The sequence below is a fragment of the Eimeria tenella genome, genomic scaffold (genome assembly GCF_000499545.2).
Source record: "Eimeria tenella Houghton genomic scaffold, Eth_scaff82, whole genome shotgun sequence".
Lineage (NCBI taxonomy): Eukaryota > Apicomplexa > Conoidasida > Eucoccidiorida > Eimeriidae > Eimeria > Eimeria tenella.
The window spans coordinates 76,131-144,447 of NW_013543458.1; the positions used below are offsets into that span (position 1 = coordinate 76,131).

General features: G+C 51.5%; 11 protein-coding genes across 11 annotated transcripts, besides 1 other annotated feature; 5 read left to right on the forward strand and 6 right to left on the reverse strand.

The window, feature by feature from the left end:
* Nucleotides 1-9,937: 9,937 nt before the first annotated feature.
* Nucleotides 9,938-15,677: a repeat region.
* Nucleotides 15,678-18,549: 2,872 nt separating this feature from the next.
* On the forward strand, nt 18,550-22,500 carry ETH_00018240 (RAB GDP dissociation inhibitor alpha, putative; the record flags this gene model as incomplete). Its single annotated transcript, XM_013378387.1, has 10 exons — nt 18,550-18,567; nt 19,022-19,175; nt 19,464-19,581; nt 19,737-19,824; nt 20,037-20,192; nt 20,328-20,404; nt 20,656-20,893; nt 21,168-21,453; nt 21,794-21,959; nt 22,428-22,500. The coding sequence occupies 10 exons, from the start codon at nt 18,550-18,552 to the stop codon at nt 22,498-22,500; spliced, it is 1,374 nt and encodes a 457-aa protein (XP_013233841.1).
* A 1,787-nt stretch (nt 22,501-24,287) lies between these two features.
* On the reverse strand, nt 24,288-27,431 carry ETH_00018245 (zinc finger (C2H2 type) domain-containing protein, putative; the record flags this gene model as incomplete). Its single annotated transcript, XM_013378388.1, has 4 exons — nt 24,288-26,191; nt 26,606-26,729; nt 27,026-27,048; nt 27,308-27,431. 4 exons carry the CDS (start codon nt 27,429-27,431, stop codon nt 24,288-24,290), a joined length of 2,175 nt encoding a protein of 724 aa, XP_013233842.1.
* A 2,440-nt stretch (nt 27,432-29,871) lies between these two features.
* ETH_00018250 (uncharacterized protein) lies at nt 29,872-30,432 on the forward strand (the record flags this gene model as incomplete). Its single annotated transcript, XM_013378389.1, has 1 exon — nt 29,872-30,432. One exon carries the CDS (start codon nt 29,872-29,874, stop codon nt 30,430-30,432), a length of 561 nt encoding a protein of 186 aa, XP_013233843.1.
* Nucleotides 30,433-31,022: 590 nt separating this feature from the next.
* ETH_00018255 (uncharacterized protein) lies at nt 31,023-31,694 on the reverse strand (the record flags this gene model as incomplete). The annotated part of the gene is made up of 1 exon (XM_013378390.1): nt 31,023-31,694. One exon carries the CDS (start codon nt 31,692-31,694, stop codon nt 31,023-31,025), a length of 672 nt encoding a protein of 223 aa, XP_013233844.1.
* A 5,728-nt stretch (nt 31,695-37,422) lies between these two features.
* ETH_00018260 (WD-40 repeat-containing protein, putative) lies at nt 37,423-38,394 on the forward strand (the record flags this gene model as incomplete). Its single annotated transcript, XM_013378391.1, has 1 exon — nt 37,423-38,394. The coding sequence occupies one exon, from the start codon at nt 37,423-37,425 to the stop codon at nt 38,392-38,394; it is 972 nt and encodes a 323-aa protein (XP_013233845.1).
* A 460-nt stretch (nt 38,395-38,854) lies between these two features.
* On the reverse strand, nt 38,855-41,076 carry ETH_00018265 (uncharacterized protein; the record flags this gene model as incomplete). The annotated part of the gene is made up of 8 exons (XM_013378392.1): nt 38,855-38,908; nt 39,003-39,090; nt 39,250-39,353; nt 39,884-39,964; nt 40,072-40,143; nt 40,346-40,446; nt 40,597-40,790; nt 40,931-41,076. The coding sequence occupies 8 exons, from the start codon at nt 41,074-41,076 to the stop codon at nt 38,855-38,857; spliced, it is 840 nt and encodes a 279-aa protein (XP_013233846.1).
* A 309-nt stretch (nt 41,077-41,385) lies between these two features.
* Nucleotides 41,386-47,803, reverse strand: ETH_00018270 (uncharacterized protein; the record flags this gene model as incomplete). Its single annotated transcript, XM_013378393.1, has 11 exons — nt 41,386-41,714; nt 41,855-41,964; nt 42,198-42,662; nt 42,997-43,446; nt 43,659-43,999; nt 44,109-44,139; nt 44,494-44,585; nt 44,737-44,801; nt 44,952-45,045; nt 45,240-46,808; nt 47,072-47,803. The coding sequence occupies 11 exons, from the start codon at nt 47,801-47,803 to the stop codon at nt 41,386-41,388; spliced, it is 4,278 nt and encodes a 1,425-aa protein (XP_013233847.1).
* Nucleotides 47,804-49,625: 1,822 nt separating this feature from the next.
* On the reverse strand, nt 49,626-50,782 carry ETH_00018275 (iron-sulfur cluster assembly accessory domain containing protein, putative; the record flags this gene model as incomplete). The annotated part of the gene is made up of 2 exons (XM_013378394.1): nt 49,626-49,881; nt 50,073-50,782. 2 exons carry the CDS (start codon nt 50,780-50,782, stop codon nt 49,626-49,628), a joined length of 966 nt encoding a protein of 321 aa, XP_013233848.1.
* A 632-nt stretch (nt 50,783-51,414) lies between these two features.
* On the forward strand, nt 51,415-56,034 carry ETH_00018280 (uncharacterized protein; the record flags this gene model as incomplete). Its single annotated transcript, XM_013378395.1, has 14 exons — nt 51,415-51,720; nt 52,060-52,128; nt 52,412-52,444; nt 52,819-52,872; nt 53,244-53,343; nt 53,510-53,610; nt 53,765-53,970; nt 54,107-54,158; nt 54,278-54,359; nt 54,496-54,639; nt 54,928-55,042; nt 55,207-55,314; nt 55,538-55,640; nt 55,882-56,034. 14 exons carry the CDS (start codon nt 51,415-51,417, stop codon nt 56,032-56,034), a joined length of 1,626 nt encoding a protein of 541 aa, XP_013233849.1.
* A 1,924-nt stretch (nt 56,035-57,958) lies between these two features.
* ETH_00018285 (uncharacterized protein) lies at nt 57,959-60,428 on the forward strand (the record flags this gene model as incomplete). Its single annotated transcript, XM_013378396.1, has 5 exons — nt 57,959-58,613; nt 58,815-58,891; nt 59,032-59,080; nt 59,295-59,551; nt 59,754-60,428. 5 exons carry the CDS (start codon nt 57,959-57,961, stop codon nt 60,426-60,428), a joined length of 1,713 nt encoding a protein of 570 aa, XP_013233850.1.
* Nucleotides 60,429-64,707: 4,279 nt separating this feature from the next.
* ETH_00018290 (40S ribosomal protein S6) lies at nt 64,708-65,472 on the reverse strand (the record flags this gene model as incomplete). Its single annotated transcript, XM_013378397.1, has 1 exon — nt 64,708-65,472. One exon carries the CDS (start codon nt 65,470-65,472, stop codon nt 64,708-64,710), a length of 765 nt encoding a protein of 254 aa, XP_013233851.1.
* Nucleotides 65,473-68,317: the final 2,845 nt, after the last annotated feature.

Below are 68,317 nucleotides of genomic sequence, written 5' to 3' on the forward strand. Positions count from 1 at the left end.
TTGAACCAGGAGGCCAGTTTCGCTGTCGGGTTTTCAGGGCGCTCGACTGAAGTGTTCACGTGAATGACATTTCAAATTGCAGCGCTCGCATCTAGCTTTGTACCGCACCTTTATTATATAGTGCGGCGCGCTGCGACGACCACCTGCTAGCCGTGTTGCCTTCGCGGGTCTGTGTTTTCTCTGTCAGATGCCTGTTTGCCCGTTGGGCGAGGCACGCCAGACGAAGCGTTTAGCGGCACCGTGGCACTGAAACACGTCGCACACATTCTCCATGTTGTCGCGCCGGTATTGTCCGAGACAGCCTCAGTGCGCCATAGCACCTGTCCTCGAGCTACTACAAGCACTGCACTGCAGCACACGCCCGCACGAAATAGGCATTTGCGGCTCGCGGCCTTCTGTGAAAATTTCCCAGTGTGCAGAGGAGACCCCACAGAGAACACAGGCAACCACTGCGCACGTTTCTTCGCTGTGGGAACCAGATAGCATTTCGTTGCTGTGTTTGTCAGTTAACGAGATTATGGAGGAAGAAGGAGGCGGGACGGCACGTCGGGCAGGAAGATGCTAGGCAGTTCCTAGCAAAGATGGAGTTTGTGGGAGGGTGTGCGCATCTTTTGTGCATCCTTCAAACCGTTGCGTCATCGCATCTTTGGAACGTTCTTATCGTATGCCATTTACAAACCGTTGTGCCACGGCGTCTTTCCATATTTTGTGTTTGCATGCGTGTTTTGTGCACGTGTCTGAGACCACTTCAACAAGTTCGCGGTCGCTGCTGGAATTGAACCAGGCGGTCAGTTCCACTGTCGGGTTTTCCGGGCGCTCGACTGAAGTGTTCACGTGAATGACGTTTCAAATTGCAGCGCTCGCATCTAGCCTTGTACCGCACCTTCATTATACAGTGCGGCGCGCTGCGACGACCACCTGCTAGCCGTGTTGCCTTCGCGGGTCTGTGTCTTCTCTGTCAGATGCCTGTTTGCCCGTTGGGCGAGGCACGCCAGACGAAGCGTTTAGCGGCACCGTGGCACTGAAACACGTCGCACACATTCTCCATGTTGTCGCGCCGGTATTGTCCGAGACAGCCTCAGTGCGCCATAGCACCTGTCCTCGAGCTACTACAAGCACTGCACTGCAGCACACGCCCGCACGAAATAGGCATTTGCGGCTCGCGGCCTTCTGTGAAAATTTCCCAGTGTGCAGAGGAGACCCCACAGAGAACACAGGCAACCACTGCGCACGTTTCTTCGCTGTGGGAACCAGATAGCATTTCGTTGCTGTGTTTGTCAGTTAACGAGATTATGGAGGAAGAAGAAGGCGGGATGGCACGTCGGGCAGGAAGATGCTAGGCAGTTGCTAGCAAAGAGGGAGTTTGTGGGAGGGTGTGCGCATAGTTTGTGCATCCTACAAGCCGCTGTTGCTGTTGAAGAATGCACGTTTGCTGATGAGATTGAACCAAAGTGTCAGTTGCCACACTCAGCCTGTCAGGGTTCCAGAGAGGGTTGCTCATATCAGGAATGTTTTTGATTGCGGCGCTTATGTGGAGCCTTGTGATGCATGTGAATTTTGTGGCTTGGGGTAGTGCCATCATCATTTGCTTTCCGTTTTCTCTTTGTCTGTTTTTTTTTCTCTCTTGCATTGCTCCCTCCTTTTTGAGTCAGGCGCGCCAAACAAAGCGTTTAGTGGCGATGTTGCTCGAAAGCGCCTCTCACATTTTTTCGTGCAGTCGCACAGATATTGTGCGAGGCACCCTTAGTCCGCCGTAGCACATATTCCCCAGATATTATATCCACAGAACTGCACGAGATGAGCCTCCTGAAGCAGGTCTTTGCGGCTCGCGGCTGTCTGCAGAAAGTTTCCAGTGTACGGCGAAGACACACACCACAGATACCACATGCACACACTAAGCACACACATTCGCTCTGTAAACCAAAGACCAATTCATTGCTGTGTTTGTCGGTTAACGAGAGCGTGCAGCAAAGCGGAGGCACGATATCAAGTCTGACAGCGAGAGGCTAAGCAGTTGGCAGCAGGGAGGGAATTTTTGGGAGTGTGTGCATGTATGGTTTGCATTGTACAAAGCATTGCGCCATCGCTTCTCTGAGCATTTCTTGTGGCATGCATTCTACACACCGCTGTGACATCGTGTCTCTGACGATCCTGTGTTTGCTTCCGCGTTTTTTGCGCGTATCTGAGGGAGCTTAAAAGGATTTGTGGTGGCTGCTGACATTGAACCATGCAGTCAGTTACCACCATCGACTTTTCAGGGCCCAGGAGGAAATTGTTCATACTAATGCGGCGCTTACGTGTAGCCATGTGCCGCACTTGGATTATGCAGTTTGGCGTGCTGCCATGCGCATATGTTAATTGTTTTGTTTTTTAGGGCTGGTTCGTGCTGCATTACGTGCCTCCTTCCTTGGTGGGTCGGTCATGGGAAAGCACCTTCTTGACACTGTGGCTATCAGGTGCCTTTGCAGCATTGTGCAGAATCTCGTTGTATTCGTGCTGTTGGGTCAGGTAATAATTCGCTGCACCAGGTCTAGATGGTATGTCTTGACAATGTGCAGTGAAAGTCTGTCCTTGCGGAGGTTTCACAAACTTCCAGGGATGAAATTTACCAACGTGAGCATATAACTAGCTCGATCATTTTGTTGGCTCCACAGCAAAAACAACTGGTCCCGAATCCACAGCTTAAGCTGAAATTTCAATAGTGGCTACCAGAAACGATCGATGCCTTTACAGAATGCGCTGATCGTGTTGTTATTGAGACAAATGCAAGTTATGGGAGAGAGCGTATTTGCAAACCCCTTTTGGTTTGTTTGTTCTTCGTATTTTGACGCTGTGTTCAATTCCGAAGTTGCTGGGACCTCAAAAGAGTTCCCTTGCCTCCATTCGTGGGTCGATCCATTCACCTATCGGATAGTAGTTGAGGAGTCTTCTCCTCTTGATTTCTTACGCAGAAGATTTTGCCGAAACGCAGCTTTTTGGACTCTCCATCTTTGTCAGCCTTGAGCACATGAGTTTTCAATGTACAGTCCCATTGTGGGGGGGCTTCATGAAAGCATTCACCGTTCATGAAGAAGGCTGGAGTAATTGCTTGGTTCAGTGCCCTCGCTGGCTTGACTAAGTACTAACTAGTCACCTAGTTCTTCCCCTGTTTAGCCGTAGAATTAAGGGAGTGCTCAGTAGTCCGATGTAATGTGAGCAGCCTACAAATCATGGAGAATTGGGCTGTTCGACCAACCCTAACTTTCCGCAGCATTACAGGAATGAAAGTGTTGTTGCCCACTGGAGGTGGTGCACAGCCATGTATAGAACTTGCTCTCCAGATATGCACAACTATTTTCCCTTCTCGCTCTCCTCCTTGTCTTTGTTTGGTGGCGGGCTCCAAGTTTTCCTTCCCAGTTGCAAGCTCAGTATTACGGAATCGGCAGTGGATTTCCTGCCATTGCAAACCAGCCTTTTTGAAATTTTTATACAACGGTTACGCCTACATCCTCGCAGCGCTGTGTCTAGACTTTTGTCGTGCTGGTACTCTCCTGCAGTGATTTCCAGTTGGTCAAATTGTTATCTTGGCATGTTGATGGCATCGATCTCGTACATCAAACATTCTACAAGAACATACTGAGATGTTTTGCATAGAGTATCAGTGCAAGAGTGGAGCTACTTTCCGTGATGAGACCAAGTTGATGCGGAAGGGTGCCTTTCTATAGTCACTTTTTGGTCAAGTCCTATTCTGCATTTGACGCTGCATAGCCTGTTATGGCAAATACTCGACAGTAGACTTCAGGCGCCATTAACATGAAATGTCTTTTCGTGGCATGAGACATCGCGTCTCTCGTCTCAATGGGAGCGACTGCCTTTGCGGCACGACGACGGCATACTGTTTGCTGCTCATAGCAGACGGATGTCATCGGCATCCGCTATAGCACATCGGGTCCTTCAGAGCCGCAATCTGGCACGCATAGGCACCTACTGTATAAACAAAATGAGGACTGGTGACTGCGATGCGCAAATTTTGAAGACGCATTACCGCGAGGTAGGTAGCTGCACCGGTACCGGGGACAGCACGGGAGTGTTTGTCAGCGCCTTCGCCCGAGTAAGTGCTCATCGTCATCTGGGCAGGGGCGGCACGTGAGGTTACGTTGCAGTTCTGGAAAACGTCCAGTCTACTCCTGCATACATGCCGGAAGGTTTGATGCCTGCGGTGCAGAAACACCCACAGTGTGCGAGGCGTGCCGTCTTCGCAGTTCATCGGGATATGTCTCCAACGAGGCCGGTGAAAAGTAGTCGCCGGGACCAGATGCACAGCAAAACAAAACACTACAGCACACGCTACAGAGTTCGGGTCAAAATGTTTGGAGAGCTATTTGCTTACCCTGGTAGCAGGGAACGGTCGGTCGTCGTGGTGGTACGGTGCTTGCTGTAGGATGACTGCAGGTTCAACGTAAGGTGCATATCAAAAAGTTAGTTGGCCGCTGCAGATAATTTTATGGATATACTGCAGCACAAAGCCCACGAAGTATCTTACTAGTTGTGTTCCAAAGACAAGTTATAACTGGAGACGGGCATCGCTGGAACCAGCGAGTGGAGGGACTTTTTCCATCCCCTGAGTGAAATTCTAAGAGGTTGATTTGCTTTAATTATCCACAAATCAGAGGGATGACTTTCTGATACGGAAGGTTTTCTGGAAAGTTGTAATGGCGTAGACTGCCGGGAGAGACAGAAAGGTGCTGTGGCACCACTGTTGGCAATCAAAGGCTGATGCCTTGGATTAATGAAGAAGTTAAGGAAGGCCTTCGTTTTCTTATTCATACAGGGCCACCGACTTAGTCAAGGCTGCAATCTGAAAACTAAGTCAGATGGTATCATCAAGCTGAGAATCCGTTGTAATTTGCTGTACTGGGAGCGTGCGCAAGGGGATGACTTCTTCCATGACAAATGGAGCAAAATTGTCATGCATGAGCCGTAATTTGCATTCAACCCTTGCTCCCAGGAGGACATTTCTCCATCACAGTAGACGAAGACTCCTTCTATTCGCTAGGCGTGAGGGTGGATTTTGGAGTATACTTGGATCTCGAGGGTGATACTCGAAAAGGGAGGAGCCCAGCTGCGATGAACGCTTGATCCAAGAAGTAATAAGCATTTTAGGTAAGCTCAAGAATTCCTTGTCCCAAAGGATTACAAGCACTACATTACCGTTGACGACTTACCTGTGCAGGGTGACGGGTAATGGTATGCCTTAGTAAAGGGCAGTCACACGTGTTTAGGCTTATGGGGACGTTCGTCCAAACAAGCATGCGGCTGAAAGCGTGAAAGCATCTAGAGAGTTTTGGAGAACTAGAATTCAGAAGTGTGGACTACCTGTACACGAAGGCGGGGAAAGTGTCGTCAAGGTGAATTGGTTGCTGTGGTAAAACAAACTATGCAAACGCTGTACGAGAGGCTCCGAAGTGTGACTTTCCTACGAGGGGGGCAGCTGCGCAATCTTAGGTGAAGAGAATATATTGAGCAATTGGCGCAGGGAGTCACAAACGCACTTGAGAATATGACTGCCCCACAAGATGCGAAAATTCGAGTCCCAGTTGTGACGATGTTCTTATGCACCTTTTTAAATTGTTGGCGGCAGGGTACGCCTCTGGATATCAGCAGTTTTGTGGAGGTGCGGGGCGCTTTCTGTGGCGAAGGACGACCTCAAAAAATACAAGATGTATGATTGAACAATGATACATCCTCTTTATGAGCAACGCCTGAGAGTAAATTTTTATAAATATATATATATATAATATATATATTTATAAAGATTTACTCTCAGGCGTTGCTATAGATATATATATATATATAGATATATATACATATATAGATATATATATATATATATCTATATATATATTTATATATCTATATATATATAGATATATATATATATATCTATATATATATATGTATATCTATATATATATAGATATATATATATATATCTATATATATATATGTATATATATATATATGTATATATATACATATATATATATACATATATATATAGATATATATATATATACATACATATATATATATATACATATATATACATATATATATATATACATATATATATATATATATGCAACATACATATACGTGTATGCACCTTGTGTAGGCCGTTGCAGTACAATGTTGCTCAGTGGGGGACTTCGAGTGATGTAACACTTAGTGCTATGAATGTAAAGCCGAATTGAGGGAGACTTATTCAGAAAAATTTGGTCTTCGTTGCAGGCCACGCCTACGGACCTCTGTAGGTAGGCTAAGGTTTGGTGCTGGCCTTGTCACCGGTGCAGGCCGACGGTGGCACGTATCACGACAGATAGCGGTGGTCGCCCCGGAGGCACAAAAGCATAAACCAAATTAGTAATATGGTCTTTTAGCGACTTACTTGTTGTCCGCATGCTAATAATGAGTGTATTTATACACCTACACGACGGAAGAGCGGTACCAGGCAGCGTTCCCTACGATGCCCAGTGTAAGGAAATCCAGTTGAGAAGGGAAGACGATAGCTACTGCATCAATTATGCCGGGTCGCCACGACACAAGTACACCAGAGAGGCAGCTCATTTACGTGGCTTTTACGTTGCAAATGAGTGTGGCAAGGCAGGCACAATATGGAAACAGCATGCAGACACTCCCACATACCGTAAAGAGTAAGCTCGCAAAAGTAGACCTTGAACAGCGTTGTTGGAGAGATGAGATAGTGGAATTCTCGGAAGGCGATGCACTGGTGCATTGGTGAAGTTGGAGCCGACCTGACAAACCGGGCGCTGATAAAGCACCAAGGTGTCTGCGTACTAGGTCGATCTCCACTCATCCGCTAAATCGCGGCTAATCAGTGGGAAGGGAACTATCATACGTAGTCTGACAGGTCTGCGAAGATTGTAACATAAGACGCGCAGCAGGTCCCGTGTAGTGCTTCATGATCAGAGCGTAACTTGAGCGGTGCTCGGCTCCAATATAGGGTGCTACTTGTAGCTTTAAGGACCGCAGAAAAGGACTGGCTGAATTAGCAGCCTTGGAGGACCCACGGGTAGCAAAAGCAAAGGCATAGAAGAAGCGGCACTCAGTCTAGGTGAGAAAGATATTAGGGGCCAGCGTTTTCCTTTAAGCACTGTGGATAGAGAGTAGCGCTGTGGCTCTCGATTAGGCGTGTTCCGCTTCGAGTCCAATGCGGGAAACGCTAGCAAAGGATTGTCATGTGTTTGGCAAGTGCTCCCGCTGGTCTGGAAGGGCTTGCCCATTGTATGGAGATTCAGATCATCGCGCCAGGGATTGTGCTGCACCGCCAAGGCCATGGCTAGGGTAGAACGAGGGACCGATTAGTGCTTTTAAACTCCCCGAGAGACGGCGCAATAGTGGCGTTTTAATGGGCACGCCTAGGATTCATGGAAGACGAGCACTGTAGTACGCAGGCACTACAATAGGGCATTCTGGTGAGATAATAGCTAGCTGGTGACCTGTGCGGTTAAGAGGTTAAGACGCTGATCGAGCGCCGAAACTTCTTACCAGCACAATAGGAACTCAATTTATTCGCAAAGTTACATGTGTAAACTAGAAATGCCTGCGAATACCCCAAGTTTGGGGCTGGCGACAACGCCGGCACCGGTCGAAGTCACCTGCCTACTGGGCTAAGAAAGCAAGAGCCATGAGGAGCGACTTTTATGGAATATGGTTTTGATTGAAACGAAACGCTATTTTAAGTAACTTGGTGGACGTTACGCGACAGACGCGTCGATAGTACAGAGGATTTCATAGAATGCCCAAGGTGTGGGCCATGAAACAACGTAGTCGCTGCAGAGAACCTGCTGTACTGCAGGCATCCTACGAGCACGGGACATGGAAAGGGACTACTGTGGACGGCGGCAGCAAGCCCGAACGCTATCGAAATTTCTCCTAACTGGAAGCAGAGGTTCCTGCAGCAAGAGAAAGAATCTGTCAACCAGATAGGGGCTGTAGGTGAATGCACGGGGTGTGTTGAGAAGACGGGATCCCGTCCAGAAATGACGGAGAGCTGCTGGAAGTTTGAGCGGTAGAAAAGTCTAGTTTCTTGCAAAAGGAGAAGTACGCATGATGCTATTAACGGTAAGCAAGTCGAAGTTATTTCGGAGTGGTGAGTGCCGAGGTAGCGACTGGGGGTCAAGCAACGCTGTGCAATGTGGGCATGACGGCCGTTCTCGCTTCTGAGGCTTCTAGAAAATACATTCGAAGAGCGTTCTGATAAGGGAACGCCTCGAAGTTTCATTAGCCCGTCCATCGTTGAGCGGCTGGTTCTGCTGGTACGGCCTTTGCACAAGGGGTACCTGTTGTGCACAGGCACTACAATAGGGCTTGCTGGTGACTGTAAGGAAATAGCTAGCTCGCGACCTATAAGAGGTCATAACGCTGAACGAGGACAAGACCTTCTTACTGGTATCAAAGTAACGCAATTCACATAACGCTGAACGAGGACACGACCTTCTTACTAGAATCGAAGTAACGCAATTTATCGGCAAATTAGAATGAATACACTAGACGTGTCTGTAAATTCCTGGAGATTGGGGCTGGCGATAGCGCCGGCACCGGTGCAGGCCTTCTCCCCACAAGGCTTACGAGGCAAGAACCGCTAGTGGGGGGGGTTTCTAAGGAAATAGATTCTGGGGAAACTAAAAATAACTACATTTTGTGATATTTGGACTGTTGTTTCAAGGAAATGCACCGAAGGGAGACGGTTATCGTAGGCCCCCACTCGTGGGACAGGTAGCAGCGTAGTCGCAGCAGTAGGTGCTGTGCACTACACTACCAATCCACTAAAGCCAATGAAGAGCAACAGCTTATCGGCCACGTAGTGATAAGGATCTCTACGCAGGGCGAAATCTAGTGACAACCGGCGAATACTACATTTGAATTTATACTGTATGACCGCTTTTGGGGATGAGATCCGCTGACTGGCCGCACGGCAGGTTGGTGCTTCAAGTCCAATAAGCTACATGAATAGCTGATGTGTGATCTACCCATGAATGGAATGATGCAATAGAGCATGAAAGGCTACCTTGAAAAGCGCTAAAATGGACCCCGTTAAACGAGGCCCACGGCACGCTGGCGCAACAGGCGGCCACATCAAGGAGGAGAATGGTGTTACGTTACCCCGCGCTGCCGCGTTTACGTTACCAGAGACACTATGGCCCAAGAGTAGGTTCCCTATCAAGGAATAGTTTTAACTGGCGCAGGAGAACACACCAGCTGAGGCGTCAGCGAGGCTGGACTGGCTCGCCCTATGCCCCAAATTTTGCTCCCATCACTATAATTGAAAAGCACGATGTTGCCTGAGGAGCGCGAAATATGAGCCTGCTGGACAACTATCAAGCAATAAATGCCCTTAGAATTGCCCTCAATTTTCCTCGAATTCATACAAAAACTTTTCTGGATGCTGGTGGAATTGAAGTGCGTTTGTCCGTTCCATATGAAGGCATCAAATCCGAATGACCACGGGAAATGTAGTGCACAGCGCCTACTCCTGCGACTATGCTGCTACCTGGCCCCTCGAGCAGGTGCCTATGATCGGCACCTAACGTTGGTCCATTTCCTTGAAACAGTAGCTTATGTATATCGAAATACAGTTATTCTTAAGTTTTTCCAAAACCTGTTATCGTCCAATCCGCCCCACTCGGGGTGCTCGCCTCCTAGGCCCTGTGAGGAGGAGGCCTGCACTGGTGCCGGCGCTATCGCCAGCCCCAGTCTCCACGCATTTTCAGGCACCTCTTGCGTATGCATGTTAATTCGCAGACAAATTGCCTTACTTTGATCCTAGTAAGAGGGTTCTGTCCTCCTCCAGGATTGCGACCCCTTGTAGGTCGCTAGCTAGCTATCTTCTATAGGTCACCAGCAAGCCCTATTGTAGTGCCTGAGCATTACAACTTCCCCCCTTGCCGGACTGAAGAGACCTACCCCAAAACACATTAGTTTTTGCCTTTCCAATCTCTGTGCTCTTCTAAAGCTAACGCCGTGAGCGCACGCGGTGCGCAGCGCTCCCTCCCCCCTCCGCATTGAAGGGTGCCCGTGCTGCAGGCGGTGGAATGTGACGGACCCATACCTTTACGCCTCGGAAGGACCAATGTTGTTTCGAGCCTGAAGTCTTCGTTGGCGGCGGCGCCAAGCGCGAAGCAAAGCCAGGCAGCCTCTAAGGTGGTGAGCTGGCTCCCATGTAGCTTGATCTTCAGGGGTCCCGCGCCACTTCACGAGGTACTGGGCTGCATCTCCCGAGCCGCGTTGGTCCATAATATAGTCGACTTCATATTCCTCTGTGGGATTTCTTGCTGCATCCTGGATAGGAGGCCAGGCGGCGTCGGCTTCCTGGGGAACCAAAGCGGGAGGGCGGGGGCGGTGGGGAACTAGCTGCGAAACGTGGAAAACGTTATGGCATTCATAGGTGGGAGGCAGAGCGAGACGGTAAGCGACAGTTCCTATGCGTTCGATGACTTCGAAGGGTCCGCGGTAACGGGGCTCGAACCTAGGGCAGCAGGCGGTAGGTGCTTGCTGCTGAGCCAGACCTTGTCTTCCACCGCATACTCCACTGCTCGGCGCTTTGTGTCTGCAGGGTACTTCTGCTGCCATTTCGCCTTCAGGATGTGACTCTGTGCTCTGTCGCAGAGCTGCCGGAAAAGCTTAATCATCGGAGGAGTGAGCGTAGGAGCTAACGCGCTGACGATATCAAGGTCCGCAGCAGTCAATGGGTTCTCTCCAATCATGACCTCGAAAGGAGAGAGCTCAGTGGATGAATGACTTGTGGTGCTGTAGGCAAGTTCCAAGGCCGGAAGCAAACGCTCCCACTCGCGTTCGTCAGACTGGATATAGGTACGAAGCATCTGCTCCAGTGTGCTGTTCACCCGTTCAGTTTGGCCGTCGCTTTGGGGATGGTAGTGCGAGGACATGCACCGTTTGATGTTAAAGCGGCGGCAGAGTTGGTTCCAAAGATCCGACTGGAAGCGGGGGTCGCGGTTCGATATGAGCACCTCTGGAAAACCGTGATAGCGGATAAGGCGGTCTGCGAGAAGCTCCACGGTGTCTGCTGCTGTGAATGACTTGTTCGCAGGAACGAAATGAGCCATCTTGCTGAGGGAGTCGACCATGACAAGAATCGAGTCGTGCCCTGTCGTTGTAAGGGGGAGATCTGTGATAAAATCAAGACCCACGTGCGCCCATCGACGAGAAGGGATGAGCAACTGTTGAAGAAGGCCTGCAGGCTTCTGGTTAATGGACTTTGATGCGCGACAGTGGGTACATGACTCAACATAAGCGGTAGTGTAGGCACGCATTCCAGGCCAGTAGTAGTGCTTGCTGAAAGCCGCAAAGGTCTTTTTCTGACCTCGATGGACAGCTGTGACATGGTCGTGATGCGAATGCAGAACGTGAGTAAGGAACTCAGGGAATTGTGGGACGCAGATGCCCCACGGTCCATGAACGCGGATGTGCAGGTCAGGCTCTACGTAGCGAAAGGTGAATTGGCGATTACAAAACTCGATTTGCAGAGCTTCCCCTGGTTGGTTTGCTGCGGCTTTGTAGGGAACGCGAAAAACAGGACACTTCGAGTAAGCTTGCGGCCATTGGCGCACATCAGGAGGGTCAGCTGGAGGCTTCGTTGTGAGTGTAGGAGGTTCCGGCCCTGGGTTGGGATCCGGCGGCGCAGGTGAAGTCGCATACGGCAGGCTGCGTCGTCTAGGTCGTCGCGGAGGAATTCCGGCGAGCTCTCGGTAGTTGGGAGGCGGACCACGAGAGCGGGGAGCCGCGCTCGCTTGTCCTATTGCGAGCATCAGCGGCACCGATGGCGTGTCGTGCGAGCAGGTGTTAGGGAGGCCGGGACGGCGAGACAAGGCGTTGGCAACTTGATTGCACGCGCCTTGAACACACGTGATGAGCAAATCCTGGAACTCCGCAAGAAAGTCCAGCCACGGGGCGGTGCGTCCGCGCAGAGGCTTCGGTGCTTGGAGTCGTTGGAGATGGGTTAGAGCTTGATGATCAGTGTAAGCCGTTACCTTGGAGAGACGGAGCAAGTGCGACCACTTGTCCAGTGCCATGACCAACGCCAAGAGCTCCTGATCGTAGATCGAGTATCTCTGTTGCGTGGGGTTCAAGACAGAAACCCATTGGCTTCCTCATGGCTGAGGAAGCCAATGGGTTTACTGTCTTGTTCGAGAACTGCTCCGATCGCATAACCAGAGGCATCTGTGTATAACTCGAAGGGCTTCGTGGTGTCTGGGACTTGTAATGTAATGAAATCGATTAAGCGCTGTTTGAGCTGCCGCACCGCTTGCGTGTGAAGCTCTGTCCATTCGAAACTGACGTCTTTACGCTTTAGATCAACCAGCGGCCGGGCATTCCGGCCCCATGAACATGCGACAGTAATTTATGGTACCGAGGAACTGGCGCACTTGTGTTTCGTCCTCCAGCACCTCTGGCCAATGCCGGATGGCTGCGATTTTATCTTCTGCGGATTTGATCCCCGTAGCAGAAATGGTATAACCCAAATAAGTAATTGTTTGCCTTGCAAATTTGCATTTGCGGAATTTTGGGTAGAACTGGTGTCTAAGAAAAATGCTTAGGACTTGTCGCAGAAGAGAAACGTGCCCAGAGAGGTCAGAACTATAGATAAGTACACCATCTAGGTACGCAATAACGCCCTGGCCCAATAAAGGTTGTAGATAGGCACTAATATTGGCCTGGAACGTAGCGGGAGCACCCTTAAGGCCGAAGGGCATCACGCGGTACTCGAATAGTCCGAGAACGGACCGGAAAGCCGCCTTCCACCGGTCTACGTGTTTGATGGAATCCTGCTTCAAGATCCAAGGTGGAAAAATACTTAACGCCTCCCAGCAGCTCCAGAATGGTTTGAATGGGAGGTAGTGGAAAATCAGGGGCTATCGTAAGGGCATTTAGAGCCTGGTAATTGACAACCATACGCATCTTCCGCTCCCCGGAGCCATCATCACGTTTGTCCACCATGATCGTAGGAGAGCAAATAGGCAAATAGGTCGGTCCGATCCAACCATTGTCCGATAATTTAGCTATCTCCTGTTTGTGGAATGTGAGCTGACCTGGGGTCATACGGTAGATTGCAGATCTCGCTGGGAGTTTCCCAGGCACAAGGCGAATATGATGATCATGAGGGCGCTTCGGAGGTAAGCCTTTAAATAAGGTATTGGGAAAAACCGCTCGATACTTGTGCAACACCTGGGCAATCTCACATGGAATATCCTGCGCCTCTGTCGAATTTATCCATTCGTCGAACAGTGTGTGCTCGAGTTTTGCCATAGGCCAGGGAGACTCCTCGTCGCTCTCCGCTGCCACCGAGGCGGTTGAGGCCAAAGGACTACGCCAGCTGGAGGATGTGGGTTGATTCTCAATTAACCCGCAACAAAGCGCTCCTTGCCATTCATCCGAGAGCCTTAGGGGCACCCCCGAACCGGCTTCGGGCAAAGCCAGTATGAGATGCAAACCGTGCAATGGAGCCCTGAGATCCTTTGTGTCAGCCGCCGCCTGACGAACGAGCGACGTTATCCGCGCCTTCGCTTTAGTCTTCGCGTGGGACTTATACCTCCTCGGAGGCGGGCGTAGGAATATAGATGCCTCCTCGGCTGACATGCCCGCCACTTGTTTGGCCAATATCTCATATACTTGCTCTGCCGGGGTCCTTGGGTGGACTACGGTGGAACTGTCACCTTGCAGCTTTGCTTCTCCAGTCCGAACGGCCGGTAACTCGCACCACTAGCCAATCACATAGGTTCGGAGTTTGTTGGACTGGAAATACCAGGCCACCTTTTGTTCCGTCAGCCAATCCAAACCCAAGACTAAGTCATATGGAACGGGTCCCACTAAAAAGTCCCCGGAAAAACGTGCATGTCCGCACCACATCGTCAATCCCGTCAGAACCCGATCAATGCGTAGTTGTTCACCTGTAGCTACGGTGAACCTATGCTCTTTTGGAAGTCTCCGCACCTTCAGCTGCAGTCGTTCGACTGTTTTAGGACTAATGAAACTTCTCGAAGCCCCAGTGTCAAAGACGGCCTCACAAGGACTCCCAGCGAGCTCAACGCGAAGTACCGCCGTCGCACCCGCACAACACAACGCTCCCCCTTGGTCGTAAGACTCTTTTGTGCATGTCTCCCTCCACCAGTGTGGCACAATCCCTGTGGCGTCTGACCTATAGCCGTCTTCTGTTGCCTCTGCAGACTTCCTGCTGCTATCCGTCGTCGCTTCCGGAGTCTCTTCACTCAGGATCGACGCTGACCCAGACTCCCGCCGCGTTTCCGAAAGCGGCTGCGTCCCTTCCGCGTGCCCATCGTTCGTATTAGTTCTTTCCGCAGTGATGAGGACTTGGTTTCCTCACTCAAGGGTGAGTGGAATGGCATTCGGGCCTGTCGCTACTGCACACATCATCCCTTTGCCATAGCTACGCGGCCTAGAACGCTCGCCTCCAACCACGCCTAGGCCCGCAAGTTTAATCGTTCCGTCTTCTCAGTGCTACGACGGGTGGGCTCCCTACTGCTCTTGTCCGCCGGCTCGGGCCGGCCTCGTTCATACGTAGGACAGTCCCGAGCATAGTGTCCCACACCGCCACACTTCTTGCATATTTCCCCCGGACATTTGGTACGTTCCCCTTTGCTGGGGCAGACACGTGCCGGATGTCCGCGACCCTGACACTCAATGCAGTTCGTGTAAGTTCCCCGAGGGCGATTTTCAATTTCCTGGCGCCCACGGTCCATTAGCTTGGACGGCCGCCCTAATGGATCGACTGGTCCATTCTCGGAGTTCCAGCACACTCTGCTTGGGCTCGTAGAGCCGTGTTGCGGCTGTCGCCGCTTGTTCCCACGACTGCTATTTCACCTGTCCGTTACTGGTTATTAAAAGATGGAGGTCTGTCGGTAGCCCGGTGCAGTAATAGTTAGCGAGTTCGTCGGGGGCAAGACCCAACCCACGCTCCACTACAGCCGCAAACCGGTCCGTACTCCTTCGGGTTACCATTCCACCGTACTTTAGCCAACTCCGTTAACAATTGACTCTGCGACATTGTTTTGTCAAACCGCTCCAAAAGCCTGCGCTGTACTCTCGCCCAGTTGCTTAGGTCGATAGTTCGCCGTAGATACATCCAATACGTTAGAGCCGGGCCCACAGGGTGGTCAATAAATGCGTTTCCTCACTCACGTGGTTCCAATCCCATCTGGGTGTACCGGCGCTCGATGCGCAGCAGAAAGGCCTGCATAGTGCTGCCGTCTTGTGGTAGTATAGGAGTCGTTGCGCCGGATTCTCCTGTCCTCCCTATTACAGTTCTTATCACACTCATTGCGGACTGAAATTGGTCCCAGATGATGAAGGGACTGTCCCCTGGCATAACATTGGGCAAACCTATCTCCTGCGGGGGCGCCTCCTTATGCCCATGCGACCGCTCTGCCACGGTGGGCTTTGGAGTCGCGTGGCGATGATGGGCTGGTGCCCCGCTCGGCATTTTGTTGACTGACATTGTAGGAGTCTCCTGCGGTGTGGGGCCGATAACGCGCCCGTTGCGGAGGTGCATCCCTTACCGGGCAAAGATTTCTAGGTGCGAGGCATTAAAACATAGTATTACTACTCCCAAGTCCGGAAAGAATAAAGATTTCAATCCCGGAACAGCCCCCAAATGTAGTGCGCGGCGCCTACTGCTGCGACTACGCTGCTTCCTGCCCCTCTAACAGGTCTACATACTACGCCTAGTATAGCCCCATTTCTCGGTCTCTATAGCCGTATTCCATCGAAATACGACAATTCTAAAAGTGTTTTAAATCTGTCTCCTCGATTCGCCCCCTTCTCGGAGCTCACCTCCTAGGCCCTATGGGGAGGAGGTCCGCATTGGTGCCGGCGCTCTCGCCAGCCCCAGTCTCCACACGATTTCCGCACATTTCACGTATTCATTAGAACTAATAGACTGTTTTTCTTATTTTTATCCTTTTGGGAGGGTTCTGTCCTCCTCCAGTGTCGCGACCCCTTGTAGGTCGCTAGCTAGCTATCATCTCTAGGACACAAGCCAGCCTCCTACCTTTGCCGCCCAACGAAGCCACTGTTGTCTGGCCTCCAGTTTGCGACGTCGTTGGGAACCCCACAAATCGGCGCGAGGTTGAATACGCCTTGGATCTGCGAGGCAAGGACGACGCTATCCAGTATATTGCTTATACGTAATGCACTTCTGAAGATCTACGTACCGGTAAAACCTCCCAAAACCTCGCGTGCTGCCGTATACTCCTACGAACACAGCGACGCCGATTGCGCCGAAGTCAGCGGACAGTAATCCTTTCGTAGCCCCTGGATTCCTGTCCCTCCGAGCCAACTGTGTTATCGTACTTTGCTGCACACTATGCCTTCCGGCTTACATCCGTAGTTTCATTATCCCGTGCTTCTCTATTTATCCTAAGCGCTACGTTCGCTATTTTCTTACGTCATTTCAGTCTGGGTTCACCGTTTTGTTGGCGGCCGCACTGTGGAAGCGGAAATACACAAAGCAAAATGAAGAAAATAATGTGATCATGCAGGTGCATGGATTCATTTTCACTCCCAGCATGCATGTCAACACCTTACAGTCATCTTACAGTCACACCATGCATTCAAGAACGATACAGACTCTGCATAACAAACACTTTTAAGGGGGATCTCATAGACTATACGCAGAGAGAAAAATAAATGATAATAATAGTAATAATCAACAGTTCAATGAACATGGAAAATCGTACAGGACACGATTAAAAATTTAGATCAGATGAAATAAAAATAAAAATGTCTAACTCAGACAAAATCGAATAAAATGGCGGACAATTTAGTTTTAGAGAATTAATATACAAGGGCAAATCCAGAGGAGAAGTTAACACACAACTAAAAAGTAAAAAAACGCCATACAACACTTTTGCTATCGGAATAAGCTGCAGGTAATAAATGCTGTTTGATGTCCCACACCTTCAATAAGGGAAACTGCTTCAGCTTTCCAGGTAGCGGTACTCAGTGTAGTTCGTGCCTTTTGTCTCTATGCCCAGTCCACCAGTTTTCTTAAATCTGTCCCAGGTTGGCTGGCCACAACACAGCTTTCTCTCAGTTTAACGCCAAATCTTCACAAAAGTCAACTTGAAAACCTTCTAGTGAAGCAGAATGCTCATTGTAGTAAGCAGTTAGCCCAATGTGCCGCCATGAGTAACAGGATAAATATTTGATGGCCATTGCACTTGCTTACGTTTTTCAGCGCGAAAGACTGCTAAGGGTGGGGACAGGGGCGTTGGCAAACTGCGGCGGGTATAAACTTTCAGGAAGTATAGCTTTTGAAGGTAGTGCACAACTCGACAGTGTGTGCAGTGCACGAAGTTGCTGGAGCTGTCTAGCATAGGTGCCTAATTTCGTGAGGAGCTGGGAACACGCTGACTCTGCCTTGAAAACAGGGAAGACACAAGGCGATCCAACAATATGCAAATTAAAGGGAACCCTAAATTGTCCCAAATACTTGCGCTCCCGGTGCCAGTGTTCGTTGGTGGTCGGGCTTTATCGCAGAGTTGTCGCATGAAGCAGTGCCGCTCTTGCTGAGACTGAATCTAGATGAGAAGCGCTGGAGCTTTTCACCCTAAAAACGGGTCACTGCAGCAACCACATGCACCTCCCAACACATGCGCTGAAGGGATACTCAATGTTTCGGGTAGCGTACTCTGCACATCTTGGTACACGGAGGCGCGGCGGGCTCCTTGGCACCCCTTCTGGGAGCAAAGTGAGGTTGAAATCCCGTCTTCTGTCGTCTGTTTCTTGAGCACCATTGAGTTGAAAGGCAGCGACTTGCGCCTTGCGCGAGACAATAGATTACTCCCACAGTTCCCCCATGTTAAATATCTGTTTGGGGCCTCGTGGAACTCGCTAACGGCAGCTTCAGTACGGCGTAGAGTATGTACTATGTACTTTGTGGTGACTGTGAACAATGATTTACGCTACTTCAGCCTCTGGTAACATAGTGTCGTATATTCTCGCCCCCACTTCAGACCCCACGGGAACCAATACACCGCGCACGGTCAGAACACAGAAGTAGATTAACACTGTCCAAAATCCCAGGAAAGGTTTCAAGGGGGTAGATGTTTTGCAGAGAGAAAACAAATGACCGTGTGGTGATTTGGGTAAGAAATGTCGTACAGCAAGAGAAGCAAGAAGAACGGCAGGACAGTTTACCTCTTGGATGTCGAACTGCAGCATGAAATGTGAATAGAAAGCATCACGATGTCAAAGAAATAAAGGTTTTTCTGTATGTAGTTGACGCTTAACGTCTACAAAGGTGAGCAGCAGCGGGCTGGAGTACAGCAGCAGCCCTTCCGGCAGTGCTACCATGCGAACCAGCAATGGCCGGGCGTCTTACATTGATCACCTCGGTCAAAATAGAGTGCCATGGGCTCATTTATTTTTACTTTGATTCAAAGGGGACGTTAGTAAAGCTGACGTTGAGTTGTACAGAGCGGCTCTGCCCCCCCTGTCTCCCACACAGCCAAAATGGATGAGGAATATGACGTGAGGAGAAGTTTGTATGCTCTGTTGAGGCTTAACGGAGCTAGAAACCTCGACTCTGTAATGTTGTGATAGAAACAGCAATTGTGGTGGAAACAGCAGTAACTCTAGGCGCGGCAGTTTGCCAGTGTCTTGTAAAAAGGACCTTACAGTTTGAATGTTGGAGCTGCCTGCGGGTATGGAGTGTTTCGTTGCATGCCCCGTTTCCAAAGATGTTTCATTGACTGCACTACCGTGCTCTTGCAGCTGCGACACAGCACCACCCTTCACAGCAGGAGCGCTTCCAACACGAGGGCCACCCATACAAGCGGCATTCTCACTTCCTCTGCCTTTTCCATCAATGCGACCTCCTCCACATTTGCTTGATCTGCTCTGGCCATTCTGGCTGCATATTGAAAAGCCTTAACCGGCAGTGGAGCAGCGGGTGTGGGTGTACTTCTGGGGTTTCTCTGTTTAGGTCGTAGTTTGCGGCACTGGTCTCAAGGAGTGTATCTTGAGTGGCCTCCTCTCGTCAGCTGGGAAGAAGGTGCTACACTTGGACAGAAACAATTACTACGGAGGAGAGTGTGCATCCCTCAGCCTCACAAATCTTTACAACAAATTTAAACCCGGTGGGAACCCCTATCTGACACAGCGCGGCACATGGTAAAAAGTCACCCTCTTTGTGCTTGGTGGCCTTATGCCCTATCGCCGAAGCATGTTTGTGCGCTTTACGTACATGTTGATATCTGCCGTAGTGAAGTAACACGACTCGGGCTGATGATTCGGCCACTGATGATGCAGGAGCTTATGTTGGTTTCTTTCTTCAGCCGTCTCTGTGGATTGCCCCATGTTACCGTTACATTGTGTATTTGTATGCATTTTGTTGGACGTTGGTCGCTTCCGCTTTTGCTGTCCAGGTACTTCCCCTCCTCCAGAATACGGGTCCAACAGAGAATGGAACGTAGATTTGATTCCCAAGTTTGTAATGGCATGCGGAAAACTCGTGAAGATCCTACTGAAGACGAAGGTTACGAGGTGCCATTTTCCCCTGTCATGTTTGCTATAGTCCGTCTTACCTATTCGCATCCGTCTCTTTGCATGTTTTGTTCTGGCTTCATATCTTCCATACTCACGTGGTGCTACTCTTTTTGCCCACATACGCGGTCGACGTCTGCTGGTGTTTGTTGCAGGTACTTAGAGTGGCAGGTGGTGGAGGGAACTTTCGTCTATCAGTACCAGAAAGCCGGTTACTTTTCAGGCGAAAAGTACATTCATAAAGTACGCTGCAGTCGTCTCACCGACGTAACTGTAATTGCTGGTGGTGCCGTTGCTGCTGTTGTTTTGCCTGTGGTTGCTGCATCGAGAGGAGGCACAACATTGCAGCAGGCTGTATCAGGCTAGCGTGAAATTGCTACTTTCCTGCACGCTAGCACACGTGTCCTTCATAACTAATTGCATCTGACAGTCTGTCTGGCACTTGGTGGTTTTAGGTCCCCGCTACAGAGTCAGAAGCTCTCATGTCTCCTCTGATGCCTTTGCTGGAAAAAAACCGCTGTCGCTCCTTCTTCGCCTATTGCGCACAGTGGCAAGCAGACAAGCCTGAAACTTGGAAGGGGTTTGATCCGAAGAGGCACTCGATGGAGCAAGTAGGCACTGCCGGGCGGACTCGCGAGTCGCGTGGCGCCAACATGTTAATTTGTGAGCACGTGCAGACTGTTGCTTGTGGTTGCACGCATCGGACCTGTAATAGCAGATGCAGTTTGCTGGATATTGCGCCTCAGGTCTACAAGTACTTTGGACTTGAGACGAACACGATTGATTTCGTCGGCCACGCGGTGGCACTTTACACTTGCGATGAGTCCGCATGCACTAAGGCTTTGAAACCGTTACTGTAGACTACGGATCTTCGTGCTCAGGGATCGGTCAGGAGGCGTGTGAGTGCGGTCGTGTCTCGAAGTCTTCCAGAGCATGGTTGCAAGTCGTCGTGTACTGTTTTCCGCTTTATGGTGGCGTGTCGTGCTTGTGTTTCTCCTTGTCTTCTATTGTCTAGGTGTGGATGCTAATCATGTTGCATGCCAAATGTCGTACGGCATGTTCCTTGCCCCGCAGCTACCTGAAGCAGCCGATGCAGGAGACGATGGAACGGATTAAGCTCTACATGTATTCTGTGTCGCGCTACGGGCGTTCACCCTTTATATATCCGGTTTACGGACTTGGTGGTCTGCCTGAGGGCTTTAGCCGCCTCTGCGCCGTGAACGGAGGCACGTACATGTTGAATGCGCCAGTGGACTCCTTCGTCCTTGACGAAAAGGGTAAAGTATGCGGAGTTAAAACCAAAGATGGCCAGGTGCGACTCAGGGACTACGCCAAGAATTTAGGGTTTAGTGCTTACGTTAACATTCCTAAGTCTCGCACAGCAAAGTCTCTTCAGAGCTCAGCAGACAGTGTTCTGAAATTGTCCTTGTTCCCCCTTTCTTCGTGTAGCGTAGGTTAAATGGACCACTGTTTGAGGGATGTTTAAGATCCCGCGAGGTCACCAAAAGGAGAAAGCTTCAAGGGCATCGTTGGATGCAGAACTAGTTTAGGTGCACTTATGTGGGCTTTTTTGGTATGTGACGCAGGTCGCTCGGTGCAAAATGGTGGTTTGTGACCCATCTTATATTGCTGAGCAGTTCCCGTCACGCCTTAAGTGTACAGGCAGAGTCATTAGGTGCATTTGCATATTGGGGGCGCCCGTCCCTTCTACCAATGGCAGCACCAGCTGCCAGATTATCATCCCTCAAAGGCAGCTAAACCGTCACAACGACATCTACATAATGGTCGTCTCTAGCCCTCACGGAATTTGTTTGAAGGGAAAGACCATTGCGATAGTCAGCACGACAGTCGAAACGGATGACCCGGAGAAAGGCACGTCTTAGGTTTTCAGTTCTAGAGATCGGAGCTTTGCACCTGCAAAAGTAGGGGGTTGTTTGAGCGCATTTCGTTTAGTGTTGCTTTGATGATGGTCTTACTACCTGTATTTTGCGAGGAAGGTCATGCACCTTTGGGCCATCCCTTTATGTGTGCAGCATAGTCAGCAGCAAAAATTTGCACAGCGATAGTGCATCGTAGAACGCTTGCTTCCCGTCGATATATGCTGGGTGAACGCCGTACTCTGAATTTATCTTGGTTTTGCTGTGGTCAGGCTCCATAAAGTGTTAGTGCTGCGCGATCGTTCTAGCCTGGATCTATTTTGCTGTGGTTGCAGAGCTCGCTCCTGCGCTTAAGCTCTTGGGGAATATCGAAGAAAAGTTTGTGGCTGTAAGCGACCTGCTGGAGCGTACAGACAATGGCAGAGATAGCAACATCTTTGTTTCCAACTCGTTCGATGCCACATCCCACTTCGAGTCGGCAACGCAAGATGTTCTAAGGATGTAAGTGACGCATGAATCGTAAAGAGAACTGAAATAACCGTACGAAGAATGGATCAAGATATAAACCAGAAAGCAGCAGAGACGCAGATACATCACGATGTACAGAGGATTACATGTAGCGGGTAGTAGGTTAGAGTCAGGCCTCAGAACCAGATAGACCTGTGGAGAATTTGAGGTGTTGAGTACAAACACTGAGAATTAGTTAGATATACAGTCAATCTCGCAAACACAGGATGAGCAAGAAACGACAGAGGCACGGATATCCGAAGGTGCTGTCGGCGAGCAATTCTAATTATGGATATAGTGGCATGAAGTACAACGAAATCCTGCTAGATTTTTGCCGAGGGACCTATATTGTTTCTTCGTTGAGCTTAAGGCGCGTCCATAGCTTGCTGTATTGAATATCCCAGCCGCGTTCTTACGCGCTCATCTAGACTAGCTGTCTTTGTCGGGTTCGGTGTTTTGCAGGTGGGAAGACATGACGGGGGAGCCCCTTGATTTGTCTGTTAAGGCGGAGCCAGAAGACCTCCAGGAGCAGTAAAAGTATAAAAACAACCAAGTTGTTCTCGTGCTGCATGAGCATGCAAGCAGCCGTCACGCCGGATTACCATCTAAGTGAAGTCTCGAATATATCCTTTGACCGCGGCTTCTACAAAAACATATGTACTTCGTGTTGCTTCCAGTGTGTTGCAGGGTGTCGATGAACGAGTTGAAATCAAAGTTTGCGTTTTTGCGTTATGGTCCGTTGGATTCTGGCATGTGATTAAAAGGTTTTCTCTATGCCAGTGTGTCGAACTTTTGCATAGGCAAACGTGCTCTTGGAACGGTTTGGCGCTGTCTGTGCCGGCATCACTATCCGCATTAGTTGCTGCTTCAGCTTTTTCGATCGGAAGTTTGAGGATTTGTAGCGAAGTAGCTAGAAAGTAAAGTCGATGTATTTTTGGCAGCCAGATATGCGGTTCCAGGTCCTGTAGCAGGCACTTCCAGGGCTTATTTAGCGCGAATGCGCTGTATTTTCGTACTGCAGCGGGCGCAGTAAGGAATGTAGAGTCTACGTGCATCCTACAAAAGGTGACTGTCCTTGCGTGACAGCGTTGGCAACAGCATTACATGCAGGAGCAGCGGATAGCACGCACTGTCACAGCAGGGACGGACGAGTACAACTGCTACGTAAAATTTGTGCTCATTGACGGTAGTAACGAGCCGCAGTGTTGAATGCGAGTGCCTCTCCTGATGGTGCAGTGTGAGAGTAGGGATATCTTCAGCACAAGGACTTCGTATTGGCAATCGCCCCATTTGCAGCGTATTCACCCTTCTCGACTAAGCTAAAACATTGCGCTGTGCGGGGCACTGCCACGTTTTGGATAACTCAAGTGCGCACGCGTCATTCGGGTGGTCACGATGTGCAGCGACATAAGCAGCTGCAAAGTCGACGGTGCTACGTTGCTGCATGTCGATAGAGGACAACTTACGAACCAGCCTAGTGGCAGTCCTCTGGGGCTTGATGCGCCTCGTCCCCGTTAACTGTAGTTGTTGAGTTGGTGCTGGGAGTTTGCAATTTGTGAGCGAGCTGTATCGCTGCGTGTTAAGCTTGCACGCCTTACGAACGGAACTAGTAGCGGTCCCTCGGCTCATCGTGTAGCCCACCACCTCCAGCTGCTGAGTCAGTTGTGGAAACAAGTATTTTGTGAGAGCTGGAGTGCACGTTTTTAGTCTATCGAACGGACACGTGCCGGCGAGGGCACGATGCCGCAGGACCCCTCATTGCAGTACACGCAGCAGGCGCTCCGATTAAGTTCTAGCTGCGCTTGTTAGTGCTCCCTATAAATTCTGAAGTGTAAATCGAAACACTGAAGTGTCTGAAGTGTGCCAATGGAACCCTGAATGTAACAGCACTACAGGAGCAACTGCAACACGTCTTCACAAGCATTTACCCCTCATCGCAACTTGTGAAGCACACAGCTCGCAAACGCGAAGTATCATTAGCCATACATCTTATGTACATTTTGTGTAAGGGCTGAAATAAAAGACACTAAATTTGTTGGTGCAGGGTCTGCTTCCTCACGCCACGCACGCCAAGTAGATGCCCGACGAGGATTTTCGCATCTGCGCTAAGCATAAGACTAAGACCTAATCTTTCGCTATACTGTCCATATTTTTGTTCAATACAAAGACTGCTGCAGCTAGAGCCACAGCAGCAGCTTGAACAGACACCAGTCAACGGCCTCCTCTGCCGAAGGTCTGTGTTAGTACTTACCAAACAGCTGCGGCGACTGTCGCAGCACAGCAGTGCGCCAGCGCCTCCAACGAGGCGCTGTCTTTACAAGTTTAGAACCCTCTGACTTCCGATAGCCTCCCTCCTATGAGGTGGCCATCTAGCTCCATCTCTGCCCATTGTGTGTCGGTGAGAGGTGGGAGACGATCTACTTGTCTCCTCAGGTTCGCTGCGTGTCTGCTGCTCTTGCAGTGTACGCGCAGCTCCGCTGCGTCTTTAAGCGCCTCGTTACAGACGCGACATTGAACCCCACCGCGCGTTTTCTGCTGCTCCTGTAGATGAGCGGTCTCTGAAGGATTAACAGAGCAAGCACCAGCAGCTGGCTCAGATCGCCGTTGCTGCTGCGGCAGAGGCTGCGCATCTCTTTGCAGCCAACTGAGGCCCTCTTCCGTCAAAGTGTCTTCAAACTCGGGTTGTCCACGCTGCTGCTGTTGCACTTGCTGCTTCTGCAACTCCAGTTTCTGTTCTTGCAGCTTCCGTTGCTGCTGCAGCTGTCTCTTCCGAAGGTGCTGTTTTGTTCGCCGTGGGGCATCATCAATGTCTTTAGAAAATCTCTCGCGCTGATGCACGCAAGTCGACGCATGCAAGGAACAAGGCACTCCCACGAAGCCTCCATAAACTCCAGGCTGTTGCTGAGACTGTTGCTGCTGTTGGCGTTGTTTTCTCCCTCCACGACCCTTCCTCTGCGCTCGAGTACAGGTGTCTTTCCAGTTGTCATCACCCCATTCAGCACAACAGCAGCAGCAAAGTTCGCTTTCGCAGCTGCTGCTGTTGCTGGTGTCACCTACACGGCTGCCAGTGTCCTCTGCAGCAACAATGTCTAAGGTGCTTAAACACCCATCTCCATCATGATCCCTGGCGTTCGAAGCCAACTCTACCTTAAATCCTGAGTCTGACTGCTGTTGCAGTTTCTGCTGGTCGTGCTTCCGCTGGCTGATATCCTCGAGACGCATCTGCTGCGCCTCATATAGCTGCAAATCTCTCTCGCGCTTTTCCTGCTGCTCTTTCTCAAACTGACGCTGCTCCTCCTCTTCTTGCATACGCAACTGGCTGAGCTGATATCGCGCCATCTCTTCCTCTATGTACTCCTGCTCCATAAGCTGCTGCCGAAGCAGGCGGCCTCGCTGCAGCTGGCGCTCCTGCATCATCAGCTGGCTTTCGCGGAGCTCGTCCAGTCGCTGCTGTTCCTCTTCTTGCTGCTGCTGTCGAAGTCGACGCACTAGTCGCCGCTGCTCTTCTTTCTCTCTCCGTCTCTGACGTTCTTTTCCTCGTCTCTCCTTTTCTTGTTTCTCCTCTTCCTCCTGCTGTTGTAGCTGCTCAAGCATCTTCTGGTGTTGCTGCTGCTGCTGCCGCTGCTGCTGCAACAGGTGCTGGTCTTGCTGCGGGTCGTACAGACAATTCCAAGTGACAACGGTGAGAGAGCCTCCTGCATCGTGTGCCTTTTCTTCGAGCTCCCTGTATACTCCTGGAGGGACCAGAAACACAATTCGCCACTCTGACGGCACTGCTGGTGCCGATTCCGTTGTGGCTGCCGAGTCCTCTTCCTGCTGTCGTTGTAGCAGCAGCAAGTCGATTTTTGGTTCCTGCGTCTCTATGATGCCGGCGCAATCTCGCACTATGAAGTGCAGCATAGATGCAGCAGCAGCTGCTGCAGCAGCTGGAGAGGCAGCAGTGGGTGCAGGGAGCGGCAGCTGCATGTTCAGCTTCATGAGGCGTCTGCGTATCTGATTCGGATTGTGCTGTTGCAGCAGCAGCGCTGCATGCAAGGCCTGGGCCTTCGCCGGCTGTTGTAGTCGCACCCCAAATCCCAAGCTCTTGAGAGCTGCTGAGACAGCTGAACGAGAAAGGGGCAGTCCAGTGACAGCTGAGTACGTCAAATCCACGACACAAGTAACCACATCATTAAACAGGGACTCAAGCTGCTGCCGCCGCTCCAGCTCCGATACCTGAAGATCCCCTGAACACAGACGAAAGACAAATCTCAACACGTAAAGCACGTGGCTTCCTGACGCTGCAAGCAGGAACTCAACAGGCCCTCGCACGGGGTGTGGAGTACCATCAAGGGAAACAGAAAGCACACACACACATGAAAGGCACATAGGAGCGTTGCCTGGAGGCGGAACGCATCGGTTTAATGAAGGTTCCCCACGCGAGACGATTGCAAGATGATAAAGCACGCTGCATAGCCGACTTCAGTCTGCCTGCTTCTCACGCTGCTTGTTCGCGTTCCCTCTTTGTAGGTCGAGTAACAGGCAACAGAAAAAGAAAGATGCAGACGAAACAGGAAGCAGGTTAGGTTAACGACACTTGTGGGCCGATTCGGTCATATTTTGAGTCAAACAAAAAGCTAAAAGGGAAAGGGCTGCTCCACCTTTCTCCAGTATCCTTAAGATGCAAGCCCGTTTGTCATCTGTCCCAAAATATCTAAGTAACTCCGCCTTTCGCGCTAACTCTCCCTTTGCTACATTTTGAAAAACTGCGTCCACCTGCAGAACCTGAGCATCGAGCCGCACCAGCATAGCAGCAGCTTTAGTTGCAACAAAAATATGAGCAGCGCATGCAACACCAGCAGCTACTGCAATGTCTATGACTTTCTCCAAGGAGTCCTGCGGCTGCGGGCTCTTCTGCTGCAGCTGCTATCGCCATGATGCCATGCTGTCAGCACACAGACTGACAGCAGCCGTATTTTGTTTCTATGCCGCAGCTGCTCCTTTTATCCTAGGGGCTCTGCGCATATCACGCGATTCAGCGGAGGCTGTCGTTATGTCTGCATGACTGAAGATGAGCTTGCCTCGTTCAAGTCTGTCTCTTTGCCTGCGGAAGAAGGGTGTACACGCCACAAATACATTATATTGAACAGCGGTGAACAAACCAATAACCAGGGAGCCTGCAAGCCTCTACAGGCATAAGGCAGTCACAAAGTGATGTGCGAACAAGCCAGTGACTGGCTATCTCAACTTTGACGAGCACGGTGGCGACTTGTTTGTGAGCCTCGGGTCAACAGTCACGAGCTCTGCACCATGCAAGAAGTTATCTAAGGTACTGAGTGTCACACCGATACACGTGTCCTCACCTTCTCGCCAGTTGACCACTTTGTTCTTATAGCACGCGACCTCAAAACGCTCCCCCCCTAAACGCAGCCTGACAACGGCTACGTTCGTCAAGCGGACCTGCGTAACAGGTTGCTTCAAGGCCATGTTGCCAAGTGTTAAGGTCTCCACTTCTGCGGTTTTAACACTTGTGCCTCGAAGAGCAGAAACCGGGAGGGAAAACTAGAAGTCCCAATGGGCAGAGAATCCAATCGCCAAGAAAGCAAAGGGACCCGGGTGACCAAACGAGCGGCCACGAAGGTCTACTTGGGTCCCAGTGTGAAATCAAAAAATGCAGTTTAGAGAGTTTCGATACCGCTATTGAAGAAAAAGAACTAATTTACACTAGATGATTAAACAAACAACGCGAACACACAGTTAGCTACTGGGTGCATGCAAGCACTCCTCTACTCTCTAGAAATGCTTTGCCACTGCGGGCGAAGTAGGAAGCTTGAGAGCTGCACCGAAGAACTCGGAGTTCTTGGTGCAGATTTTATCATGTAGTGAACACTACCTCTCAGATCACTTTTTGCCGCAGACGTCGGAGGAAACAACAAGTGTCACGACGGGTTTCCAGCACTCTGAATGCTTGTTGGTTCCAGTGGTTGATCGAGAACTTCTCGGAAGGTGGCATCACCGAAGGATATTTTGCGCAATTCCGTATAGCTGTCGGTTGAAGAGGATAGTGTGTACTGTGGGTGTTACGTATTCGCACATTCGCACGACACAAGTGTTACAAATGGGTTCCGTTTCCACGCAGCGAAGCGCTTGCAGCCCATAACAAGGTACCAGTTCTCACGTATGTGGCAGTACCTCGAGAAGCTCCTCTTTCAGTGATGTGGTAGACTGCGCTGAAGGTGCTGACCATGTGCAGACAAGTTAACCACGAAGCATTCTACTCAGCATTCTACTCCACCGGCAGTCTTTTGGGAGTGCGGATTAGAACGAGAGCGTACTTCCCCCAAGGCATCTTGCGGAAAATATGTGCGTATCTTAACGGCTTCCACAGTGTCGCGTGCCACGGCGCTTGAAGTACCGCGTTTCTGTAGCTTCGACATGGTCTCTTCTTAACTGAAGAGAATCCCCCCTGGTGGCCTGTGCGCTTAGTTTTTCTGGTTTATGTATCCCTAGTATCTCTCAACGCTGCCTTATCAATGCTAGTCTTGCTAATTGGCTCTTGGTGGCTTCACATAGTCTGTATTTTCTTAGCGGTATAGGAAGACACTGTCAGCGGGGAATTCGCTATTACTGTCCCTTACGCAAGGCAGCTGGAATCAGATATTCCTGCTTGTTCTCTCTCAAGCGCTCCTGTTTCCCCTTTTATAAAACCCCTGGGCGGCCATCTAGGGTCCAGCTGTCACTCTAGGGCTCTTCTCCTCGCTTGGAGTGGCATTATCAGCTACGTCGTGTGAGCAACTTCTGGCCGTGCCTCTTGTTTTTCGTTGCATGAAGGTGTTAATTGTCATCACCCCTTCACGACCGGCAATCAGTGAGCCTAGAAATCCGAAATCTGCATTCTCACTACGTGGAACGGGCGGCCACTTGTTCTTGCCCACAAATCCTCCGGCCAGAACATCACTTTGTTAGCGCGGATGGCAATGCGTCTAGCTTTTTGCCTGCCAGTATTTTGCCAAAACCCACTTTCTTGAAAGGCCGGCCCTTCCAAAAGTGCCGTGGCGCACGCAGCAAATTGGCGCAAGCCAGCAGGTTTTAGCTAAGACCTGAATTCCAAGCTGTTGAGAGATACCTTTATCTTTCTTGCCATTGAACTCAGCCTTTCTTGTCCTCTCGTTCAAAGGCTGCACCACTGTTCTGGCCTGTGCTCTCACTGCAAGAGAAATTAAGGGCAGACATTGTAACTCTTTTGTTTGCTCGCTGCCTTCTCTACCGCGGCTTCCCCTGCTGTCACAAGCTCCAAGCTGCTTTTATTGTGCACTGTAGTCACATTCCGGTGAGTTTGTGTATTGCACAGGCACTACAATAGGGCTTGCTGGTGACCTAAAGAACATAGCTAGCTAGCGACCTACAAGGGGTCGCAACACTGGAGGAGGACAGGACCCTCTTACTAGGATCAAAGTAAGGCAATATGTCTGCGAATTAAGACGCATACGCTAGAGGTGCCTGAAAATGCGCGGAGACTGGGGCTGGCGATAGCGCCGGCACCAGTGCAGGACCCCTCCCCACAGGGCCTAGGAGGCGAGCACCCTGAGTGGGGCGAATTGAAAGACAACAGATTTTGGAAACTTAAGAATAACTGATTTTCCATATATATAAGCTACTGTTTCAAGGGACTGGACCAACGTTAGGTGCTGATCATACGCCCTGCTCGAGGGGCAGGTAGCAGCGTAGTCGCAGCAGTAGGCGCTGTGCACTACATTTGGGGGCTGTTCCGGGATTGAAATCTTTGTTCTTTCCGGACTTGGGAGTAGTAATACTATGTTTTAGTAGCTCACGCCTAGAATTCTTCGCTCGGTAAGTGATGCACCTCCGCAACGGGCGCGTTATCGGCCCCACACCGCAGGAGACTTCTACAATGTTTGTCAACAAAATGCCGAGCGGGACGCTAGCCCATCATCGCCATGCGACTCCGAAGCCCACCGCGGCAGAGCGGCCGCATGGACATAAGGAGGCGCCCCCGCAGGTGATACCTATGACCAATGTTATGCCAGGGGACAGTCCCTTCGTCACCTGGGACCAATTCCAGTCCGCTATGAGTGTGATAAGAACTGTTATAGGCGGGACCATGGAATCCGGCGCAACGATTCCCATACTACCACAAGACGGCAGCACTGTGCAGGCCTTTCTGCTGCGCATCGAGCGCCGGTACACCCAGATGGGATTGGAACCGCGCGAGTGGGGAAATGCAATTATTGACCACCTTGTGGGCCCGGCTCTAACGTATTGGATGTATCTACGGAGAACTATCGACCTAAGCAACTGGGCGAGAGTACAGCGCAGGCTTTTGGAGCGGTTTGACAAAACAATGTCGCAGAGTCAATTGTTAACGGAGTTGGCTAAAGTACGGTGGAATGGTAACCCGAAGGAGTACAGACCGGTTTGCGGCTGTAGTGGAGCGTGGGTTGGGTCTTGCCCCCGACGAACTCGCTGACTATTACTGGACCGGGCTACCGACAGACCTCCATCTTTTAATAACCAGTAACGGACAGGTGAAATATCAGTCGTGGGAACAAGCGGCGACAGCCGCAACACGGCTCTACGAGCCCAAGCAGAGTGTGCTGGAACTCCGAGAATGGACCAGTCGATCCATTAGGGCGGCCGTCCAAGCTAATGGACCGTGGGCGCCAGGAAATTGAAAATCGCCCTCGGGGAACCCACACGAACTGCTTTGAGTCTCAGGGTCGCGAACATCCGGCACTTGTCTGCCCCAGCAAAGGGGAACGTACCAAATGTCCGGGGGAAATATGCAAGAAGTGTGGCGGTGTGGGACACTATGCTCGGGACTGTCCTACGTATGAACGAGGCCGGCCCGAGCCGGCGGGCACGAGCAGTAGGGAGCCCACCCGTCCTAGCACTGAGAAGACGGAATGATTAAACGTGCGGGCCTAGGCGTGGTTGGAGACGAGCGTTCTAGGCCGCGTAGTCATGGCAAAGGCATGATGTGTGCGGTAGCGACAGGCCCGAATGCCATTCCAGTCTCCCTTGAGTGGGGTAACCAACTCTTCAGCACTGCGGAAAGAACTAATACGAGCGATGGGCATTGCACGGTTTGCATCTCATACTGGCTTTGCCCAAAGCCGGTTCGGCGGTGCCCCTAAGGCTCTCGGATGAATGACAAAGCGCGTTTTGTTGCGCGTTGCTTGCCCCACGCGCCGCTACAGCCGCAAACCGGTCCGTGTACTCCTTCGGGTTACCGTTCCACCGTACTTTAGCCAACTCCGTTAACAATTGACTCTGCGACATTGTTTTGTCAAACCGCTCCAAAAGCCTGCGCTGTACTCTCGCCCAGTTGCTTAGGTCGATAGTTCGCCGTAGATACATCCAATACGTTAGAGTCGGGCCCACAAGGTGGTCAATAAATGCATTTCCCCACACACGTGGTTCCAATCCCATCTGGGTGTACCGGCGCTCGATGCGCAGCAGAAAGGCCTGCATAGTGCTGCCGTCTTGTGGTAGTATGGGAATCGTTGCGCCGGATTCCATGGTCCCCCCTATAACAGTTCTTATCACACTCATTGCGGACTGGAATTGGTCCCAGGTGACGAAGGGACTGTCCCCTGGCATAACATTGGTCATAGGTATCACCTGCGGGGGCGCCTCCTTATGTCCATGCGGCCGCTCTGCCGCGGTGGGCTTCGGAGTCGCATGGCGATGATGGGCTGGCGTCCCGCTCGGCATTTTGTTGACTGACATTGTAGACGCCTCCTGCGGTGTGGGGCCGATAACGCGTCCGTTGCGGAGATGCACCACTTACCGGGCGAAGATTTCTAGGCGTGAGCTAAGCTATTAAAGCATAGTATTCTTACTCGCAAGTCTGGAAAGAACAAAGATTTCAATCCTGGAACAGCCCCCAAATGTAGTGCACAGCGCTTACTGCTGCGACTACGCTGCTACCTGCCCCTCGAGCAGGGCCTATGATCAGCACCTAACGTTGGCCCAGTCCCTTGAAACAGTAGCTTATATATATGGAAAAACAGTTATTCTTAAGTTTCCAAAATCTGTTGTCTTTCAATTCGCCCCACTCGGGGTGCTCGCCTCCTAGGCCCTGTGGGGAGGGGTCCTGCACTGGTGCCGGCGCTATCGCCAGCCCCAGTCTCCACGCATTTTCAGGACCTCTCACGTATGCATGTTAATTCGCAGACAAATTGCCTTACTTTGATTCTAATACGATGGTCCTGTCCTCCTCCAGTGTTGCGACCCCTTGTAGGTCGCTAGCTAGCTATGTTCTATAGGTCACCAGCAAGCCCTATTGTAGTGCCTGTGCACTACATCACCCGTCCGAGCGCTGAGAGGAGTGGTTGTTTAAACGACAGGGATTAGGCATGGTTGGAGAAAAGCGTTCTACGCCACCAATCCATGGCAAGGGTGTGACGTGTGCGATAGCGGCTGGCCCTAATTGTAGTGCGCAGGCACTACAATTGTAGTACGCTGCGCTCTCAACAGCGTCTACGATGTTGTACGACCCGCAACTCTGGCGCTCTATGAGCTCTTCTCTTCTACAGACGCATCGGTCTCGTAACATTAGAAAAACTATTAAAAAAACATTTTGTTTCATGTGCCCAAAACCATATTCCACAAAAGCCACTTTCTATGGTTCTTGCTTTGCTGGTCCTGTGAGGATGTGACGCGCGCCGGTGCCCGCGTTGTCTGTAGCCCCGATCATAAAGCATTCGCTCACATTTCTAGTTTATACATGTTAATTTGTTAATAAATTGCATTTCTATTTCACTAGTAAGAGGTTACAGCGCTCAATCCGCGTCGCAACCTCTTAACCGCCTACAGGTCATCAGTTAGCTATCCTCTATAAGTCACCAGCAAGCCCCATTGTAGTGCTTGCGCACTACACAAAGGACTCAGCCGCCACTGGAAACGCAGTAGAAATCGGGGCCTAGACCGACCCAGAGCGAAGAGGCTCCGTGCGAGAAGACGAACAGCAGTGGGAAGCCTACAGAGGCAACAGAAGAGGGCTACAGGCCAGAAGAAGTAGAGGTTGTGCCGCAGTGGTGGCGGGAGACTTGCGCGAAAAACACTTACAACCAAGGGGAAGCATCGCGTTATGTGGGTGCGACAGAGGAACTCCGAGTTGAGTGCGTAGGGAGCCCATATGAGGCGTTGTTAGACACAGGGGCCTCGAAAAGCTTTATTAGTCCTAAAACTGTCAAACGGCTCCAGCTCAAGGTGCGGCGACTTCCAGAGGAGCATAGGTTCACATTAGCTACCGGTGAGCAATTGCCCATTGATCGTGTCGTGACGGAGTTGACGATGTGGTGCGGAGATGCACGTTTCTCGGGAGACTTTTTAGTGTGGCCCATTCCCTGTGTCTTAGTACTGGGGTTGGATTGGCTAACTGAACATAAGGTGGCCTGGTACAGTCAGAAGAGCTGAAAACGTATGTGAACAGCAAGTGGTGCGAGCTACCCGTCGTCAGGACTGGTGAAGAAAAATTGCAGGGAGACAGCCCTATCGTAGTACACCCAAGAACCCCTGCCGAGCAAGCCTGTGAGATATTGGCCAAGCAAGTGGCGGGCATGTCCTCGGAAGAGGCCGCCATATTTTTGCGCCTACCATCCAAAAGATAAGTCCCATGCGAAGTCAAAGGAGAAGGTACGGATAGTGTCGCTCGTTCACCAGGCAAATGCTGGCACAAAGAGTCTTAGGGCACCATTGCAAGGTTTGCATGTCCTACCGGCTTTGCCACAAAATCGTTCGTTGGTGGCACTGAGGTTACCAGAAGAATGGCAAGAGGCGCTGTGCTGCACGTTGATCAGAAGCCGCCCCAGGTCCTACGGCTGGGGCAGTCTTCTGGTATCCGCTGTCTCAAAGGCAGCGGGTGATAAGGAGAGTCTCCATGGCCTACGGCTAAATTAGCGCACACACAATGCCACAATTGGATAAAGTCGACACGGGCACAGGATATCCCCTTTGAGGTGCTGCGGGAGTATCGGGCGGTCTTTCCCGACAAATTGCCTAATGGATTAGCGCCAAAACGCCCTCGTGATCATGTATTACCTACACCTGAAAGACTTTCGGCGAAATATGCAATTTGCCGTATGGCACCAGATCAGCTTAAATTCCACAGTCAGGAGATAGCTAAATTTTTGGACAATAGATGGATGGGACCATCGTGTTCGCCCATCTGGTCTCCTACGATTATGGTGGAAAAACACGATGAAGGGGAGCGGAAGATGCGTATGGTTGTCAATTACTCGGCTGTGAATGCCCTTACGATAGCCCCTGAGTTTCTACTACCTTCTGTTCAGACCTTTCTGGAGATGCAGGGAGGCGCCAAGTATTTTTCCACTCTGGACCTTGAAACAGGATTCCATCAGATACGTATGGCTATAGAAGATCGCTGGAGGATGGCCTTCCGTTCCGTGGGGGTATTCAAGTATCAAGTTATGCCTTGTACCCTCAAGGGTGCCCCAGCCATGTCCATTTCACTCTCCAGGGTACTTTCTCCTAAGGGAGGGAGCTTCCCACTGTATCCCTATAACGACTGAAGCAGCTTCTGATTGATTACACCACTCTACCGACCTCCGAAAGCCAGAGTTGATAAAGTTACATATTGATGCTTCCTGTTACGTGATACGAAAGGAACTAATGTGAGAAAAGAAACGTCATGAATCCCGCTCACCAGAAACTTGCGGTTCAGTCATTAATTCGCAGTGCCAAGCCTTCAGCATACGCGGAACATCATTTTAACCTCATTTTCACCCGCTCAGTATGTTTCAAACATTCCGTGGCTCGTTGGCTAGATTTCCCCGCATATCACCATTGCCCACTTACGAGGCGCGCGACACCAGGTAGCAGAAGCGTTGTCTCACCATCCAAAGTATTCTAATCTAGACGCGCTCTTTCCCACAGCATTACATATTCTGCTCTGCCTCAGGATCCCATCGGTTAACGCACGCTTGGACGAATTGCCTGCTACTAGGATATACATTGACTGACTTGGCACTCTCAAGCGTCAGGTGGCCCTTATTCTAACGGTCAAAATAGAAAGAGACACTTTGCCCTTTTAGAGTTGTTTCCACTCTGCAACTACTGACGCCGTTCTCGTATTCCTGGATGGGGACGGTACTCACCAAGCCGATGCGCGTGCTCCAGGCAAAGGGCCCGTGAGTAAGCCGAAGCGCTTTTCTTTCTGGGGAGACACATCCAGCCGACGTATGAAAGCCCCGTACTTCTTGCTTTATATGCCCATATCTCAACATTCTGAGACTGTCATCCACATCACGTGTTCCATAGCGAAGAAGCAAAAGCGTTCTCAGCATTTACCTGTTCACTATGTTCCAGCATATAAACTAGTGAAAATAGGTCAAACCAGTTCGCACCGCGTCCACGAACAAAAGGCCCCAGAACGAAAGGAGGACACAACTGAGTGCCGCCTCCTCAACATGAAGCGAGATCCATGGAAAAAAGGGATCGCTGGTGTACCCGGCTAATCAGTAATGTCGCCTAAATTAAATGATATTCATTATGCCGTTTGCTGAAGGTTGGAAGTGCGCCGCTACGAAGACAACACACGGCCTGCACCAACTGCGCCATCATTTTCTAGTTGCATGCACCCGACTGTACTTTCTGAGAATACCCCAGGATTTCATGTATCTCAACGTATAAGAATTTTGAAGTAGATCCTGCAGCATTTACAGTATCGCAGAGAGCCGCCTGTAGCAGAGTGAACGTTAACACTACTGTTATGCAATACCCCTCGAGAGGCCAAAGCTACTCAACCAGTAGCTTCACCACACCAAGAAAACGTTAATTATCCACTGGATAGAGCAGACGTATTGTGAAAAATTCATTCATCATAGACGTGGATAGTACTGGGGCTTTCAGCGCATACCAGTGGCAGCCCCATGGTGGTAAGCTCATGCAGCCCCAAAAGCTGCTATTTGTGTTTCGCAACATTGCTTATACCGGAATCGGTACAACTGCCCCGTACCAGGCTTGATTTTGAGTGAATATGTAATCCTACTGTGTGTCTTGACTCTCCTCTGGAAGCTAAGGGAACACTCCACCAGCAAGCAGTTACCTAAGGTGTCGCAGCTTCGTTCCTTGAAGTGTCTGGTGATCTTCTCCCCTTCTAAAGAAATATAACCCATATTTCTTGTTACATGCGTGACGAGCCGCGTGGTTGACGCAAAAGTAGAGGAAGTAGCCCCCAGAGACAACATCTCCGTGGGAATGCTCTCGCCCGTGGTGCAGGCGGCAATGCCGCCTACCGGTAACTGCGGCTGCAGCAACGGTAGTTGCAGGTGCAACGACAGTAGCTGCAGGTGCTTCAGCACGAGCAATAGCTGTAACACAGGCGTTATTACTCCGGAAAGCTCCTCATGCTCCAACAGTTGCTTGGATCAGCATATGGAGGAGAGGCACCTAGTGTGGAGAAAGAACGCCCCCTTTTTCTATGACACAATCTTGAGTCACAAATTTGACTGGCCCTCTATGACAGTAAGGCCTTAGAAATCGGATCCGTGGTTTGCATTTCTGTGCCATGCATGGAATCAGCGCTTTAAAGGCGTTAGCGTCGTCGGGGTGCACACAATGTTGCATCATGAAAAAAGTTCTGGAGCTTCAGCAGCAGCACAGCTCTAGAAGAAGAGGCCTTCGCTGTTTGGTTTTACGGTTACATTTTTGGCTTGCTATGATGATGACGCCATTTTGCGGCTGTAGCTAGTGCCCTTGCTGCTGCTTCAGGTTGAGTGCTTCCCACCAGCGCAGGCGTCATCCTCGTCTGGTGCTGTGAGACTGCTTTTGGGAACTGCCACAGATGGTAGCGAGCAGAATTATTTGGTGCAAGCGGAGGCCAGGGTGCCTCAGCCGTCCCTGGAGGTTGATCCTATAATTTGCGAGACTTATTCAGGCACGCCTCTGTCATTACTGATTATGCGGCTGCTGCGAACATTTGTGCTCCCATCGCAATCCTGCCATTTTTGCTTGTTCTGCGAAGTTTATGCGTACACTTATCCGTATCGTTGCAATTGTTTCTACCCTTGCATGCTAGTCGCCTTTAGAATGAGGCATTCACTGTTGCGCCTGCTGCGCTGTGCATTGTGCGCGGGAAGAAACGATTTATTATGTTTCTCTGTTCTACTGCTGCTCCTGCGTCCTGTCTGCCGTTTATATCGCAGGCTTTACTGCGCCTCGCAGCAAATGCACCCGTGGTGGCGGGCCCCCGCCAGGAAGCCCAGCACCTTTAGAAGTGAAGGCGCTTCTCGTACACCCTGGAAATGTTTCCCGGGCGCGTTTGCGTCCTCTTAACCCTCTGCATATTGCATCTTGCACTCCTGACGGGTTAGTGTTGTTCTGGGATTACAGCAAACACCCGTCCTTTCCATCTCCTCCAACCCAGGCTGCCGCGGCTGCTGCGACAACGGGGAGTTCTCCCGGGGGTAGCTTGAACGTGGCCAAGCCACAGATGGCTCTTCTGGGGCACGGGGAGGCTTCTGTCGAGGGTCTAGCCTGGAGCGCGGCCGACAAAAATCGTCTCGTCTCTGTGGACTGCGAGGGCGTTTGCTGTTTGTGGGACGTCGGCAGTACCAGCAACGCCAGCAGCAGCAGCAAAGGCGGGATAAGACCCGGCGATGTTGCACCTGACGGGGTACAGCTGGCCGGTAAGACACTTCAGATGTCCCCAGTTAGGCTGTGCCGCCCAAGGGAGAAGGGAAATGCGAGTGCACGCTTAAATGACGTGGAGCTACACCCGCATCACCCAGAACTCGCAGTTATTGCTGCTGAGGACAGCAGCTGTTTGCTCATGGATTGGCGGCAGGAGACGGCCGTTGCCGCAACGGCAGCAGCGGAAGCTGCGGCAAATGCAGTCTCGTGGAGCCCTCAAGAACCTTGTGTGTTCGCTATTGGGGACTCCTCTGGGACAGTGTCATTGTTCGACACTCGTTGTCTCCGCAGGTCTTTCCTGTCTCTGTCCGTGGGACCCATGCAAGAAGGCCGCACTACACAGGGGGCTTCAATCAACACCGTGCATTTCCACCCCGACTTCGCTTTCTTGCTTGGAGCGGCTGCCGAGGATGGCACTGTGGCACTTTGGGATGTCGTTGCCGCGAGTGGTAAACAGCAACGGAATCTAGATCAGCAGCAAGAAGATAAAATGCAAGCAGATGGTTCGACAAGTGAGACTTTGAGAGGCAATTCAAAGGGGCCGCCGGGGCTCCTGTTTGTTCATGCGGGACACTCAGCCCCCATTACGGACTTTTGCTGGCGGACGGCGCGGGTGCCCCCACCGAACAGCAGCGGCAGTAGCAGCAGCAGCGTGTACCACCTAAGACAGTCGTTGCTTGGGGCAAGCGTGTCCTTTGACAACAAAGTGCAGTTGTGGCAACCCGCAGAGCTGGTGTTTTGTCAGACTGCACAGGTAAATTATGTGAACTGAGCGAGGCCCCAGACAACGAGTCTAGGGCCGCCCTTAGAGGCGTTCGAAAAACAGGCTTCCCGGACTGCTGCCCTTCGGGAGGCCGAGTTATGAGTGGGAAGTAACTGGAAAGGTGATGCGGCAGCGGCTTTCACTCAAGCTGCGCGAGAAGCACTATCGGCAGAGGGGGCCCTTGACTATTTTTTTTTGAAACGCTTTGAAGCATCGATTTCGGCTTTCTGTGGGTGTTTTGACCTTAACACAACTGCTCCAATCGAAAAACACCTGCAGTCTGCTGCTTGCAGTTATACCAACTACGCCAACATCGCTGCTGCAGCAAGGGCAGCAGCAGCGAGACCTGTTCCTGACTCAGAAAGGCCTGGTCTTTCTGCGTCCCTTGAAAGATACAAGGAACACGCTGCTGCTACTGCTGTAGCTGCCTGCGCAGCACCAGGTAATTCTGTCACTTCGAAGTACCAGTCTAAGTCGCTAGACCCAACAAGACCTGTAGGTACGGAGGGCAGTGCTGCCGAGCCTGCATGCATACGCAGATGACCCATCTCCACAGTCCGCGCCGCCGTCACTCTACGGTACGGGACCAGCAGCAACAAACAGCGTACGCTCCGTACCGTGGGGTCTTGCGCAAGCAAAGCCGATAATTCCGCTGTTATCGGCAGTCTTTGCTGCAGTTGTTGCAGCAGCGGCTTCCCTGCCTCCCTGCACGCATGCAAGACCAACCACATCCGCAGCAGCAGCATCAGTACGTTTCAACGCACCTTGCTACAATGATTATGCCGCGGCACGAACGAGCGCAAAAAGTGTCGGCCAAAAAAAGACGAGCATAAGCAACATTGCAGCTGCTGGATGCAATCTTACTGAGGCAATCTGAGAATGTGCTGCAGCAGCGTCTCGCTGTGCGACGGCCAGAGGGCTCCTACTGCAATACTGACCCCTTTCCAGAGTGACTGAGACTGCCATGCCTGAAAGCAAAGTAAATAAACAGCAGCTGTCCTTATTGCTTTTGACCGCGCAGCCGCGACCCAGCAATAGTCCATGTGCTGCTGGACATACTATCCTGGTATGTCGAGGCGGACAGAATCTCTGTCAGCTGAATGGACATCTTAAGGCATGGAAACTGCCGATGCAAGCAGTCTCAACACGCTCATAACCGAACAGCTGCCTATCAGGTTGCTACCTAAGCCCTGTGTCTGCTGACGGCCCCTAAAGCCACTTGCAGGTTGCTGCTGTCGGTGTCCCACGGTAGCTTTTATCACCCTCCCTCCTGCGGCTGCTGCTTCACACTGGTATCTTGCTGCCTCTTTCGGCGTTTACGCCCGGCAACCCGCCTTTGCCCCCATATTTGCAATGTGTTGTTTTGCTCTTTGTTCCTGCCGCGTGCCTCGCTGTTTCCAGTCTGTGTGACGTGTAAACGGTTTTACTCAAACTGTAGCCCCTTCTTGAACCGTTTTTTGAGTGTTTGTTGTCACGTTGAGCTCTATTGATAACTCACCTCTCTGGCTATAAGAGCAGGAAACACAACCGACGACAGGAACTCTCCGAGGGACGGCAGATGCTGCGCTGCCCGACAAAGCTGCAGCAGCAGCAGCAACAGCAGCACCACCAGCACAGCTTAACCAATGTTCCCCATTGTTCTACAATATACGACCTGTACCACCAGTTGTGCCGACAAAGCCTTACTAGGCGTCCAAAGACGGGCTGTAGCGGCGTTTCCGAGTCTTCTGACAGCCGCTGACAAACTGCAGCGACAGCCTACAGCGAACGCACAAGCACAGGTGTCAGCAGGACAAAGCGTCAATCCCAGGGTCACCCACGTCCACGCTAGCTACAAAAATAGCAAGCGCCACAGCCTGCAGACATCAGCTCGTTAGCTAGTTAACTGTGTAACTTGAAATTAAACTATCCCCAGCCAGAAAATCTGCACAAGCCAATCGCCAGATTTACAGGTGCTCACATGGACTGGCAGGAGCTCTTCAGAGGTCGGGGATGTTGGAAGGGCCCCTGTTAGCCCCAGGCAAACATCGAGTGCTGCCGCTTGTCTCCTCCTCTCAGCCACTGTGTGCAGACACGCGAAAGCAACACGTTTGACAACAGTTGTTCTCGCTGTTCATTCTGCTTTGGCTCACGCCGCTGCTGTGGCTCTCGCTAGACCTTTCCACGCAAAAGCGCGCAGAAGCTGCCACTGCTGCAGTAGATAGAACTAACCACTAGGGCACGGCAGCATGTATGTACACAGCAGCAGATCTTCTGGGGAAATGCCATATTCCTGGAGGCGCTGCTGCTGCTTCTGCTGCCTCAGTTTATAGCGAGAACGCATAAGATCAGCAAAAACTGAAGACACGAGGGACATGTCCTCGGAAGAAAGCAGCAGCTGCTGTATGTACACGTGGCATTGTTCCCTGCAAAGCGAAAACAGAATAGCATCCAACAAGGCCAGGCAGTGCTGTGACAACAATAGAATCTGAAATCCATTGAACAACAGAGTGGACGAATCTCAGACAGCAGCAGCCACCCCTGCAGGAAGGCCAGCATAACGGACCGAGTGAAGAATCGAACCATTGGCGCTACCAACGAAAAGTTCTTGTCGGCCTTGAAAACAGCCCAAGTAGCCTCCAGCAGTCGCACAGGCAGATTTTCCCCATTTTGCTGAGCTACTGCTGTTGCTGCAGCTAGATGCTGCAACATTGTCAGCAGCAATGGCCTTTGTTCAGGCAGGTGAAGCTGCAATGGCAAAATCACATGAGGACAAAACGTTCGTGCCACTGTTGTTGCTGCATATGCTGAGCACGGCATTATTTTTGCTGATGCTGAGTAGACATAGCGCATACTGCTGCAGCCTCACTTCGATCAGCTGCGGATACACCTGGTGATGAAGATCATTTATTTGCTTTATAATCTGCGGACCAGAAAACGCACGCTGTTGCTTTATTGAATGAGTTTGCCACGTCAACTGTTAATTCATCTGTTAAATTGCATTGTCACTGTTGTTTTCGTTCAACTTTCCTGTAGCAACAGCTGTTCATGACGTTGTAGCGCTTCACTGTCTGAACAAGACAGAGCAACGCGGAGCAGCAGGTGCAGCAGAAAGGGATTCCGTGCTGCTATAACTGCAAAGACACTGCTGCGCATGTCGAAGGCGGCAGCTGCTGCTGCAGCTTTCGCCTTTAGTGCCGTGGCGAGTGCTGCAGAGGCTGCTGTGGCATCTGTTGCATCTTCTCCCTCCGCGGCAGCCGATGTATCGCGATCCGGTGGCTCTATTGTCTCTCTTGCAGTAGCAGCAGTTGCTGCTTCTACTGCAGCTGCAGCAGCCGCTTCCCCGGCATCTGAGGCAGAGAAGATATAATAGGCAGGACCGCACAGAGTCGTGCCGCGGGACCCACAATACCAAGGCATAGAGCATGAGCAAACACCGCCAGCAACAAAGGCGACAACAACAACTGCGCCAGCAACCCATCACCCCTACCAGCAACAGTAGATATTTCCCGCAGCAGCGTTGAGGCAACAGCAGCAGGGAAAGCGCTGATGCGCATAAGGCCCAGGAGCGCCTCCACCGATCCTGGTCCTCCAGCTGAGCTGCGAACACCAACGACAGATGCAGAAAGAGGCAGCAGCAGAAAAATAACGCATGTTTAGCTCTGTCCAGATTTATCGTTAGAAGCACGAGAGTACGCGCGGCACTCCGGCGCATCGTTGTTCAATAGATGCGCTTAGAGCCGTTATGGACTGCGCTAAGCACTTGGCAAACACGTCAACGGAAAAAGGCTCAACAAGCGCTCAGCCAGAAGCCTCAAGCAGTGTACTCTTACGCAAAGACAAGGGAAGCCACTTCCTCAACCCAGCGGCCGGAAAAGTATTCCGGCGACCCCCAGCCCTGCAGCTCGACAGAGGATAGTGCACCCTCTGAAGCCCCTTCCGCTGATGCAGCAGAGGCAGCAGCTGCAGCAGTGGCTGCTACATCCCCCTGGTGAAGTTCCGGCTCCTGTAGCACCTTCAAACCGCTCTGCTGCAGCAAACGCGCTGGCATCTGCCACAAGGGGGCCCCTTGGGGGGCTCTCACACTAATTTGGGAGTCGCTGCCCTGCGTTACTACTGTTGATGGTGCTGCGTCTGGGACTTTGTGGCGCAAAAGGAGATCTTTAATTGTTTGCTGCTTCCAGCTATCGGCTGGCGGAGTGTATGTGCCCTTCACGGAGGCGAAGAGGCGGGAGAAGAGACGCCGGCAGCCCACAGAGCCCACATGGCAAAGGCGCATGAGCAGCGTAAACGCAGTTCTGCACCCACAGCAACCAGTGAAGCGACAGAAATAAATTTAGCAGCATGAAGAGATTGCTAGCAAGAAATGCAAAAATCTTAAATGTAGTAGCTTCAGATGAGGCAGCGACCGTGGCAGGAACCAAAGACCCTGGAGTCCCGCGAACGGTGTTGCTCTGTATTCTCTCCAGATCTGCAGTAAGAATTGATGTCTCGTATTACTTTCCTTTCTCTCACTCCAACTTGTGACATACACAAGGGCCTAAACTTTCCAACTTGTGAAGCATTTTCAATGGGGGAATCTGAGCATTCATGATTTTGGTCAAGGGTTTTACGCTTAGGACAGAAATTTACCTCCGAGACAACGGTGCGTTTTTTCTCCTAATGATTTGTGAAAGAGCAGCGACTACAAGCCGCCTATCGTTGGCCAAGGCCTTGGCGCTGCGGCTCTCACTGAGACCGCATGCAGCAACCAAATCCGCTGCAGCAAACAGCTGCATTTGTGGCTGCTGCCCACGGTGTTCAGGCTGAACTGTGCAGACCTGCATCGCACTATCGTCCACATTTGCTATTCCAGCTTCGCCGTGTGCTTGCACGCTGAGCGACTGGTTCTGTTGCTCATGTAAACTAGCTGACGCTGCTGTTGGAGCAGTTGCCGCTCCGGCTGCATCTGCAGCAGCAGCAGCTGCTGCCGGTGGCTCTCCGTCTGCCAGCCACGCAAGGAACGCAAAAACTGAGGGAGGCACGAGCGGCGAGGCCACGAGAAAGCGACCCATGAGCTGACTGTATGCAGCTCGCAACGCCCTACAGAAGAACCAACAGTCACAGCAGCAAGAGATGCGCCTATAGCAGCAACCACGACTCCCTGTGTCAAAGTAATGACCACTGCATCAGCAGAAGCAGCCTGCCTCTATGGCTGTAGCATTGACAGCGACATTCGACAAAGAGGGAGCGCCTGAGAATGATGTAAGCAGCAGCAGCACTACGAGCAGCTATGAAAGCCCAATTTGTCTTACGTGTCATCCAAGAGCTCCTGGCAGTAGGCCATGGACAGGCATTCCGCGAAGGCCTTCTCATAAGTTGTGAATGTTGAGGTAACCCAGGAACCCTTTACGAGAAACCTCCAGGGGTGCCACCCTTCTACGGCTTCTGGCAATTTCCCTATAAGCGCAAGCGTTAGGGTAGGCTGCGCGTCTGTTGTTGCTGCCGCCCCTAATTCTGATGCAGCTTGTGAAAGTCGCAACTGCCGTTGTTTAATGTAATTGCTACAGCTGCGGCTTGAGATAAAAAATAGAAGATCGAGAGACAGTGCCAGCTTTGCTTGAAGCACGAACAAGGGCGTGCTGCCGCTGGTCTCCTGCAGCGGCAACACAGCAGCGTACGTCGACATGGGAACAATCACTGCACTGGCTTCTGCTAATGCAGCAATCACATGGGAAAACGCACAGCACACAGCAGCTGCCTACCTGAGGAGACACCTGTAAAGCCTCTTCATTCCTGAGAACCGGCGACCACACAGAAAAAGCTTTGCAACCCTGAAACCCTAGAGCTTCATCCCGAGAGAATAGGATTAGAAGCCAGGTGCGGCATGTAAATAAACGGAGACGAGCTCACAAGCAAACAGGGACAACCAATCCAGCAGTACGCTAGAAAGGAGACTTTGTGCAACATACTGGATAAACACACTAGCAATTCAGCCGCACCAGCACAGCGACAATGAGCAGAGCAGCAGCAAGCACTTCGCAAGAAGCATTCCGCAGGAGAAATTTAATAACGAAATGCAGCGAAGGCAGACACAGGAAACAATGGTTGCGAAACCAGCCAACTGCAGACAGCAGGTGCAACACCCACTTGAAAATCGCTCTGACGGCCCTAAGCAACAAAGCATCCTTCATAGGCTCTGCCATCCGCTCGGCCAGCCGCAAGAAAATTTGCTGCCGCCACTGCAAGAACGACAAAAGCAGCAGCGGAAACAGCAAATGAGCGAAATGCCACAGATGTCGCATGCCGTAAAGGCAGCGTCCTCAGTGGCTCATCAGGACGACATAGCAGACACAGGCCTCCTAAGGCACGAATATCACCTCAATACCTCACCTGCAAGAATAAAAGACGGTCTGCATACGCATTGCTGCCGGGAAGACACTCCGGAAGGGGGCCGCCTACGGGGAACAGACCCAAAATAGTAGCGCAAACATTCGCCTTCGCAGTAGCAGGATCGGCGAGTGCGGAGAAACCATTAAAACCAATTCTTCTGCCGCAGCAGCGACTACTACTGCTCCAACAGCAGTAGTGGAAGCAAAACAGCTTACCAAGCACCTGCGCAGCAAGCAACTCCATGTAGGCCTCTGGAGACGCAGACAGCCGTGGCGCGAAAGAAGTAGCCAGACTGCTTTCGTCCGTTTTCTGCAGCAACAGCAGCGGCAACAGCTTGACCTATGGAGGCATCGGGGCCAGTAGCTGCCGTAACCTCTGTCTTAGCTGCTCGCACTGCTGGCGTCGTTGCTGCATCGCTGCTGATTCACTTTCAACTTGAAGTGTAAGTAGTCACTTAGGTTGTGAAGCTTCACAGCACGGCACTCCAGCCTCCATGAACGTACTGTACTGCAGCCTGTTGGTTCTTCCTGCACATCCTGAAGTTCAAAAAGGGCTGGCAGTGAATGCTGAACTTCCCCAAAAGAGGCCCGCATTGGTGCGCCATCGTTGCTGCGCCTGTTGTCTCCCACTTGAAGTCTCGCCTCTGCTGCACGCAGCAATTCCACTGCAGGCGCGCACGCGCGCGTCGTTGCAGCTAGGCTGCCGCTGCTACTCCCGCCGCGGCCGTTGCTGCTGGTGCTGCCTCGCTGCAGTCCTTGTATCAGGATAGCTGTGAGGCGCTGCGGGTTGTACAGATCCAGCAACAACGAAGTGGCGTCCACTTGCTGTTCATGAGACCGCCATGCTCCCGCATCTGTCTCTGCTACGAGCAGCACGCGGGACGCAGCCGCAGCATCAGCAGACGCTGCAGCAACACTCTCTGCTGCAGCAGCTGCGGAAATTCGTTCCTCTTTCTCTTGTGCTGCACTGCCGTTACTGGCACTGCTGCTGCTGTCGCTGCTGGCTTCTACGATGCGTCGCTTTTTTGGAAGGCTCATCTCAGCAGCGGTCTCCTCAAGCGGCGGGCTGCTGCAACTCCCGCTACTGCTCCGCCGCGTACTTGCCCACATGGACTGAAACTTGGCGTTCGCTTCCCGCTGCAGAAAACGGGCAGGAGCCCGTCTACCGGCTGCATCTAAAAGCAGCAGAGCTGCGGCCGGAGAACACCGGGGAGACGCTAGCAGCCGCAGGCCCTCTCGCTGCAGCAACAGCAGCAGAGCATGCACTGCAGCAGAGCCACCACAAACTGCTGCAGCTGTGGCGACGCAGCGGACCCCGCAGCCAGTGCCCCCGGCAACAGCGATATCTGTTGTTGTGGAGGAGTCCGCGTCTTCATTGTCTTCTGCAGCAGCAGCATCTACGACTTGTTGGTGAAACCCTCGAAGCACGTCCGCAATTTGAATAAGAGGCTGCAGAAAGAAGCACAGCCGCCGTGGCAAACGACAGCATATCCAAATAGCCGTCTGCAGCACCTCGCCGTACACGAGGGGGTTCACAAGCGCCTTTCCTCTTGCTGTTGATGAGACTGCAGACGCTGCTGCGGCTGCTGAGGCCGCAGCACCACCCACGTGGACACGCTTATCTTTTAGTGCAACTGGTGTTGTGGCAGGAGTCTCCGTATGAATGTGTGGTGGTTGCAGCAGCAACTTCAGCAGAAGCTGAGTATCAGCTTCTTCCCATGCCGCTGCAGTGTGCCGCAGTAGCTGCTCTGCATGGGCTGCTTCCGGCTGCAGCAGCAATGCGTGTTGTGGCTGCTGCTGGCCTCTACTGGCTGAAGCAGCAAATCCAGGGTCCTCCGCAAGCGAGTGGAGTACCTCAGCCCAAGAAGCAAGAACAGACAAGCAGCTGCGCATACACCGCGCCGCAGCAGCCCGCCTGTCCTGGTCCTGTTGCTGCTGCCCTTCTGGGACTCCACAAGTGTCAGCGGGGGCCAGAAGCAGCGGCAAGCGCACAAGGGCTTCGTGGACATGAGAACGGATGCTGCTGAGTGCTGCAAAGCCCCGGGTGCATGCGGCTGCGCCGCCTATGTAGTCCTGCAGCGACGAAAGCAGCAGCAGCAGCAGCAAACCTCGACATGGTGCCAATTTGACTGCGGCAGGAAGACGGGTGAACTCCGGGGCTGCGTTGGTCCAACATGGACTCAGCATTGACGGCTTCTTTGCGCCTGATTTGTATGCACGGAAACAGCTGCTGCTAACGTATCAACAGCCCTAGCTTTTGACTAGACGGCAACAAAGGAAACTGTGACGGGGCTTGGGGGCTATGGGTTACGCTTAGGCAGAAGCTGCACACTTACCGCCACTGCGGCCGTCCCCCTGCTGCTGAGTCGGCCTGATGCAGCAAGGGTCTCCTGCAACAGGGTTGCCCCGCACTTCTGCAACAAGTCAAAAGTTGCTATCACTACATTTAGCTGTAAGCTTTTGGTGTTGCTGTCGGCGTCGCTGGTAATGGAGCTGGCGCCGGTATACCACACGTCACTGTGCATGCTAAGGATCATGGCGATGGGCGTAGCACAGACAGGCGCTGCGGTTGGTTCCTGCTCCAACAGATTGTGCATAAAGCTGAGTTGCAGCAGCTGCAGTTCCCTTGCCAGCTGTAACATCTGTTGCTGCAGTGTGTGTTGCTGCTGCTGCGGTTCCTGCTCCTGCAACTGAGTCTCCACGGTGTGCAGAAGTAGCATCTGAGGCAGAAATTCCTCAGTATAGCTTCTACATGCAGCAGAAACTTTCTCTGCAGCTGCGGGCCAAACTGAGTGCGAAAGGAGTGTCCTGCAGCGTTGTTGCTGCTGCAGCAGCAACAGCAACAACTTTCCCACGTCTTGCAGCCCCCTAAGTGACCACCTGAGCGCCTCCACAGAACTGCTGAGACTCTTGCCTCTTGCAGCTGCTTCCAGTGCCGCGGCCAGCTGTAAGAAACTGCTACGGGCTATTTGCATATCTTCATTCGTGGGGTAGGACAGCTGGGGGCACCCGCAGTTCCCCTGCCCTGGACCTGCCACAGCGGCAGGTGAAGCAGGTGGTCGACTCATCAGCTTCTGCAACAGCTGTAGCGGTTACGGTTCTGCTGCTGCGCAGCTCACGCTGCTGCTGCACAGCAGCTGTGAACCAACCAGGTGGTTCAGGGTCAGGCGGTTCGACAAGGAAATGTTGTCGCTGAGGGGGCCTCTAGATCTTTAATATGTGCTGCTTCAAAAAAGGCCCGTGTATTTGATGTTGCTGCAGCGTAACAGCAGGAGCAGCCGTTCCTGCTGCGGTTGCTGCAGCGAGTGCCTCTGCAGCAGCTGCTAAATGCAAATGCATCGCCTCAAAACAACCCCTCCAAGGGCTCTAGACTACAACAGAATCGAGGAACCAAAGGAAGCGCTCATGTGTTTGGTGGGATATTTTTTACGATGCAGCTCCAACAGTGCATGCATCAACTGCAGTAGCTGCTGGGGCTTCAGCCCCAGCATGCATGCACACAGACTGCAAAAGTAAACAGATCCCGCCTACTCAACAACTAGCCATAAGTACTGCCAATCGACGTTAGGGTTGAGAGGCAGGGTTCTGAACTTGCTTGGCCGGCATCCGCGCATGCAACGGCCGTGCGCATCGGTGCACTCAATTGGATGCTACATTACGACTGAAACTCAGAAACGAACTAAACTGGAACACAGCGGCCGCATGGGCTTAAAAAGAGCCTGACGCCCCAGGCACCAGAGCAGGTACAATCTCCTTTGCACGGCCACTGTGCAGATAAGCACGGACCCCGCTGATGCTCCTGTGTGTATCTCAAGTATGTCCACAATTTTACTAATGCGCAGCACTAAGCCTTGAGCTGGAGGCTCTTTGTTGCCTTCTCTACCTCCCCAACTACCCGCAAAATGGCAATATTTCGGCTACTCGGACACCCGCCACCCCCCAACCTCGAGCGGAGCAAAATTCACACAATATTTTGAGCAGAGACCCGCTTTCGAGAGGCTCCTTAACGCTTTTATGCCTGGCCTTTCCTCGCCTCCTCAGCTCGTTCCGTTAGCAGTTGAGCAATAGCGTCGCGCATACAACAGCCCATGGCTGTTCCATGGCTGCGAACCGCACACTACAATGCGGCAGCTGCCAGATGCTCTAGAAAACTCAGATAGGCAATTTAGGGTTTGCACGTTGTTCATTGGCTTTACCGAACCCACCGGCAGCGGGGGCACAATGCAGCGAAACAGAAACCTGAGCCGTTAAGGGGAGAAAAAAGAGCCTCTACCTGGCTCGAAGAAGGAACGAAACCCTTCGCCTTGGGTTACTGTTGCTGCATTGACGTCACCTTTCCTGCCCGTGGGCTCAATCCACGATTAGCAGAGCCTATGTGTGTTCTGCTGCAGCTGCTGCCCCAGCTGCTGCTGCCGCCTTGTGCCTCGGCAGCACTAGGCCGCTGTGCGCCGCACGCAGTGAAGGGCTGACACTTCACCCCAACTGAACCGGCAAAGAGTGACGCTATAGGCCATCGTGGCACATGCATATGCAATCCATATGCTCTTTCTGTGTAAGCATATGCTTCACGCCGAAGAAATTTTCGGTCAGCATTTGGGATTCAGTTGGCGCGGCATGTACACGAAAAATCCCCGGAAGCAAACAGCAGGCAAGCCCGTATGTGTCCTGTACCAATACGACCCATCCACAAACACGAGTCTTCAAAGCAGCACTAGCAGCACCACCACCTCCGCTGCCCCTTATAACAGCAACACCACCTCCCGCTACAAGCTCCAGCAATTTCAGAAGCATCACCACCCCCATGGGAGCCATCACTCGATGGAAAACTCAGTGCCAACAGCACAATTAGCAGCAGGAGCTGACGCAGTAGGTGAAGACCGCCAGAGGCAGCTAGAAGGGAATGTCTATGCCAAAGGAGTGTCCGCAGCTGCAGGTGGTTGATGCCTTCTTGTTTTTTTTCAAAACGAACGAAGAGCCGCCCAATGAGGACTCAAATGCGACAAAGCTGCCGCTTTCAACCAGACGCAACGCGGAAGGATGAAAACACACAAACCAGTCGTTGCTGGCGCTGCTTGTGCTACTAATGGTGCCATCCTCAAGACTTGTCTTCTCTTCGCAGGCCACCTCGGGGGATAACCGGAAGATCCTGAGACAAACACAACAACGAAAAATCCTAAAACCCTTAGCCGCTGCATTGCAGATAGCTGAGAAAAAGACAAAAGCCTAATGAAAAAGACAAAAGTCCAATGCCGTTTGCACCAGGTTCGAATTCTCTGATAACCGCGTATTGCGAAAAATTCAAGATCTGAGTGTAAGAGCGTAGGGTCTAAAATTTACAGGTCCCCGTCTCGCTCTGCTTCCTCAAGCGACACCACTGCAAAGGAATATTTGTAGCCGCTGCATCCTCCCCCCGAAACTGCTACTCTGAGTCCAAGGCAATCAGAAGCTGCTGGAGTTTCTGCGGGAGGAGTTCTCTCCCCTGCGGCTGCAGGGGCAACAGAACCCTTTCGTCGTTGTTTGATGTACTGCAACCTGGAGATGACAGAGGGTGAGGCATAAATCTTGTAGTTTGGCTTATCAGTGCACCGAAGGAGGAGCTTCTCCTGATCATCTAAGACCGAAGATGTTGTTGCTGAAGCATCAGCATTCGTCGCTGCTGCTGCTGCTGCCCCTGCTGCAACATTACTGTCCTCGCCGACGAAAGAGGCCTCTGTAGGTCGGGGCCTCTCAACGGCAGCTGCTGGTGAGACGGTTTTAAAAGTCCTTAAGTATGTGCTGATGCTCTTTCCGTTACCACTATTGTACGCCACACGGCAAAGGCGGTGCTGTTGCTGCAGCATTCCACAACAGGTTGTATTGACTGAGATGCCAACAGCAGCTTCACCCGAAGAAGACGCGTAGCTGCGGCGGATATCTCTAAGCACTCTGGTTTCTGCGGCTGTTGCAGTTATAGGACAACATCCCACACTTGTTGGTACAGCAGCAGTAGCTGAGTGCCGTCCCACTACTGAAGCTGCGCGAGCAGCACCAGCGACAGCAGCAGCCATCCACAGATGAGTGTCTATTAAGTGAAACATAACTGGACAATGCGGAGCTTTGCTAAATATGGAACAGAAGGACAGGAATGAGACACAAACCCGCCCACCATATTCACATTAACTCACGCTGCCACCACGGTGCCGCACAGGCTACTACACCTGCCGCTGCCAAACGACAAGAACACTTGCTTAAACCAGCGCAGAGAGAAGAAATAAAACAAGCTCCATTCGAGTGATTAATATAACTTCCCTCCACCGTTGATAAAACAAACCCAGAAACGTACTTCCGGCTGCTGGCGCATGCAGCAGCAGCGCCTGCGACTGCTCCGTTCCAAAGGTAACCCACTCATAAGCGTTTCACGTTAAAATGGTACTTCTTGTGGTTAAAACTGTGAGCTTATTTGAGGGATAGCTTAGATGACGCAGAGGAGGGGAAACCGTGGCCTTTACTGTTGCGGGTTCGAAATATCGATGGTTGGGCCTGATATTTCAGCCAACGAGGTCGGCTGTCTCCGTTGATTCCATCAGACATTCCTGTTGTGCGCGGCAACTGCAAAAAGGCGGCAAAAGCAAGAGCAGTACCTGCTTCAGGAGCCGTTGCAAGAGCGGCTTGAGTTTCCCCTCTAGTCCAGTACCTTCAAATGTCAAAGAAGGGAACGTACACTACTGAGGGGCCTCCTGCTGAGGCCCCCGAAAGTAATGCATCAGGAGCAGTAACAGCGAAAGACTCAGGGGACCCAACAACAGCAACAGTGCAAAAACAACAGCAACAGCAGCAGGGAAAGGGCCGAAAAGTTCGGTTTCAAAAAAATAACCCCAACAATTTCACGTTCAAGTTGCTGCCCCTCTCTCAGCAGCAATTGCGACAGGGGCCAGCAGCAGCTGATGAGGCCAAATCCGTTCGCATGCAGTTGCAGCGGGTCATACCTCCCAATGCCAGAAGCAAGGCAAGTTGCAGCCGTTGATGGCTGCTGCAGTCGTTGCTGCTGCACCTCAGTCTGCCTCCTGTCGCTAGGCTTTGTGGTGCTACGTTAAAAACTGTGGGCACGTTTGACAGGCTGGTCAGTGTCCCCAGAAAAAGCAACTTAGAAGGTCCAGCAGCGGACACACGAACCAAAGGAAAGAAGACAATAGAGCAGCAGCAACGATGCATCAGCACCACCAACATTTTCATCTTCCCGTGTTTCTGCATTTTTTCATTCCTCACACACAGACAAAATACGGGTTCTTGCGCATCGTAAGTAATGAACCAGGTACGATCCAGTGTCCTGTCGATTTGTCTTCAGCCACAGCAACCCCTTCCAGAGTACCTACAGAAGCAGATTGATCAACAAGAATTCGGAACTGAAACAGTCGTAAGAATAACTACATTTAGCTGCTTTCTTGTGTTTGTTTGAGCCACTGTGTATGTGTTTCTGTGTATCTGTCTCTTCGCTAGGTTTGTGCTTTTGTCCCCTGTAAGTATTTGCCACTGTCTGTTACTCTCCATTATTCGTCTCTTTCTTTACTTTCAGTGCTTCCCTTCTGGCTGTTGCCTCCCGCTGCCGTTTGGGAGGGCCTTTCTACACTTATGACGCCATCTGGAGCTGTTACGTGGTGAAGGCTTTAAACCCCACGATGCGTGTTTCTGTTGTTCAGGCTCCCCAGAGAAGACTAATTGAACCGGACTTGGTGTGTCATCGATTGCAGCTTTTTTCGCGTGATCGTGCCGTTAGTTCTCTTTTGTGGGGCAACTACAAGCTTCAGTCTTTTTCGCAGACATATTGCGGACGCAGGTTTTATTTTTAGGGTGTAGGGCATAGGGGCTAAGTTCGGGAAACTCGCCTCCCTAGCAATTTACCTTAAGCATGTTGGCCATTATTTGTTTGTTTCTGTCTTTCCTATTGCTGCGTGTATCCATTTCGCATGTATTGCCCCACTGCTTGTCCTTGTGTCTGCACGGTACTTTGACTCCTTATCTGTAATCGTACTGTGTAAATGTGGGTTTGTCTCTGCCAGGTCTTTCCGTAGAACTTTCGCACCTTTTTGTTTGTGTGACTCTACAGAGCGGGGATTGCTACTTTCCTCAAGACGGATATGACTACTCTCAGCACTTGGTTGTGAGTCGTCCCCCATTATGCGTTTTCATTTACGTGTTGCAGTATACTTGCGTGTGCTCGTTGTTGTGCATTTCCAAGCTCTGCTCATTTTGTGTAATTTTGTGTTGTAGAGCCGGTCTTCCTTCAATCTTGTCGGTTGCTGTTTGTTGAGGTCCAGCACCATGACTTTTGCATGCTTTTTCTTTCTTCCTCAAACGCTCTCTAGCGTGTCTACTGAGCGCCTCTCTCAGTTATTGCCCTATCTTATTTTTCCGTGCCACGTGTGTCCGTGCTCCTTCTTGTATATAAGTTTGCCGCTTTAGCTTTGCTATTTACTCCTCATTCATTCTCAGGGTTCTTCACTTCCTGCGTTTGTCTATAATTTGTCTTAGACTTTGGGGGGCGGCACCCTCTTGCCTCATCCAGAAGGCGAGAAAACGATCGCTGAGGAAGAGAAGGCTGCGGAGGCAAACATGAGGAGGGACAAGGAAGGTGCTGATAAACGCAGCCACAACTAAAAAGTGCTTGCGAGTGGCTCTGACGAGCACCTGCTTCTTCGGAAATAGAACCCAATGGAGCAGCGCCCTCTTCCCGCAAGACCAACAGTACCAGCAAGGCCCCATAGCAACCACCGCTGTTTGTGACTGTTATTCTGCAGCCAGCCAGGTTCTGGCTGCCCTAGAAGCCTGTGATGCCTACGAGGAGATTGCAGATGACTTTGTCGCCGCTGCAGCTACTGACTCAGATGGAAGACAATGGGTGCGGCTCACGGTTTACAGTATATGGTCAGGGTGAAGGGTTGACGTTTGCAATTAGGGTGAAGAGCACGCGACATTGTGGAAAGCGAATCTCCCGAAAAAGGTACTTGCCAAGCATTAGGGCTATTCCTGTCGGCTGACATTTAATGTTCCAGGTGCCTGACGAGAAAGAACTGTTGTGGGGCTCGAGGCCTCCGCTACTGCCGCCGACTATCAGTGATCGTTTGTTTGGGGAGCCTGAAGAAAGAGATAGCGAGAATCTTGGGACCCAGGAGCTCACCTATGATTATCCAGAGGAGGAGATAGATACCCCAGATAGGGACAAGCGTGCATACGAGGCCAGCGCAGACGACACGCAAGCGTCAGTGCACTTCTCTAGAGCATACTTGAAATGCCGCTGCAGCAGTGAGGATCATCATGGGGTTGCTCAAGAGTAGCGCACCAGGATCTAGACTTCATGGTTCAGGGTCCCGGTTTTGTCATGCGGTTTTGTGCAGACAGAGGCTTGAGCAACTCTTGGAGGAGTACCGTGACGAGTGCATCGGCGAGGTGTGTTCTTTTCTCTACATCTCCATCCTGGGAAGTATTAGGATTTTGACTTGTCTTTTTTTTTCCAGTGTTCATGGCAAATGATTTACTGAGTCATTAGTGTTTGCGTGTTGGTACAGCTCGACCCAGATGAGGTGGATGAGAGCGACTCTTTTTCTGCTTACGAGGAGTGCTTTGATAGCTTCTTGAAATCCCAAGAACGTATGCAAGCAAGCCCGAGGCGCTGTAGAGCCCCAAAGCCCTGCAGACTTGGGACACAGAGCATGCGTTTACCCTCTGCGTGGTTTCATTTGAAGAGTAAGGACATATGTGGCTAGCAGTGTGAGGGCTGCCGCAGGAACGCCTGCTTTGGATGTCTCGAAACGGGGAGAGCACCCTCAACGCCGGAGAGGTAGTAGCAGCAGTAGCAGCAGCCGCAGCAGCGCCGACAGTAGTAGCAATATAAAGCGGGAGGACGATGATTTTCGGCTTTGTGACATTGGTGCGCAGGTTAACATTGTCTGGCGGGTGTTTACAATTTGTGTAACCAAGTTTTTCGTGTCCACGCATTTCCACGAGCTTCTGTTGAACTATTTGAATGCCTTTAGTAGCTGTTGCTCGTGGGAGGGCTATCCAGTACATGTCTCAAGCTGCGTGCAGATCAGCAGCTGATGATATGCCTAGCAGAGGCTAGCAGAGGTGATTAACTGCTGCAAAGTGAGGCTAGAGGCTACTAGAAGCTGTTGCTAAATGTTTTGGGGCCATGCTTCACAGCTATGTTATGTTTTAGACGATGAACTAAGGGACAAGACCCTTGCGCTCGCCAGGCTACAAGAAGAAGAAGAGGAGAGGGCTCCTACAGTTCATGTTGAACCGCTATTGCCTGCTCGAGCGAGACCATCATGGTGCGCGTCTGCCTGTAGGGCTTTAGGGCAGGGCTTAGAACGCGTTTCCGCTTCTAAGCTTATGTTAGATGCTTAAATTGTGGATTTAGTTGCAGGGTCATGAGTTTGGTGCTTGAGTTTAGGGTTTGGTGCGCTTGTGTGGTGAGTCTTGGCGATCCGTTCAGGGATGGAGAGACCATTATCAGCGCAAGGTCAGGGGTGTCAGTACAGCCGCGTTCCATCATCGTTGGTTCCTCTAGAACCACTAAACTTTCCTTGACACCCTACCTCGCGTAAGCAGCGCAAGTCGCAGATTTTAATCATCTCCTTCCATTTCCGATCCAAATGTCGCAGCACTTACAGATTCTGGGTCTACAGGAGCTGCTGCAGTGCTAGATGCTCCAGCGTGTCCAGTGTGCCCACGTGTTGACTGTCCAAGTGTGTCTAAGGCTGTCGAAGAGACAGGAAACCATTTTGACGTTTTGTACTCCAGTCTTTTGTCCGTCCACCGTGCAGGCTAGGCGGAGGCCCCCTTGGTGTTAAGGGGCCTCAGGGGCCCCGACGCGCACAACTGCCTCCAACCCTTGAGGAAACGGGAACAGCCGTAGAGCTCCCTGAGGCAAGGGCGCGGGCCGTTAAGGGCACTGGGAGTTCATGTCTTTGTCTCCAGCTTGTGTTATGAAGTGATTGTACGCTTGTACCTGTGTTTTCTTGCCGCTACGTGTCAGACTCTGTGCGTGCCTCGCTTTCCTGGGCCCTCTCCCCGAGTTACTTGTCTGCTGTTCTTTTTATGTGTATTTCTCCTGAAGGTGTTAGTTTGTTTTGTTATTTCTTTCAAATAATGCGCCTTTTCACCCTAGGTCTCCACTTATCGGCCTCGCGGGGAAACAACCGAGGAAAGGAAGGCACGCAAGACTGCTGTGAAGGAGGCCCAGCGCCTACTGAGAGCAAACAAAAAAGCCAACAAACAGCTGCTGAAGGTACCAGCTCTTGTTGCTGCCGTGATGCACTAAACGCTGCTTTGGTGTTGTAGCTTTTCCATTACTCTTGCCAGAACTGAGGCTTTCCTCATTGTAGTGAGTAGATGTCTTGCTGGACCTAACGTAACGGCCCTCCTTGCTGTAAGTGCTACAGGTCGTGGTGTGCTGTTGCTCTAGCCAATTGCCGCACTGTGCTGTTCCTGCTGAAGGAGGAGACGAAGAATGCTCAAGCCAGGCAGGCCCGTATAAGCGCCTTTGATATCCGTCCGGGAGTTCGGTACTTCAAGTTGTGAGATGCAGTGGGACAGCAGCTCCTGCAGTGGCGGATGATCGTCATAACTAGCTGTTGAAGCTCACTGGAACGGATATGGCTGTACGCGTTGTTGCTGCTGTTTGACGGGGTCAGGAAATCCTGTTGCATTGTGCGAGTTCACACTGTTGGCAACAGCGGGTTTCCAGCGGCTGCCAAGCTTTCTGGATGTGAAAAGTGCCCGGTTGACAGGTAAAAGTGGGCAGAAACATGAATAGCAATGCTGGCAATGCAGAGTTGTTGCATCGCGGCAAATTTGGGTAACGCGGCGCCTTGAGGGCCTTTGCTTTCTATTGTCAGAGTAGCTAGCGTGCTAGCTAGCTGTGCGTAAACCAACTTTTACGCTACCACATGTTGACTGGTTACTTACTGTAGAACTACATAGCTTGCTATTACGAGCTTTATAACTCAAAAGCTAGAGGCAGCGGCGTCATGAGCGGCGCACACTCTGTTTTGCTCCTGTTTTTCAAGTGGTTCTTCGAGCTGATGTCAAATGTAGTGAAGCGACGGTCGCTACTACCATCGTCGCATTGCGCCCGTAGCAGACGAAAGGAGCCTTTGGCGCACCAAAAACATGGTGCTGAATGAAGAATGCCGTTGTTATCTATATCGTTACACATCGTTACTCGTCGCGGCACATCTGGAGGTTGCAGTAGACGCCGCCAGCTGTTCCTGTGGGGCAGCGAATGGCAATGCGCCCTCCGCATGCATTGTAGGTGGCCCGCAGCTAGAGGGTAGCTTTAGAGCTGGCAGCTTGCGTGAATACTTTTTTGCACTAGCTGGAACGTATGAATGAAACCTGGGCTGTTGCCTCGCACTCGACATCAAAACCGCTCGGTAGCGGGTACTGATCGTCTCACAAAATCATGGCGGAGTGCATTGTAATACCTTAGTGAAAATAATTATTTTCATTATGTGCGCACTTGCCGCATTTGCTGTTGTGCGTGCACCTAGAGCAGACAGATGCTGGATCTGTCTGCTCCCTTAATATGCGTAAGGTGTCCCATTTTTGCTTCTCCTCCTTAACCCTCCACTGCAGACGTACAAAAAATTTTCTAACAACTCTAAAGTAAATACGGCGAAAGGTACACAAGCGCGGTGAAACGAGGCACTGACGACACATGCACATGCCACATTGCTCCCTCACAACTAGCAGGATTCCGGGCCTCGCCCCTTCATCTACGGAGCTTCTTCGACAAATTTCTGATCTCTTGGCTTTAGTGCCGCATATTTCGCTGCTTTCCTTATGCACATAGGGGATGTACCTGTCATCACTTATGTAGACACTGGCGGACCGTCGTTCCCGAAGCTACGCCGAAGTTCCCTGGCCTTTCGATGTTCTGCAAGGTTTCGTTACAGCAGCAGCATCTTTCCTAGGCTCTGACTGCATATAGGCATATTTGTATGAGCTGCTAGATGGCCAGCCATGGCTAAACACTGCAACTTAATCAAAGGGGCTCCGCTGGCCGAGAACTCTACATGCTCTTTGCTTTGCTCCCGTTGTCCCCCCAGCACCTTTCGAATTGCATTTCCCAGTCTCAATATGCATTTGAGAGTTCCGTTCATGATTTCTGTGGTGGCTGCCTGACGTCTCAGCTCGGCGGTCCTTCGCTAGACCCGTCCAGGAGATTCCAGCCGGGGTCCACCATGGGCAGTACAGGAGAATTCCGACGGGGTGGGGCCAAGAGAGATCCTACTGGCACTCTCCATGGTTCAAGCTGCGGCCGTGTGAAAGGAAGTGATATTGAGATTTATGCGTATCAGCTCGAGGCAGCAGTCGCAGCGTTGACTGCATTTCGGATGACACGACAGATCCGAATGATGACAGAGCTCATGCATCAACATATCTCCCTGCTTAGATATCACTGCAGCACGTGCAGCATAGGCAGCATCAGCAGCATCAGCAGCAGCGACAGTGACGGTTGTGTCCCACCGTCTGACTTCACACCAGACAGCGTCCCTCTACTCTGCCCTCCACCTCCCTCGTTGCATCCAACACCAGTCACAGTAGCTGCAGGCGTAGGAGCAGCTGCAGCTGCTGCTCATACAGCAGACAAGACGGCTAGCGATTATTCATGGCTTTTTCCCTCCGTCGGTGCTGAGAGCCCACTCGAACTAGGGATGCCGCAGCCGCATAGGTCTCTCTGTAAACGGGCCGTCAACAGGGGGCCGCTTGAAATGGAGCTGCGTGCTGCAGTTGCTGGGGCCCCTGGGAGCCTCCAGTGGCTGCATGCGCTAAGCCGTATTGCAACCGACGAGCAGGCATCCCAGACCATACTTGATATGGCCGCGGCTGATCCGGGTGGGGAGACTCCTGTTTCAAGCAGCACTTCTGTTCCCGATAGTCCTATCAGTGCTGCTGCTACTGGTGCAGATGCACCGTGACACGTGTGGAACGGGGGTTTGTTCCTTAAGTCACCGTGTTGCGTTCACTGCGCCGCACAGTCTGTCGGGACACAGCATTTGGGGTTTGACAAGTTGTGATGCACGAGCTTCCGCTCAGGCTTCCCAGGTGGAGGAGTGCAGCGGCAGGTTCTCCTTGCTCTCTGCAGCCTCGCTGTAGACACATCAAGAATCCATGTGAGGTTCATATGCTTAGCGCTTAGACCTGAAGTAAATCGTGTGGCGGTGATATGTGTGGCTGTACGGGTGCATATTAGCCCAATTGCTGGGGCGAAGGGCTCAGGTGTAACAAAGTGAGTGACTGCGTTTTCCTGCAGGACACACTTAATGCTGTCTTCGGACCCCCCGACCAATCGGCTGTCACAGGTGAAGTTGCTACCACTGCAGTACTGCTGTGGCGACAACTTTTGAAGCATTGGTAGTGTCTGCTGCGGGCACAACCGATGCATCTTCTAGATCTCAAGGAGGGTTTTAGTATTTTAGTCAGCTGTCAGCATTTGTATACACACTGCGTAATTACAGGGGCTGATCGTCTATGACTTAAGGCTTAATGATTCGGGTGTGATCTGTGTTTCAACAGAAGAGCAGCGAATAGGCAAGATAATCAAAAAAATGACTGAAGCAGGTGCCCTTCAGGAGCAACAGGCCACAGAAGCAGGTATGAGAGAAGGGACAACGTCTGCATTTGCAACTGCAGCAAGTGAGCGGCAGCAGGGCGCGGCGGAGAAGCAGAAGCAGCAGGTCCTGCAGTTTCCGCTGCTGCAGAAACAAACTTTGTTTGCTGGCGCTGAGGCATGGTCTTTTCTGTGGCACCTTGTGGGCCTAGCCTACCAGCGAGTAAGCAGCCATTGACCTGGTACATACTACATCCACAACACTTGCTCTTCCTGACGGTGAACTTACGTCACATGTTGCTACTGCCGATGCTTCTTTTCCTATGTACAGGAAGCAGCGTTTCCTTCTTCGTCGCAGGCTGCATTCCGCCGCTGTTCAGCTCTTTGCTTCCTCTGCGCTCTTCAGTTGTCCCCCTTTGCCCTAGGGTCTTTCGAAGCAGCGCTACCCGTTAGTGCGTCCTGCGGTTGTTGCTTCTTCTGATGCTGCTCCTGTCCTTTGGGTGCAATTGTGTGGATTCTTGGCTGCAGCAGCAGGCAGCCACCTGCAGCGTGATTCAACAGAGGCCACCAAAAGTACTTTAGAGACTTGGTTTCGCATTCGTAGCCATATCATGCACCCAGCTACTTTTTATGCGAGTGCGACTGCTGCCTTCTGCTTAGTGTGCAGCGACACGTCCTTCTTCTTGTTGGTGCCTCCACGCCAAAGCCCCACACAGTTCCTGGATGCAGCATTGAACCCCAACCGTGTGGGGCGCATCATGCGTCGCTTTTGCTGTTTGCTGCTCCTGCAGCAGCAGCGGGCTGCTACTCGTATGCAGCATCAGTTGGAGGAGCAGCTGGAGCAAGTGGAGACACAGCTGAAGCTGCTACAACAGCAACTGCAGAGCGGGCCAGTGGACGCTCTGCAGTTGAGTAGAGGGTTGTGGCTGGAGAAGCAGCATCGTAACCTCAGGCAACAACAGCGCCAGCAGCAGCAGTGGCTGCGCATTATGCGTGCTCAGCAACAAAGACGCTGGCAGTTGCTGCAGAACGAATTGCTCTGGAGGAGCGGCTCTCGGCTGTTCAGCCACACAATGCGAGTCATAGGTACAAGCCCTTAAGGTTTAGTTAGATCAGTACATCTTAATCAGGCCTCCTTTTGTGATGCTGTCAGCTTTGCTGTTGCCGGTGCTGCTGCAGCGAATAGCCTTCTGCTGCGGGAGCGAGGAGAGGGCAGCTTGGTGCTCCAGCAGCTCACCTCGTGGCCGCTGTTGCCATCGAGGTGTCTCTTTTTTCTGGAGCTTCTGGGGAGTGCGCATGCATCTTCTGGGCACGACCTTGCGGCCATCCAGTTTTTCAGGTGGGCTTTTTGAGCCGTATGCCAAGGTGCTCTCATTAAGCCGACAGGTTCAACCTTTAGAGTCAAGCACACCAAGTAATACGCCTACCGGATTCATGGCTGGCGGTTCAGGTTTCGAAGATTGGGCTCTAGGGATTGCGTTCTGGGGAGCTTTCGTGTAGGAAGGCGGCGGAGCACTCTGGTGTCTCTGGTGAGGCTCTTGTGGCGTGGGCCGCTGCTGCTGTTCGGGTGAAGGACATGGCCGAGATGCAGAGAGTATCGCTTGCTGCCCTTGACATTTTATCTCCGGAAGAGCCCTACTTTTGGTGCGGCCGTAGCGCGCACGTCTCTCGCGGCTGCTGCTGCTACAGCCCATGCTAGCCTGTGGCTTCAATTATTGGTCGTGTTGTTTTCGCTGCTCGTAAGAATGAACTGTTGGCTGGGTCGCATCTAGTTCCGACAATCTTGACGGCTTTCCTCCTACATCTGCAAGTACAACCTTTGCTGCAGGTGCATTCTAGGGCTATATTGTTCCTGTGCGGATCTCGAGGACGAGGCTGTGGAGGCCTTCTACAAGGTGTGTCTTCTTTTGCTGAGTTACATTTGTCTCCGCACAGCCGCCATCTCTTCATGTGACTGCTGTCATTTTAGTAGCTTTTTGATGCTTACTTGCACTGGTCAGGCCATACATTTAGGAGACTTTTTCTCGGATGCATTCGCCCTTTGTGGCAAAGAGTTGGCGCAGCAGGACCAGTTGGAGCAAGCAAGTCCTTAATGAATACAGCAGGCGTTCTCTTTTGCATCCACCTGCTGCCTGCTTTTACAGAGACTGCTGATGCACTAGAACGTCAACCAAACGCTTCTTCTTTGTGTTTTACCGCGAGTTCCTACTGTTGTCGCTATAGGCATACGAAGTGTTTGAAGTTGGACTTTCTCGGCACGTGGCGTCTTACCCTCTCCTTTCCGGCTTTGCTGGTTTACTTCAACGGCAGGAGAAGCACGCTGAGGCAGCTCAGGTGCTCTGCAGCTGCCTCCGTTTGTTCAGCTCCCAAGTACCTACTGTGCTGTCGCGTCTCGCCTACTGCATGTACGCCGCAGGCCACCCGCAGAAGGCGGCAACACTATATAAAAGAGTAAGGCACGTTTCGCTAAGCAGATACTCTAAGAAATGTATGCACATCGAAAGCATAGCAGCTTGCGGAGAGAGGTCGTCTTTGTATGGAAGTAGGCGTGCTGCCCACAAAGGATATCTGTACAGTGCTGGTACTGCCGCAAGCAACAAAGCACCACCAAGAGCGTATCAGTGTGAATTTCAGCATCACCTGCACGAACTGCAACGATGACTGTGAGGTTCACTGCAGGCGGTTTCCAGACTTCCCAGGGATGCAGGGTCACGCTTACATTTGGGGAAGCTGCAAGTCGCTGCAGGGCAGTATAGCGTGAGGTCTCTCATTACCTAGGTCTAACGGTAGCAGAGGATTCACTAAGTACACATTAGCGCGTGTATACATACTTATATATAAACAAATATGCACTCATTTATCTGTTCATCAGTGCATAGACACCTAAAAGCATGTACACTGTGTGAAGATGGGCATGAGGGCGGCTCCCTACGCAAGTTTCTTGAGGACCCTCCGCCAAATATTGTGTCAAAATGCGTGTGCGTATGAACACGCTGATCACTTTACATTAGGGAGATAGGAGCATTGACCGTGCTTCGGATGTGATGGATGTGACTATTAGGAGGCTGCAAAGAACCTGCTGATTGCCTCTCGGCTGTCTCCCCAACAAGTTAGTCGCATCACTGTAGACTGTCTATACTATCATAACTTAACTGGCTCAGATATGGTGCTACTTTTTCTGCTGAACTTGAAGTCTACGCGGGGCCATTTAGGGCAGCGGGCTATTGTTTGTGTCCTGTTGCAGCTGTCCACAGAGTGCTTTTTGGGTTTTGTAGCTGCTGTTGCTGCTGAGGCCCCGCTGGATGTGTCTTTATTTTCTTTTGTGCAGCCTTCTGCGCACATTTGGTGTTGCAGCTGTCCACAAAGTACTTTCTGGGCCACTAGGTGTGTCTTTGTTGTCTTTCGTGCAGCCTGCTGCGCACATTTGGCTGTCGCGGATCTTCGTGAAGCTGAAAAATGTGAGGCATGGGTCTAAGGTAGCAGACTGTCTAGCCAGGTGGGTTTTGTGTTCGCGTTCCAGTCGACGGTTTTTGGTCCAGCTTCCAAGTATAGCCTTTGTCTTGTTTCAGACACGCACGGCTTGGCAACACATGAACGCCGCGGCACTGCTAACAGATTTTGCGGAAGGCGCTTGCTTACATGTGAGTGTCTAGCTGAAACGGCTGCGGTCAGCGCTGATAAAATCACCCGCGGCAGCCTCTGCTACTGTGGGCGTACTGGTGGTTTTTTACTTTGCTTCCTTAGCTATCACTCTGCCGCCAGCAAACTTCTTTGCAGCGTCTATGATGTCATAAATCTTAGAATATGAGCAACAGAAGAACTCACGATAGCGTCGCCAGCACTTCGCAGTTGTGGCTGCAGCTGTTCACGCGCCTGCTAAAATTCTTCTTGCAGCAACCTTGAGCAATATAGGTGGAGGCTGCGTTTTTGCGTCTTCTCTTTCCTTCGCATTGTTCCCTGCCTTCGCAGGAGGTGATCCACATATGGCATGGAACAGGTACAGGTGATGTCTATAAGTCTTCAGGCAAGTACTTCACTCTAAGCTCACGATGAATCTAAACTTCGCTGAAGCCGAAGGCCCAGTTAGACCCCACGCTGCAAGTAATTCTTTAAGATGTGCTCTTTCACAGGCAGTGAAGCTTGAGCTTAGGACTTGGGGCTTACGCATCCGTCTTCGGCAGGAAGATTCCTGGTTGAAAGTGCCTTCAGTTCTCAGTTAGAATTACGGTCCTGTCATAGCTGGCGGTATTACAACAGCAGCAGTAGCCAGAACAGCGGCTGCCAGTTCCACCCCTCCAGAGCCATCACAAAACCGCATCAGCCCAAACTGAAGGTAATCAAGAGCGGACAAAGGCATGCAACACGACCTATCTTTCTGTGGCCCCCTTTAGCGGCCGCTGCCAGTACACAAAGGCTGCCGTGGCACGGGAGGCGGAGCTGCTGCTGTTGCAACAAGTTGTTGAAATCGAGGCAACAATGCACTCTCGCACAGCTGCGGAGTTGACTGCAGTCTTTGCAAGAGTGCAAGTAGCGTGTGCCCCGTCCCCAAAAGCTTGCCTGTGCGCCGCCCTGAAACTAGTGATCTTTTCCCTCCAACGGTTTCGAAGTGGCCACATTTAGTGTGCTCTTGGTGTTTCCCTTTGCCCATTCTATACTTCTTACGGTGCATTCATTGCGGGTACTGAGTACGCCGCAGCTCCCCGCAGATTGAATCAATGTACACTGCAATACACTGGCTTCATCACATACAGCACCTCATAGCCTACCCATTGGCGGATATGCCGCAGAAAATAAGAAGTGGCGAGACCTGCAGCATTCGGCTACGTGTGCACATATCTGTATACGTGCACCCGATGCACACTGGTGCACGTTAGTGCGCCCTTCGGCAGCAGCGCCAAGCCGTTTCTACCATAATACAGTGGATAACTGTTTCCGGCTTGTGGTGGCGTTTTGCTGTTCGCCGGCTTCCGGGTCGCTTCAGGTCTACCACGTGCCAACTTCTTTGGGCCGCACAAGCCTCTCGCCACGTGCATACTCAATTGCTGGCTGATTCTGCTTGTATGTGCGTCGCTTTGGACTAACGTTTCATAGTTGCTTCAGAGAGAATCCCTCCCGACCTAGCAAATGCAAAGCCCCCTACACTATCAGCCGCGGGCGAGCGGATGCGTTGTCACTACGGGCATTTGCCTACTACAATAGTATGAGGCGCTGCGAAATGCAGGAAACAGTCCGCCATATGTTATTAAAATGGGATAAACGGTTGCTGAAGGGGGACTGTTCATGCTTGCTTCGTGGCCCGCACAGGTTCCCGCATTCACAGAATGCGGCCCAAACACCGGTACCTTGCCTCCAATCTAACTCTTCAGAACCCCGAAGGGCTCACCTCCTTGCGGATGTCTTTGCAGCAGCATTTGCTGCCGCTGGAGCCGTCTTGACTGCCGGTGCTGCAGAGGCAGCCTGCTGAGCCTTCCCATGCTCGTGCCTCTTATGTCTCTTCTCTGCCGCAATCTTGTGCAGCAGCTCCTTGTACTCCTTCAACGCCTCCCTCGATGCCTGCGCTTGCTTCTTAACCTTGTGACGGTAGAGCCTCTTTCTGCGTATGCGGCTTTCCGTAACTAGGCGTTGTATGCGGGGGGCCTTGCTCTTGTTCTTGCCCTCTATTTTGCGGCGAACGACATACTTGGTCACATCGGCCTCAGGTCCCAAGTTAAACAGTTTGCGGATGTGGTTGGCTCTCTTGGGACCCAGGCGGCGTGGCTTCTCTCCACCAGTCAACCCCGGGATGTCTGCGGGACCCTTCTGCAGCATCACCAAATTCAGCACGGAAAGATCCGGACCCACAATCGCTCCACGGACGCTCTTGCGTTTCCTCTCACCCGTTCGGCGTGGCCTGAAGCACTTCATACCAGTGCGGAACAGGAGGCGAACACGGTGGTTGGCGAGAATGCCCTGCATCATGGGGAAGCCCTGCTTGTCGTTGCCGCCGGTTATGCGGAAGAGGTACCCCTTAAATTCCTCCCCTAGAGAGTCTCCAGGGACCTCCGCCCCCATGCGTCGCTCAAAGAAAGGCAACAGCTTCTTCTCATCGTCGACCTCCACAGTTTTCTGGAGCCCGCAGGCCGGGTTCGCTATGTTTAGTTTCATTCTTGCCGAAAGTGCATTAGCTCCAGAACCACCAACAGCATAAATTCCTACAAAAAAGCAGCCACACGGCACCTTTACGAACATACAATCAAGGCCAGATCGCCCTGCAGCAGCAGCAGCGGGGTCAACCTGGCGGCAGCAGCCGCTAGAAGCCCTGAAAGGGAAGCCCAGGTTCTTCATACAACCCAAGTCTTCGCGTGCCTAATTCAGCAAAATGCAAACACAAAAATACTACTTTTGGCTAACAATCTAATATATTTTGCTTACTTACCGTTTTTATTCAAAAATCCAGCACATCACGACTAACTGCCCCAAAGTATGAGTACCCCACACTATCTAGAAGCAACACGGCTCTTCCCCACACAGCCAAGCAAGGGTCGCCTCCGGGGCTTTCCATAGCCCTAAACTGCCAACAAACGCAAAGGAAAATTAAAAACAGAAAGAATGTGGGTGAATACAGTTTTTTGTCATGTGTGCGAAAAGCGAAAGTGAATCGGTACACTCTGCAGCAACAAGGAGGACGTCAGATTCATCAATATGGTGCATACTAGTGAAGCAGGGTAATAGTTCCGTACGCCTCATATGGCGTAGCACTTTTGAGTGAGAATTATAAGTGCCCTTTTTGGCGGAGCGTAGTAATTGAGGAATTTAGGTGGCTGCTTTGACCTTGATTCCCACTCTGCAGAGAGTTGGCTGTGCTCTGGGGTAGTTCTGTGGTAGTCCACGTGTCTCGGTCTCAGTTTCTAACTATCAGCTACATTAAAGATGGTGTTGCGATTTTTTCTAGCGATGCGCGCTTAAGCGCAGTAGCGTAGGGACGCGTATCCAGGATTCTATGGTGCCCAGTTGGAGTGGAGCGGAGTTGAGTAGGGTGTGGGTCCACAGACTGAAGCGCCACGCAACCTCTCGAAGGTGTCTCGGGGACACTCGAGTGTCGCTCGTTACAGTTCACTCAAACCCCCGTACAGGCGAGGTCAAGGAGATGTATGCCAACAGTGCACCGACGGAAAAGTGTTCAAGAGCGCTCTGCTGGGTATATCGCAGTGTTGATGAGACAGCGTTCGAAGGGAACTGCGCATGCCGCAGTACTAAGGCGAAAGATAGTGGAGGGGTTCCACGTGTGCAGGGGAACGGATTCTGAGTTTATCAGCTAGGTCACCCGTAATGTATGCGTAGAGTGTTTGTGTAGTGCACAAGCATTATAATAGGGCTTGCTGGTGACCGTAAGAAGATAGCTAGCTGGTGACCTATAAGGTTAACACGCTGAACGAGGACAGGAACGTCTTACGAATATCGAAGTAAGGCAGTTTATCAGCAAATTAGCATGTATAGACTAGAGGTGTCTCTGAAAACCTGGAGATTGGGGCTGGCGATAGCGCCAGCACGGGTGCAGGCCTCCTCCCCACAGGGCTAAGGAAGCAAGAACCGTGAGTGGGGAGATTTTAAGGGACAATCGTCTTCAGAACTTGAGAAGATTGCTACATTTAATGATATTTGTGCATTTATTTCATAAGAGATGCGTCGAAGGTAGAAGGTTTTTCATCTTCGCCCTATTTGTGGGCCAGTTAGCCGCATAGTCGCAGCAGTAGGTGCTGTGCACGACTGTTTGAGTTAGTCAGCGCGGTAGGGATTGGCAATTAGGGATGAGGGAGAGCCAATAAAATACGCTGTAGCACTGCCTCACTAACATCGTAGAGACTTTTCGTGTTTTTCCCCTTGTGGAAACCCACACACATAAACTCTACTGGCCCAGAGTCTTGGTATATTTTGTTTTTGACTCAGTACTACTTTTGCCGCATGATATACTTAGGGTCGTGCAAGAGTACTTAATGTATCCGTGTCACAGCAGTTTCTTTTCTCGAATGTTACTCTGCACCGTTTCGAGGTTTTATTCTCCCCCACCTCTTCGTGTAGTCCTGATGTTTTTTTCCAAAGGTGATAAGCAAAATCTCGATAGTGGTCAATCTGAATGATGCATGCTGACACCTTTGTAGCTTTCCTTGTAGGTCTTGTAATTCGCAGGCACTACAACAAGCTTTGACGGTAACCGTAAGAGGCTAGATAGCTGGCAGCCTATAAGATGTCAGCACCCAGAATGAACGCAGAAACTTCTTCGGAAGTGGGGCAATTTATCAGCAAGATAGCGCGTGTAAACTAGAAGTGTCTGAATAGCCTAAGATTGGGGCTGGCGAAAACCCTGGCACCGGTACGTGGCACCGCCCCACCAGGTCAAGCAAGCAAGAAGTATGATAAGGGGTCTTTTAAAGAAAGTTCGATTAACAGACTCGAAGGATGACGGTTTATTGGTTACTTGGTATTGCTCCATGAGGTATGAGTCAAACGTTGAGGATTTGTCATAACGGCGCCCTATTCGTGGGCCAGGTAGTAACGTACTAACAGCAGAGGACGCTGTGTACTACAAGGATTCAGCTGCCATTGAAAACGAGGTGGGAGTTCGGGAGTACACCGATCCGGAGCGAAGAGGCTCCATGCGAGAAGGCAGACAGCAGGTAGAAGCCTGCAGGGGTAACGGAAGAGGGCTACAGGCCAGAAGAAGCACAGATTGTACACCAGTGATGGCGAGAAACTTGTGCGAAGGAAACGTACAAGCCAGCGGGAGCATCGCGGGAGCATTGTGTTATGTACCTGCGATAGTGGTACTCCGAGTTGAGCGCGCAGCGAGCCCATGTGAGGCGCTCTTGGACACAGCGGCCTCGAGAAGCTTCATTAGTCCTGAAACTTTCGAACGGCTACAGCTCAAGGTGCTGCGACTTGTAGAAGAGCATAGGTTCTACAATCATATCCATGTCCAACCTATATGTACTTCCTTTGGAATTTTGGTTTC